Source organism: Sander lucioperca, chromosome 17, assembly GCF_008315115.2.
Source record: "Sander lucioperca isolate FBNREF2018 chromosome 17, SLUC_FBN_1.2, whole genome shotgun sequence".
In the NCBI taxonomy this organism is placed as follows: Eukaryota; Metazoa; Chordata; class Actinopteri; order Perciformes; family Percidae; genus Sander; species Sander lucioperca.
Genome location: NC_050189.1, coordinates 23,931,125 through 23,992,072, shown reverse-complemented (window position 1 = coordinate 23,992,072; position 60,948 = coordinate 23,931,125). Strand labels below are relative to the sequence as shown.

Here is a 60,948-nt window from a genome sequence, read left to right as displayed (position 1 = left end):
GCTACTTTTAAACAAAATGTCAAGTATGTATGTGATGCAGTTTTGCAGTTGGAGAGTTGTAAACTAACACTATGTATTGTAGTGGGCTAACTGCAAACCTCTGCACCATAAAGCAACATTAACGAGCCTGCCAGGAGAGTTGGCGCTCTGCAAATGTTGGAGTGTGTGTGTGTGTGTGTGTGTACGCGCTGTAGCTGTGGCAGCGATGTACAGTAGCATGGCAGACTGCAGTAAATACACTGTTGAAGAGGCGGGGTTTGACATCTCAGCTCTCTGAAAACATCTCTAATCCAGTATTTCAGGTGCCGAAATCTACCAAGCGACCAATGCGCACTACCGCCGCGCAGCAGCGAACTGCAGCAGACCCGCACCTCTCTATAAACCGGAATATATCGCAAGTGGACAGAGGCGGCTGCTGTGTACGAAGTGGAATTTCTGAGAGAAAAGAAATCCTACAAAAGCCAGTGAGAGAGAGAGAGAGAGAGAGAGAGCGAGAGCGAGAGAGAGAGAGAGAGAGTGAAGTTTCAGCGGCGTAAAGAAAATACTTTGTTTTGTGGTTGGTGTTTTAGTTTACAGCGCCTGTCTCTGCCTTGAAGTAGCCTACATTTTAACCAGCTCCCACGGCTTCTCAGTCCCTCCCCCCGAAACTCAAAGCAAAATACTTCAACTCTTGTTGTGGAGGATATTCTCGCACTTCGTGTTATTTTTCTCTCTGAGGTGAGTAGCTCTTTATTTGAGTTTGACATAAGTAACGTTAGTTCTTCAAACTTTATGTATTGGCAGCAGTACGTGGGGCGGAAATGTAGTTTTACCTGGAAGTCAGGTAAGTCGGAAACCAGGTAGGCCTAGCATTAGCTGCTTCTAGTCGGTAGCTTTAGTTAGCACACTTGTCAAATTACACAATGTGGTGTTTAAATGTGTAAAACACCAGAAGACTGCTTTACATTTTGACAGTTCATTTTGTCTCATTTGTCTTCGTTATGTGTCTGGTTTATCATTAAATATATTTAAAATATGTTGCTAACGTAACGAAAATGAGGCTTGGGTTTCTGCTCATCATTTTATTTCAACTCAATAGTTCCTTAGTCTGTTTAAATGTGTATTTACATGGCCATAAATATGCTTTCCAGGTAATTTAATAACGTAAAATATCAACTCCCTATCTTAAAAGTGTTTTTGTCACCTCAGGAAAAACAAGCACAGCGTTCTTCCAAGTCTCCTGTTACGTTTAGTTGTGGACAGAGTTTTCATATTGCGCAATTTTTGCACACCCTTTTTATATTTGGTCAAAACATCAGAGGTTCACAGGAGCTCATTTGCAGACCCCCTGTGCACCCTGTGAACTGGTTTCTCCCACTTTAATTCATTCTAGTGATAAGAGGGCTCAGGGGGCAGCAGAGACCCAGTCCCATATGCACAGTGGTGATGAAGCAGTGAGATCATCAGCCCTGTAGACATCATGCACACTCACCCTTTATGTTGATGGTTGTGGAACATGTCCTTTAGGACTGAGATGGTGAACTAAATATGGAGGCATGCTGAAGAACCAGTTTTGACAATAAATCTTCTGTCACCTCTTTGTTGCAAGTGTGTCGAACAAGAGTACTTGAAGTAAGTGTACTTTTATGAAGTAAATGTGTGGATCTGCTTTTGATAAATATTATGACCGATGATACTTATTTGACTCAGTGGTTTGCAACTTTATATTTAATTTTAAATTGTATGATTTTTTTTTTTTTTGTCTTTTACTAAAGTTGAAGATAAAAAAAATGGAGCAGTTGTTGGTCATCATCCCTGCACTTGATCTGTATTGGCAACTGCTGCAAAATGTGGGGCTATTAAGGAAGCAATTATAAGAGTGGAGAGGAGGATGTTATATTTTAATCAGATTCTTTGGGATTCTGGAACATGGTGCTTTTGTTCTGCCTTTTCCTCTGTAAGGAATAATGGGTGACTCAGTGTGGTGTGGGTGACCTGTTCAGTTTCACAGGGTTGAACGTGGTGACCGTGTGCTGGAAAGCGGCAAGCCTTTGAGCAGGAAGCCCACACAGGAAACGACCACTGCATTGTTGCCTGAAGGCTTAAACCATGTCTGCAGTCCGTAGGGAATGTTACAGTGAAGTTTCACTGTTTTAGCATGCAGGGTCATGTTTTATTGCTTCTTCTTGTACAGGCAATGGCTACTTGTGCCAAGGCTTTGTATGTTTTCAGACTTTTGTGTGTTTGCCCAGTCCCAACTCTTAATTAAAATAAACAGACTGACAGAAGAATTGTGGAAAGTAGATGCATTAAATCATAGAAATTGGAACATTGTGTCGACAGTGGAGAGGAACTGTAGAGAAAGCTGTTTATGTCAGACTTCTAACAATTTTGCATGACAGCACCCAAAATAGAGATAATGTTTTACCTAAGGCAAACTTAACGCATGTAAAAAGACCACGTTAATTGTCACACTGTGTACCAGTGAATGATTTTAAATTCAGTGGGGGATTACTCAACACTTAAGTAAAATTCCGACAGGTGCATCTGGCAATATAGGAGTAGTGCAGTCTTTGAAACTTCCGTTTATAACTACAAACACAATGCAATCTGTTACCTTGCTCACCATTTTTTATGCCATTCATTAGGATACTTTTAGCTTTTTTCCAGCTTAACACCAGTCAGGTCATTTTCAGATGTAGCTAATGGCTCGCAAATAATAATCTGTTGAAGACATGGTTGCTTATAGAATTTATTTAACATAAATAAATTCTAATAAATTATTGTATCTTAAAACATTTGGCTTCCTGACAACATAATACTGTAATTATGTTGTCCGCCAGCAGTACAAGTTCATGTGTGTTTTACATTAAATACATTGTAGGTGTGAAAAGTTGGAAAAATATTTTTTCCCATTTTACAAATGTCATAAGACACAAAATATGACTGGACATATCTCCAAAGTTATTTGTCTGAAGTTGAAATTGAATTATTCTCAAGTTTCTTGTTTAAAATAAAATATTAGAATGCATACTAAAATAGAGGAAAAAAAGATTTACAATAATTTGCTATCCATGGGAGTCGGAGTTGCTGTTGAACGTAATCCCCAGTAAGGAAAGTCATTCATCAACAGTGAGTCAGAGTTGAGGAGTAACACGAGGGAACGCTCTTAGTTGTCATGCAGGTGCATGATGCACCAGCTTGACGGAAATATATATATTGATCTGTTTGAGAAAAAGGTAGACTGTACTGCCATTTATCTCATAGTATCTCAGAAGTTGTAGAGAGGCTGAAATTTGTACTGTGCTGTGGGGCATTACATGTTTTATCAAGGAAATAGAGTATTAAAAGTTAATTTAAAAGGCTATGTGTGACCCATGAGAAATTATTTGTTTGAAAAGAAAGTCGGCTAGAGAGAATTGTCAACTTTCATTGTGGGTATTAGGAAGTGAGCTAAATTGTTCCAAAAAAGGCCTCTTTACATACATTGAATGCTTCTTCTCTCTTTGTGTTGTTCCCACCATGTGTTTCTATTACATTTTATAGACATTGAATTAGTGTGACTCAATTTACCACAGATTGATTCATCAGCGGCTCTTTGTATTACCATAAGAATGAGATCAATTGAATCATTCTTAATGAGGCTATCCATCAACAGATCACTAGAGAAATTATAGCGTCCGACTCCCCATGCCTTCACACCAAACATGCCCACATCTTACTGACTCCCTAGGCTTGTCAAAGGTGCTGATGCACAACACACTCTTTGGCTGATTGCTGCAAGGTGCTCACCTATGCATTTTCCCTAAGACAAGGAAGAAGTCAATCCTGGACTTTGCCTGACAAGTCTGAGCAAGCCTTTGTTTATAAATGAAGACTGGATGTCCTGTACTGGTGCAGCTGAGAGAAAAAGTGAAATTACGCCATTTGTTTGGCTTTTATTTAGACCTGTACAATATTTTTGCCAAGACTTCCATAATGCAGGGAGAGTTATGTTGTTTGTTGTTTTTTACCTGTAAATTGTCACAGTCGTATCCATCAATGTCACAATTCTCAGTCACAGCTTTTAAAAGTTAGAAATATTGGCACACAAGCTCATTGGGCAATTGCATTAAAAGCTCCTAGCATTATTAAGTTTAGTTAGGCCGTTATTTATTAAGTTGGTAATTCAGTTATTAGGTTACATTTAGATCAATACGATTTTCATTTTATTCTCAGTGTGTATGTTGTTGCATTGTTGTACAGTGTTAAAGATACAGGGTCTGTCTCTTGAAGTAGAATTAGTGTGTTTTAGCCAGCTAACTTCTGGAAATTAACCCCAGCATTAAGGTCTTACAAAGATGGGTTGAGTTCAAACCATTCTTACTGGATCACACGGACAAAAATATAGCATTCACATTTAAATAAAAAGTAGTTAATAGCACAGAGAGAAATTGTTACAAACCTGTACAAAGACCGTTGGTAATTGATGATGATTTAATGTTTCGCAAATATAATAAATGTTTGCAGTACAATCAGCTTTCCTCTCTAGTTGTACAACAGGGCTTCTAACGAAATACAGGAAGACTTAGCCGGATCAGTAATCAATGCAGTATGCAATTCTTTCATGTTTTCATGCTATACAGTTCAGCCTGTTGCACTCATGTTCTCTGGGGCTTCAGTAATGGAACAATAGGCCTATACGTCTTTGTGTATAGATATAGTCATTGTTTTATTATTAATAGATTATATTGGTAGAAAGTATTCCCACTGTGCTGTGGTTATGTGGTAAATATAGTAAAAGGATAATATCTACACAATGAAAATTTGTAAAGTTTGTTCTATTTTCTGCTTTTTAAAGTGGTGCTTTAAATGGTTAAGTTGTGTTCTTCAATTCCGTGTCATTTACCTCAATGAATATTACTTTTTGCTGCAGTCATGACTAGGCACTAGATTCTGATGGTATGATAACCTTCAGCAAAAATATCACAGTTTCACGGTATTACGGTATTGCAATGACAGCTATAAATGTATTATTTTTGAAATTTCTGGGTAAAAAAACCCAATTTTTTTCCCTTGAACACAATGTATTTTATTTTGAAACACTGCACACTGGCAAACCTTGACTTTTTCAAACCACTGTATACCTTTTAAACCGGTAACCTGCCCATACCTAGTCATGACCTAATTTTCCCACGGAGAACAATGATTTTATCTCATCTTCTATCAAATATGCTGCTCTTGATCTGTCAGTGTTGCATGTGATTGAACCCCGCTTCTTTCATGTGCTTGAGCTCATAGCTGAATTGAAAAGCCAGTTTTTTTATCAAGGAATCACCCATGTTAGGTTTATTAAAGTTAGAGAGAGAAGAGACCAGTTTTCAACAAAAAAACGGACTATCATATGAACATGAGCTAATCTTTTTTTACCCATTGATGTGAACTCAGAGGGTTACATGAAAAATGTAAAATTGGACAAACTTGTGAGGATCAACCCAAAGTAAGGAAATTAGCCTGAAGAAAATAGTTTAATTCACCACTAAGGCTCGAAACGGAAGGGTGTGAACAGCTGTCTTGTAATCCTGGTTTCTTGAAAATATTGTGACTAGCCAGTTGAGTCACTTTCTCCACCTAGGTTTATAAACAAGGAGGCCTATTTATCACATGGCTGCATTCAGTTGAAGTCAATTATGATAGATGTGTTGTCATTTTTTGGGAATAGGTCTTTTATTAAAAAATCATAAAACCGCAGCATATGAAATAGATTAAGAATGTTGTCGAAACAAATCGGCTTGGCCACCTGTTCAGACAATGTACATCAGTCTTTCCTACTCTTCACTCTTTCATCTGTATCCCTGCTCACAGGTTAGGTGCAGTATGTGCCACTTTAACCTCTCTGGATTGTAACTCAGCCAGTCCATGTCTAAAAATGTGCGCCTGTCCCGCAGTGCAAACACTACATGGTGCCAGTCACATGATGTTGTCAGATGAAAGGTGTCATGGTTAATCTGATAAACCTGGAATGTCTTTTTAATTTATTGTGGCAGAAATGTTACCAAGTTCTTCTCAGCCATGGCCTCACCATATCACAAAAGAACATGTTTAAAGGAAATGTATTATATTATTCCAGAGTTGAAAAATGATAACCTTTGCCCTTAAGTATCAGAGGATAATCTTTGAAAATTATATCAGTCATTGAATTGTAGTCAGCATGTGACAGTTCTGCTCAGACTAAAAATAGTTTAACATAAGTGAGGTTGGCAGATTTCAAGAGGACCACCATAATGCAATCACATTTCTAGTACCAGAAAGGCAGAGCCATATTTACTCTCGCTGTTGTCAGCAGTGTCACAATACAAAACTTGCATTGGCTTCATTTTCCATGCCATTCAATGGATGTTGAATGTGTGGTATTGTCTTTGGAAGAGATGCTACACGGTCATGTCAGATGTTTGCGCTTTAACTGTGGGAATTGTTGAATTGTGATGTCCTGCAGCAATTGAGGTGTTAAAGTGTTAGTAACACCCCAGCAATAATAATTATAGAAGGAGATTATGATAAAACATACAGATCGCACCAACATGTCAGGGCATGTGATTGCTGTGATGTCATTAGTAAAGGTGCGGTGTACAGGTGGAGTGTACAGTTTTTCCTCTCGCCCCTCCAGCCCTGAAACTAATCCGGAAACAGCAGCTCTTAAGCAACTGTGAGCCTGAGTGATTGCTTTGGAATGCTGTTGCTATGGAGTCCAGTCGCAAAGACGTTAGTGTCTTTTTAGTTGAATCATGTTCATTCTACATGTAAATACTAACCTTCAGGTCATACCATTAACGTGCTGTAAAGTGACATTGTTGCAACATCATAATCCATTGAGGATTCCTGAAATACCAGGATGGAAATGTTGCCCAACCAGTTTTGGCTGAAACGTTTTGTTCTGGGGAGTTTCTTTGTTTGTGCAAAGTAGGGCAGTATTTTTTTGTTTTCACTCTGAATAACAAAATGTTTGAGGTTTATTCTTTGAGGTTATTATTTTAGGTGTTGGGGACTAAAAGAGGCTGAATCACCATGTATCACACAGAACTATTGCTCATTGTTGCTTCTTTTTACTTTTGCTTTGCCACACAGTTTTCCATAAAGACACTGGACAAGCTTTGTATCATTGTATTGTATAAAAATCACAATGCACATTAAAACTTACAGGCCATGATTATACAGTGTGTACCTCTTGGGACATTCACTATTGTAATAACCTAGACATAGCTTCCACTGCCTCACTCAGTACAAACATCGATCAAACCTCATAAAGTAGTCTGTGCTCAGTGCTGCTTTCATAGGTGCACAGTGCACATGCACTGCTATTTTGTTGGTCTTTCGTACTATGTTGAAGCTGCGTGGACTGCAAGTTGCATAAATTGAACTCTATCTTCAGTGGTTTATTATAATGCCCTCTATCATGTTAAAAATAGGTCAGGCCAGAAAAAAATTACAAAATAGGAAAAGAAACTTGAGGCAGTAGGTTTTGTATACGGAAATTTTAAAATCACAGGCCACAAATTGCTGACCAACAACTTGAGTTTTGGCTCTCATTTGGAGCTACAACTGCAAACTTAAATGTTTGAAAAACATGGAAACATGGCAGTGTAGACCCAGGCAATGTTATTTTACAATAGGGACACAACTATATTGTAAATATATAGGATAGTTAGTTCAGCAGAGGATTAGGCTAATCAATGGCAATTATGATAATACATTTTTCAGGTATCAAGTAAAAATACTAAACATTTTCTGGTTACAATTTGTCATTTCATATGATTGTAAAATGAAGATTTTTACCTGTTGGTTGGACTTGACCTTGGGCTTTGGTTACTTCTGACCCTTATTTCTCATTATTTAAAAAAAAATATATTATAGATTTGAGTCGGATGGAAAAATAACAGATTAATCGATAATGTAAATAACCATGAGTCAAAGTGAACATTTAAATGGTTAGGAAGACTGTAGTCAGCAGTTGATCAATATTCAGAGCTGGGGAAGACGAGTCAGTGGTGATAGTAGACCTTTACAGCAGTTAATGTTGGAGGTTGCCTCCTTCTTTGTTTTCTATTGGTATTTCTATTCATAATTTTCATGTACATTTACAAAATGAATATGAGCTCAATTGTCTCAATTGTAAACATGTTGTCTGCTCTAGGTCAATATTATCTTTGTTCATTTGAAATGTCTCTTGGCTGTTGTCATCAATTGTTTAGGAAATTGAAATTAATCTGTCTGAATGTTAATATGCAACTTTTGCTGGGGCCAACTTTAGTTTGACACGCCTCCAGTGCAAAGGGTGTTTGTAAAAGTTAATATATAAGCTTTGTTGACATGTCTAGTTTGACATCTAACCTAGAATGAGCAGAGATATGAACAATGTGTTTTAATTTCTCTGTTATTATATAATGACTTTATCATTTTATAAAACACCTACAAAATGTTGTCCAGTGAAAGGAGCAATTAAACATTTTAGAAAACAATAGTGCTCGCATACTAGACAAAACAATAAGCTCCATAATGTCATCTAAAATCTCATTCTCTCTTTCTCTAACTGCCCAGCTGTGTTTGCTGTCCAGCCTGGATAAACCTTTACTATGGATGGACCTCTGAGAGGGACAATTGACTGCAGCTGAAATAATCCTCAATGGCATCAGGACCATGTGACAAAATTTGCATCCACAATCTTTTCTGAAGCTTTGTGCAGAGCCATCAAGACTACAGGATGATTGAGGCATGTTGCTCTGTAGTCAAAACACATCTTATCAGAAGTATCAGACCACTGATCATCAAAGGCTTCCCAAAACAAAGACTTGGATTGTAATTTTTTTGTGTTGACTTTTAATTATCTTTTTTTTTTGTGTGTGTGGAAAAACCTTTAAGTATTGGACAAAGTAAAAGGATCGTCTACATGAAGTGCAGAAATGGACTAGAAGCCCATGTTTAGCAGGGCAGCTGCTGTAGCTCGTGGAATAACTTAAGCCCAGACTGTTGGGGAGTCACTTCTTCAGGGGCCGAGGGATCTGATCCCAGCACCAACCTGCCCCGTCTGACTTTCCCACATGTCTAAAGGCAGACCCCACTATCCAATGGCATGGGTCAAGTTCTTCAGGAAGCCAGGGGGCAATCTGGGGAAATCGTACCAACCGGGGAGCATGCTCTCTTTGGCACCCACCAAAGGACTGTTGAACGAGCCGGGCCAGAACAGCTGCTTCCTCAACAGTGCTGTGCAGGTAGGTCGGTCCTGTTGCGTTTGTTGTTTGTGGCTGGATTTAATTTAACATTTTTTGAAATGATTAAGCTATGTGTCTGTCGATACAGTAAGCAAATAAGTATTTAAAAGTAGGTCAGATGTGAGCAGGAGTCACAGAAGCTTGTGCATCCTCTTGTTAAGTTACTAGCATGACTTCTTTATAGGTTTGTATAATGTGCTGCAGTTTTATTTGTTCATTTTATAAATTGATTTAATTAAAAACTAATTGTCAGGATTTGTAGGAGCAGTTGGCCTTGTGCTGTATTGGTATTCCTTATATTACTGTTTTCTGTGTTCCTCTACTTTTGTTGAAGTATTTCAATCTGGCCCGAAGAAGTCAACTGACTGACATTGCCATCACTAGAAAAGGATTTAAGCTTAACATTGTTTTGCACAAAAAGTTACATTTGTTGCATACTATGTATATTTGATAACACTGTATTATACTGCATACAATTATATGTGCTCATAATGACATTACTTTTCTCTTACTGTGCACCTGCTTGTTTAACTTTATTTGCTCACTTGTTACTGTCTTCCTCCAGGCAGTACACCATGTTCCACCCTCTTACAATATGACCATCATTTATTCAGAAATTACAAAGTCGAGTCACTGTCTACATTGGTCTGAGCTTCCTAGCAATATTTTAATGTACTTGAAGGTTGCTTTTGACTTTTGGGAAACAAGCCGCTGAGTTATGCAGTCAGCCCAACAGTGAGGTCACCCTCGGAGAGTGTGACTCAGAGGGTGAGACAACCGATGAGCTGGTTGAAGATGATCATTACCTGGGGCTTTGTTTCTGTGAGGGAGTTGTTCCTCTCGTCCACTCCTCATCCTCAATGTCCTAAAACATGCTTGAATGTTGTGTTAAGTGTAACATTTTATAGTGTAAAGAATCAAGGTTACCTTCTCTTTCCTTTTGTGTAGGTATTATGGCAGCTGGACATCTTCAGACGCAGCTTGAGGCAGCTGCCTGGACACTTCTGTCTAGGAGAATCATGCATCTTTTGTGCATTAAAGGTAGAATACAATCAGAAGCACATTTTATGTAAGCAAGCTAACATTTAAGTTTGAGTTCCTGTTTTTCAGTTTCTTATGTGGTAACTGTTTGGGTTACATATCCACACTGTGTATTGAGCAATGATGGTGACACAAATGCTTTTAATAAACAAAATGTTCCATAGTCCATCTACAAACAAGTTCTTGTTCTCCTTTTCAGGGCATTTTCTCCCAGTTCCAGCACAGTCGGGAGCGCGCCCTGCCCTCTGACAATCTGCGTCACGCCTTGGCAGAGACCTTTAAGGACGAGCAGCGCTTCCAGCTGGGCTTCATGGATGATGCCGCAGAGTGCTTTGTAAGTTCCTGTGGCAACACGGCTGTCCTGAGCGAGGGAGACTAGCGTATGGAGAGGGATGTGTGTGTGTGTGTTTGTGTGATACCCTGCCACACATTTTGGGTAATGCACTGCAACAAACTGTTTGGCGAGGTCACTGAAAATCTTCTTCCCCTCCCTTCTCTTCCCATCAACCCCTGCCACATTGCAGCTAAATATCATCATGACAGGTTATATAAGCGCCAGAGTTGTGTTTGAACCTCTCTTGTTTTGGGCTACCATATTATGTTGCATCATTTCTGTACCTTTTTTCGTCTTTTCTACATATCACTTCCAGTTTTTATGCACCATTTGGCACAACAACTTATTGTTTGGCCAGAACTTGTTTTTCACTAACAGCAGTGTAATTTTCATGTAGTTTATTTTGACTTCAACCATCACCATTTTCTATCCTTCATTTTACAACATTGTTTTCTCTTAGTTTATTTTCTTCTCACGCTTTTGAGCACTTCTGCTTTATAGCAGTATACCTAGACAGCACAGGGTACATTCTGTTTTAATCCTGCAATAATTGTTTATCCACTTCGGAAGTCAGATTACACAGCAATGGATAAACAGAACAGTAGTGGAGAGAGCTGTAATATAAGTGAACACTGGGTTGTACAAGTGTGAACATTAAGTCACTTTGCTTCAGAAATGTACCACATAATGAAGATAGATGCAGAAAAAGCAACTTTGGTGTACTTTTTTTAGCAGAAACTTTTACATCTAAGACTGAAGCTTACATGCCAAAATTGCTATCTTTTATAGACAATCTTAATTCTTAATCCCACACAGATCTTTGCCCTTGAGCATTCACCATGTAATGCATTGGCAGCAGCGTACCGTTGGAGAATTTATGTGAGGACTTAGCCAGTGTCAGATTAACAGGCTGTGAAGTTGTGCCTGTAACCTTTGCAGGCCTACCTTGGCAGCCTTAATATTTTATAAACTCACAAGCGCTCCATAGAAACAGGTGGGAGTTAAAATGGAGTATAGCTTGCTCTTTAAATGTGCTCCTTCTGCTGTCAACATTGAAGTCTTGATATGTAACCGTGCGTCCCACTGCATTGCATTTTTGCTCTTGGGAATACCTGCATTTAAATAAAAAACAAAGGTGGCTTTACAACAACAGTGTTGTGGAAATATCTTATCCCACACCTGATATATGTCCTGTTGTGTCACAGGAGAACATCCTGGAGAGGATCCACCTGCACATTGTGCCTGAGGAGACAGATGCCTGCACTTCAAAGTCTTGCATCACACATCAGAAGTTTGCTATGTCACTTTATGAGCAGGTCAGTAGTGGGATAGAAAACATAATAAATATTCTGTTATTTTACTTGGACATATCCAATCTGTGAAAAAGTTGGTGTTAAAAATGTGCTCATTTAGGCTGTCTGAGAAGGAGGTGTTAATTAGGATTTTTTTCCTCTTTTTGTTGTTAATGTTTTAGTTCATACAGTGTTTGTTTGTTTGCACAGACTCCACAGTAATGTGTAGACAAGCTAAACACACTAGGCAATGATAGGATTAGACCACACACACACACACACACACACACACACACACACACACACACACACACACACACACACACACACACAGAGAGAGAGACAGGTACATGAATCACTGTCATAGACAGTAGAAATCCAATCCGTCATGTTTTGATAGTGGATTGCCCCAGTGGAATAAGGAGTGTTTCTGGTCAGCTCCACAGTGGAGCAGCAGCACCAGATATCTCACAGATGGTGTGCACATAAATTCCAGCACAACACCACATCACTGACGCTGTTCCTGTCCCAAACCAGTTCTATCTCAGAATCAAACACATAATACGCCTTTGGACTAAATCCCTTAGAGGCACAGTCAGTGGATTTTGTTCCACCTCGACTTCAGGGCACCCGATCCGGCAAATATTATCAAGGCCTTAATGAGGATTGCCTTGGTCAGAGGGAGATTGATAACTTCATATATTAAATTGTATGCTTGGTAATGTCAATCCTTTGAGTTGAAGACTACAGAGGCCGCAGTTTATAACTGATCACAAGAATAGCAGCAAGACAAGTCATAATTTCCTGCCGCAGTTTATACAAATTGAGGAGTTTTTTTTTTTCTTATTGTGACTATATCTGATCTCACTCTTTTGGAAAATGACATGCTCACTTAATAATTAGTCTTTGACCGCAGACATGCGTATTGAAATCACACCTGTGTATCTTTTTGTGCTCATCATTACCCTCTTGGTCTTCAACTCTCTCCCCTCTGCAGTCTGTGTGCCGTAGCTGTGGGGCATCCTCCGACCCACTGCCGTTTACAGAGCTGGTGCATTATGTCTCCACCACTGCACTCTGGTAAGGCACAGGCAATATGAAACTTTCTTTGCTTCTCCATTATCATCTGTCCGATTGCACTCTGTTTTTTGCTTTTCATGTCTCTCTCTGCACATTTGTCACAAGACCATAACTTTTTAGCTGACATTTCACACACACACACACACACACACACACAGTTTTTTCTCTCCACATACCTTAATCTTTATTTATCCCTGTCTCCCTTCCTGTCTTCCCTTCCTCACTTGTTCATTCCCATGCTTCTGCTGACAATGCGTCTCATCTTTCTCAGTCAACAGACGCTCCAGGGCAGAGACGAGTCATTTGGGGAACTGTTACAAGCAGCAAGTACGATAGGGGACCTTCGTAACTGTCCAGTAAGTGGCCTATGTAAAGTGTTTTAAAGAGGAATGTGCACTTAAGCAGATACTTTTCTCAATTGTTTGTTGAATACAGTTTCTTTGGGAGTGTAGTGATTCTTAAATATTTAGTTTTAGATATTAATTTTGTACTTGGTAATAGGGCGATGTTGCTTTTGGGTAAAACTGTATAATTTTTCTGTGTCTTTGTTCTTCTCCAGAGCAACTGTGGCCAGAAGATTAGGATCAGACGGGTCCTCATGAACTCTCCAGAGATAGTTACCATAGGTTTTGTCTGGGACTCTGACCAGTCAGACCTCACAGAAGATGTTATCCGCTCACTGGGGCCTCATCTCAGTCTTTCTGCGGTGGGTCTACTTTAACCAACATTTTGAGTACATTTTACACTTTGTATTTCTGTTTTTTAACTTCTCAGTAATATTTTGTGACATTTTGTGACTAGTGGTGGAAACTGACATACAGCTAGAACATATCATTGAGCCTTTCATATGAAGTAATTAGTTATCCAACAGGAAATAGAAGAACTCTCTCCAGACGTGGTTCAGTTTGTCAGTCTTCATCTTTTTGGAATTCTTCCATTTTCACAGCTGCCATTTCCTTTTTTTGCTGTTTAGGGTCAGTTTATTCTGGTGCAATTGAACATATGTGGGAAATAAAGTAGGGATTTATTTCTCTGTAAGTCGGGGCCATTGCGTAAGCAGTCAACGCCCAATGCCCAGTTGGCTAGCGCCACTGATCAAAAAGCCCCTGCTGGCCTTGGTCAGCTTGTCAGAAAGCCCCACCCGTCATTTCTGTGTTTTCCTGAGCGAGCGTGTGTGTGTGCATGCCTGTCTGAGGGAACATGTGGGCTGAACAGACGTCACTGAGATGGGAAAAAAAAAACGTGTTCAAGACTGCTTTTGTTGCAGTGTTTATATCATGAGTATGCACAAATGTGGGCAAGTGTAACTCCTTCTCTGTCTATAAAATCACATCTTCACACACATTAATAGGGTGTTCACATGAAATATGTAGGTAAAAAGTTGGCAGATGACTTACTAAATATTCCTCAGTAGCCTGTTCACATGAGTACACTGTGTTGGGTGAGCTTACCAATCAAAAAAATCAGTAAGTGTTAGGGTTGTGCAGATGGACAATATCATCATCCATTGTGATGGCTGGCCGACATCACGATGGAGAGCCACCATCGTGATGCCACACCCCCCACCCTGCCAGACACACACTAATCCTAGTCGCAGGCGCTGGACGGGAAATTGACAAGTGCGTCGGTCTTAAACTAGCAAAGACACTTGCGTCGAGCTTTGCGCTGTGCTGCGCAGGGTGCAAGATAGGGCCCCTTAAGTGGAAGCTACTTTTTCCCCCCTTACGTGTAACCTATTTGAAAAAGACCATCGCTTTGAGCAGACTGGATTGGCTGTAGTGATACATTTTCTCTCTCTCTCCCTGTCAGTTGTAGCTCGCTGTATCATCGTCCATCACCATGTGTTACTGTAAACATCGTCAACTGCCAATTTAGGGGACATGGCCCAACCCTAATCAGGGTAGTTCACATCAGTACAGTGTTCACACATTACATAACTTCTTTATTGAAGTATTCAAACCGTTTATTTGACAGCTCCCTCTTGCACGTTTCCAAAGCCTACCAACAGAAGCGTTGATGCCAATGAGTAATTTGTGTATATATTTATATAAGTGTATGTGTGTATGGACACAGCTCTTCTACAGGGTGACCGATGAGCATGCCAAAAAGGGAGAGCTACTGCTTGTGGGGATGATCTGCTACTCCAGCCGCCACTACTGTGCCTTCGCCTTCCACACAAAGTCCTCCAAATGGGTCTTCTTTGATGATGCCACTGTGAAAGAGGTGAGACATTGCTTATATCATTTGTCAATTAACTAAATCAGTTCATAGACAGGCAATTAATAACTATTTTGGTGATCAGTTAATTGTGTAAATCATGCCATACCAAAACATTCACTGCTTCCAGCTTCTTTAAATATGGGATTTGATGCTTTCCTTTGTTTTATTTAATTGTAAACTGAATATATATTTTTTAATTCTTGTTTTTATAGAGGAGTCCATGGTGAATTGAAGAGTTAGTCATCAGGCTTTATGTTATGTTGCATCTTGCACAAGAAAATTCTTCATAGTTTAGTTTTTGCAGGTTATTAGTATGACCACAGTTTAAAATGTGAAATCTCTATTCATGAAAATGTGCTATTCTGATAAAGTGTGGTCTTTTTTACAAGCAGCAGAAAACAGTAGCAATGTTCCGTCTCCTATCTCCATCACCAAGTCTTTTTAGCGCCCAATAAGGGCCACATCGATTGCCCTTCATGAGCCTGGGTTGATAAGCCTTTATGGCACTAAAGAGTCAGCTAACCCCCCACCCTCAGTTCTACTGCAGTTCCCCAACTCTGCAGTAGTGAAGTGACGCCTAAACAGTAATGATTATTTTCCAGATCCCTTTACTAGTTAAAGTAAGGGTTCATTGAGAATGCTGAGTTGCGTGATGTAGGTGCATATGCTGTCTGTGTGTGAGAAAGAGGTTTTATTTGTGTGTGTGTTTGTATGTTGCTAGTGGTTTTGTGTGTATTCAGTATATCGGCTGTAAATCCTTTCATTTATCCCCTTCTCTTTTTCTAAATATTGGCTTTATTTTCACATGTAAGCACACGTGAGCATGCTTTTTGTTTTACATGCTCACAATTTTCTCTGGTACTGTGGTGCAGTGGCTGGCTGGCTCTGTGTCAATCCATCAGCAGCTTGTGCTGTGTGTGCAGCCCCCCCTTCGACTGAGATGGAGGAGCTACAGCGCTCAGCGCCTGCCAAGTCCATACCTGGGTCGAAACTTGCCAGCATTTCTGTGACTCCCCAAGTCCCAGCTGCTAAATGACTACTGTAGCGTAGCCTGATCGCTGCTTTCCAGTGCATAAAATATTCTTTGTTAAATGAGGACGATGAAATATAGTTTCTTGCATATTGTAGCAGAATTGTGAGTTACAGTACTTGTACCATGGCCATTGAGAACTCCATTCTGAGTGGCTTGTGGTATAAAATAAGTTTTTTTTAATAACTGACAGTATAACTGGACACCTCACCCAGGTATCATAGCTATGGGTTTACCATTTCAAATGAATGCAACATTCAGACAAGTAGGTGCAAAGATCATTACAGCCTCATGGTGCAATTAGCATGGCTGTGATTTTTAGTCTTACATTTACTGTACACAGTACAGCTAATGGCAGGGGTCTGCTAAACATTCACATCCACAGTCCATTTCTTTTTATTATCATTTTATATATATCTTGGCAACATTCCTTTGATTGTGTTTGCTTTGTTTTGCTTTGCATTAGTTCTTCTTCTTAACCTCATTTCTCCTCCTATCTTCTCCTCCCCCTCTTCCACTGTCATTTGCTTAATTAAGGAGCACACAAGCATCTGTTAGCCTGCAGCCTGCCTTTGTGGTGCCTTTGTGGCGAGACATGCACCTTACACAGCTTAGCTAATGTGATTGTGCGATTTGGCCTCAGTGTGATATATTCTCTCATAAATTAAACTATGCACAATAATGGTGAGGTTTTGTTTTAAAGTTTGCCAGTGAATTTTATAAAAGCAGTCAGATCATTTTCTGTTAGGTTAAGATTGACTTGGGTTGTGACATTCTGGTGTTGCCATGAGAGCTGTGTTCAGTTTGTAATAAGTTAAAATGCTTTATATCAGATCAGTTCTACAACAAAACTTTTTTTCATACCCTTTGTGAAATGAAAACAGATGGAGTCACAAGAAAGTAAATGATCTGTTATGTGTACAATCGGTCTGCTTTTCTAAATTGAATTGGACCATGGTAGCTTGATTTCCTATTAGGGAAATGCAACATTTTAAACCCTCTTTAATATATTCAAAAGTATGATCCCAAAGAAAGGATGTAGATGATGGATTATTTTCACACAAAGTTTAGAAAAATATTGTTTCACTGTATTATTACACACAAAGATGCAGAATTACTGTGTCCAATGTGCTTAAATCTCCACGTATAAGTGCACTCACCACCTTTCCTTTGTCTTTTGCTGTAGATCGGCTCTAGGTGGAAAGATGTGGTCATCAAATGTATCAAAGGTCACTTCCAGCCTCTCCTCCTCTTTTATGCCAACCCCGACGGGAGTGCTATCCCCGCAGATGATGCCTCAAAAAAACCCAGCAGTCAGTCTCACAACAAGACCCCGGTCAATGGAGAAGTGCAAGGTATGACCTATCTAAGCAAGCTTGTGTAAAAATCAGTATCGGTTTTGCATTTGTTTACATTAACTATTTGGACTGTGCAAACCTTTACTGGAATAAGTATCTAATAGGTCAGAGGTCATCATAATGTCGTTATCATTATAAACTAAATCAACTTTTTCACTGTAGAGGTTCAGCATAGTTATATTGAGTAAGAAGAGGTGTTGATTTAGTGTCCTTTTATTGAAATGACAACATCAAATTCCTTTGAGAGCATTCATCTTGGTTATAAGTGCTGTTCAGTGTTCTGTATTTTTCTTTGCTTTCACTAACTATAAACTCATCCCAAGTGACCTATTTGATTATAGTGCCATACTGTAAAACACCATGAATATAAAGCTGAGGTGTTAAGCTACCTTTTTTTTTTTATATATATATATATATATTTTTTTTAAAGAAAAACCCATTTGCCTTTGTCCACCCAGCTTGAGTTAAGTGTTTAACTAATAACAAATGTAATCTCATGAGTAGGTGGAAATTGAAAAAGACACATTTTTTTTTACGTAAAGTAACATTCTGCAAGGCTGGTGCTTTTACTCCCTCAGCACACATTTAATTAACCGTAAATAAAAAATCCCTTAATTTACAAATCACTTCAAATGGAAATCAAATTCAGAGAAACCTCAGCAAACAAAAAATAACTCTGTTGGACGTGTAAAATCCCAGATCATATTAGTTGCCTTTGCAGGCAGTAATGAAAATTTGTTGATGACAACAGCTGAACATCTCTGCTGTTTGGATTATGTATCCCTGGATTTGTTTGGTTAGGGAGGTTTTTATCCCCTTTAAAGATCCTCCTCCAGCTCTCCATGCTGGCTGTGCCCCAGGTCCAAGCTGTGGCAGCCACTCACTGCTCATAAGAGCTGACAGGGCGCCGGACCAAACTGGATGATCCTGCAAAAACCAAGAAGAACATTGTGTGGATTTTGTAATTTAAATTCAGTTTTTTAGTTTCAGGTGCAGTCTGTGTTATTTGTTGATATCAGATTTATGTTTTATCATAAGACTTACTAGTAACGAGGTGTTGTATTTATTTTTTTTGGAAAAAGACAATCCTGCATATACGGCCTTAGCTTGACATTTTAAAATGTTTGTTTCCTTTTTTTCCTCATCCGCAGGTTTTGAGTCTACAGTTTTATCCCCCAAGAAGCTGGACCTCACCAGGGAGAATCTGAACGCTCTGTTGGGCCAAGACTCTTTCAAAGAGAAGACCCCTTCAACCTTCAGCAGGGGCAGCGCTCAGACCAGTGGAGGAAGGGGACCAGGTAAGAGAGGACATATGGAAAGACTGTTTCAGAAGGCAAAGAGAGAGAAATTTGTAATCCAAGAAGTGAAGGAACACACTGCATACATTTCCATTTCAACAAGTCATTTAATCAAGTGTTGTTTTTTTGTTCAAACAAGTATCGGCAATAATATGTGGTTGTGGAAATAGTGCTTTGTAGTGAAAAATGTGCAAAAAAGACATAAGTCACAATGTGCAGTGGTTATATTGCTTAGCCTTGAAAGACCTCTCAATTATAAATATTTTTGGCCACAGAGAGTGGTGACAAGCACAGATGTGGCATAGCAACCAGAGAAAGAGATAATTAAATGCCTTCACTGTAAAACTAAATCTGGCCTTGTTGGTAATACAGGGATTAGGGACCCTCGCTGAGGAGAGAGGTCACTAAGAGCTGGCAATTCTGCACACACTTAAGTGCAAGTAGTGAGAAGAGTGTAAATTGAGAATAGGAGATTTGTTAAGATAAGTAAATTGCCTTACTGAAAAGATAATGAATCAAAACATAGAAGCAAACCAAACTGATAAAATCTCCTTAGATATGATTGCAAGTTATATTCTGTGTGTGAAATCGTAAATGTCCTTGAGATCTGTGTCATTGTTTACCATCACTTGAATGCTTGTTGCTTAAGATTTGGTGTAGGGTAGGGAAGGTTGCAATCAGTACAATAAAATGCCAGTAGTCACTCAGAGCTTTAAAAAGCACCACAGTCAAATCTAAAGTCAAGTTATTAAACTGTTACACATTCAGTTTTTTGGTGCTGAAGAGAATGTAGTCTAAGAAAACACCTGGTATTTTTTTGAAACATGTTTTCTTCACAGAGATATCTGTTGAAATCTCAGACAGCTAACAGGACCACAGTATGATCATTCCATTTCCAGTTCATGAAACATTCTCCAGTTCCATGACTAATCCTTGTGTTTCAAAGTGAAAATATGAGACAGAGCAGGGAAACCTCTGCATGGACGTGTTTCCACCCTGCTGCCTTTCCCCTCATGTAACAGAAAATATACCGTATACATCAGCACACTGATGCGCTGTAATGTTGCCTCCATCTGCACACTCTGCATGCTCAGTGTCTTGTGGGTTCTGGGGACTAAGAGATGGAAAATGGTTACAAGGAAAAGGATGTAGTGACAATAGATATCTATATATACACTGAGAAAAATAATAATTTTAATGACGTCTGCAGTGGTGGAAATCCCCACCTGATTCAGCAGAGGTTCAACTGAGATTGAAAAAAAAAAAATAATAATAATTCAGCATTAATTACATACTGGTTATATCCCCTCTGTCCCTCCATTAGGGACATTTTTGCCAAATTCTGTATGGTAATACCTGACCTCTCTAATGTTTTGTAGTGAAAATTGGCACCAGCGATCTCAAGAGTCGCATCAGGGAGATTTCTCGAGAAGTTGCCCAAAGAGCTGGAGAGGTGCGTGGGATGCATCCATCCAGAAGAGAGCCTGATAGGAGCGGCCAACGGAGGCCAGAGTCACGCTACAGAGGTTGGTCACAGATGTTTAGATGTGGCACATGTGCACATGCAATACAACACATACACACGCACATGAGAGTTGCCGGGTTTTAAGAAACAAAAGGCTAGCCTTCCACTTCCCCAGTCTTTATGTAACTGGCGATTCGAGAGCAATGTGTCAAAAAGGGGATTAAGTGCTGACGTCTGTTGGAGCCTGCCTTCATCCTACTCTCATATTCAGAGCCATTGTTTGCCCTCTCTGTGGTCTACATGGACATTTATAAACAAACATACACTTTAAATGAGATCTGTAATAGTAGAATAGCTAAACAGACTGTATGATTTAATTAGAGGGAGAATTTCACTCAAAAAAATGTATTTAAAATACTATTTTCCCATTTCCCTTTTACCTCACAAATTGAGTTTGTGTGTTGGTATGAATTTGGAGGCTGATTGGTCTACTGCTTTAATACTCTTTTAGTACATTGTAACACACTCCCAAGTCCACCATGTCAACATCCGTAGCCTGTGTTAGCAGCGAGCTCACGTCCCATCATGATTGAATGCTGTCGGCTAAAGGAAGCTAGTGGCGTTGCCATGATGAATGACGAGGCTGGAGGTGACACTAAAGTTAATGTAAGTAGTATAAATTTACAGCAGTGGGGCTAATGCCCAGGCTAGCACTTTGCTAAAAAGTCTTCTCCAGAAAAAAAACATCCAAGAAAGCTTAAGCAACTTTGCTGCTCTCTGGGATAACCCCAAGGTATTTATAAATGATTTCTGGCTGTATGTTTAGACATGTTACTATTCTTCCAAAATGATCAACACCCTTGTGTACTGTTGACAACTCGTCACTCTCTAAAACACACGGTATCATTTCAAGCAAAAATGTAGAGAGCAGTTTTTGAAGTGATTTAACTCTGGCACGCAGTCAGCAAAAATCCAAAGCAATAGGGACTGTATCTCTTGCAGGCTTTCCAAGGACTGACAGTTATATGTAGTATTAAATCCACTTTTTGTACCCTCAAACATGCAGATCAGATGCAGCCTCTGATTCAAACACTGTTAGCTTTAAGTTATGAAAATGCATTGGATAAACGAACCTTAAAATTGAAATGAGTACTCGTACAATAAAACTATAACACCACATTTTCCATGCAAAATTAAATAGAATTATCTTTTTGATTTTATTTAGAAGATTAAACAAATCTTATTCAGACAATTGAGTGCTGTTTAGAAATGTCACTGCTGTGTGGAGTAATATGGGTGTGTGGGTGCATGTATAGCTTGACACAGATGAAGTAGTTTCCAGGAAGGATGTCTGGCCATATATTTTGAAAGTGGCTATTATGTCTGGAAGTGTCCTTGAAATAGTAGACACACATTCGTAACACACTATCATGTGCAGACATGTCACTTGTGCATTTGGAAAACACGCGCATGTATGCATATACACACAAAAATACACTAAAGTGCTACCTTTCATCATGTGTATCTGCATAAACGTCTGTACGTGAGCTGACTACCCTCTGTGTACACACCACGGAGGGAAATTGACTCCTGTCGGATGTAATTCACATCTTCCTGTCATCGGCACACATAAATGTCAGTAACCCTGTTGTCGTCATGCCCTCCCCTTACTTTCTGCCCAACCTACACTGTGCTTTAGCACAGCTTTGTGTCTTGGTGTTGAGGGTTCAGTGAAAGTCAATAGTGTGGTCTTGGTAATGTTATTCATGACACTGTCTTTTGGCATCAGGGAATATGTGACAATCAGATACAATTATATCCTTGTATACATAACTCTTTAAACAAAAGATATGGTACTAGATTTGATGCATACATTTTTTTTTTTATTATGGATAGGGATTTTGGCAGTTTGAAGGTGACAGAGGTTTAAGTAGATATACTGTATATAAATAAATTTACCATCTCAAAGAATTAGTTAAAATTTAAACAAGTGTTATATTCTTGCATCATTGATTTTAAAAATCTATTTAGAATGTGTTTGGCTTTTATCATAATTCAAGCTTTCATGTGTAAAACCAGATCCAGGTCAGGACAGGACCTACTCCCGCTCCGTCTCCCCTCCAGAGAATGGCTTCAAACAACACCTGGAAACTCGTCTGTACAGCAGCCAAGGAAAAGGTCCCACACGGACTGAACGAACACCCTACCTTGGTGGACGGTCCTCACATGAACCCGCTCGCACTCACTCAAGGGTCCAAGTGTTGCCCAGTGTGCCCATTATCAGTAGCGGTCATTACAGCCGGAAATTAGACCAAGTCTCCAACGGATATGATACTGACAGCAGCCAAGACTCCAGAGAGCGTCCTGGAAGTCGAGGGAACAGCCGCAGCAGGTCCAGCCGCCCCTGGAAGCCCATGCGTGAGGCCCTAAATGTGGACAGTGTTGTGAGTGCCGTTATTAGTGGTAATTTGGTAAATCAAGAGCGAAGGCAGCACAGCCCCCGGAGAAGACCTAGCAGTCAGTCGCCCTCCCGTGACCGAGAGCGAGACAGAGATTTTACATGGGGAGGCCGAGAAGAACGCAAACCCAAGAGCCTAATGACCATCTATGAGGATGAGCAGAGGCATGAAACAGGTGGCAGCCGAAGCTCGCTGGACTCAGATGACAAGGACAGGTCAAAGGGCTCAGCAACTCTGAAAGTGCGGAATGACAACTGGAAGATCCAGCGAACTGAATCTGGATATGAAAGTAGTGACAGACTAAGCAATGGCTCAGCAAATCTTGACTCCCCTGTGGTAGAGAGCCTTTCTTCCAAGGACCTGCGGCCCACACCTGAGCTGCATCTGACGAGGTAAGAAAGACTGTCTGAGATCTAGGTTTTTCTTAGCCAAGTACACAAATTCTTGGCTCTGCAAAGTATGATGCAGAAATGTTTTTGCTGTATGATGCCAGTGTCAGAATGTTGCTTTGTCATCCCATTCCCTACTCATTTATGGATTTTAGTCTCAATGGTGCTGCCATCTTTAAATGATTAAACATAACAAACAAACTGTTCTAAAAATAGCAATACCCATTTAACATAAACGCACACAAGGCAGATGCGCCAGCCTTATTATGCTGGGCTGTCATTTTTTGGCTTTGTAGTACAGGTCTTGTTTGGAGATAATGAACCCAACTAGCTGACAACTCCTGTACTCAGAGGGCAGAGCCAGCGAATAGCTGACTTTCTCAACCACTAGTGAATTATTCAAGCTTATCTCTTGACAGTAAATTGGTAAAGTGCTGCTCTTTTGATTATCTATCTATCTTCCCACAAGTTTTGATTAGTTTTATTACATCTTTTATACATTTAACAGAAAATACAAAGCCTATCCTAGGAAACTACATGTGCCCCACAGTAAACATCAGTTGTTTTCACAATAAGCTGTTTGTACATGTGCTGTCTCCACATTCAAGAAAAGTGTCAGATTACAACATGTAAATCAATCATGATAAAAACTTATGTAGGCTGCGATCATGAGGGTTTATTTCCTCCTTTTTTGGCTCCATCTTAGTCTTTTTTAAGTGGTTGGTAAAAGATAATGCTTTGGAATATCTTGTGGCAATCTACAATGCATGAATAATTTAATTTATTTTGTATTTAAGGGATCACTTCCCTCGGAGAAAAAGTGATGATTTAAAGGCTGACATATTGCACTCTATATTTCCCACTGGTAAGTAACTCTCTTACACTTACATAATTTCATATTTTTGCATAACAATAACTTTGTTTTAGCATTATCTGCTTATTCTGTATATTCCTGGCGAAACCTGTGTGTACTGTACATCATCAGAGAAAGCTAGCAGTGGTTAGGATTTGTATTCTTTAGAGGTGGTAGGTTTCATTAAAGCAAAAATAGGAAAATGTAAAATATTTAGCATGTAATTTACACACAAATCTAGAAGAAATATGTTTTCTGTGTGTTACATTGTGTACATATAAGCCATAAATTAAAGTATCAGGATTTGACAAAGGATTGGCCCTGACATTAAAGACATTTCCTCTGCCCAGTAGACTTCTGTGTGTTGTAGGGATCTGAAACATTTAGATAGTACTAAGCAATTTCCTTGATTTATTGTTCCATCAGTACTGTAAGGTCACAGCCTGATTGAAGGGATACTGTATGGAAATAAGTGTGCTCTGCTTCCTCACTGACTTGCCTTGACCTTTTTCCTGAGTAAAGTTTATGTTGTGCAGCACACAGAGAAATGGAGGGGACTTAAAGGAAACATCAAGCCAAGTATAAAAAAAAAAAAAAGTTAAAGAACTGGCTTTTTAAAAATGAATTTGGTTTTCCTTTAATGCTTAATGAAACACTTCAACATTATTGACAGAAATAAAAATCCTGTTTTGTATCAGGTCTTCAGTTCATCAAACATGACACAAAAGGTAAAACAGGAAAGGGTTAAAATTAAACCTAAAGGACTTTAACTGTTCACTGCAGTGAATAATGTCTTCTTGGAAGTAAACCAGCTTTAAGATCCATCGGGACCCAAAATTGGGGGTCTGTCAAAAATAAAATAATATGAGCCTCAAATATGAGTCATGTTGCGCAGTTGCAATAATGGTTAGTTTTATCTTCTAGACAGGATGAGGGACATTAGATGACATGGATATAGCACGAGGGGGTTTGACGCCTGGACACCCTTCACATTCTTTACCTAGCACATGCTTGCTTGTAATACAGTATCGGCACAGAGAAAGGAAGGAAAATATCTTTTTAAATTAACCAATATCTTGAAAAATGCCTCACTAATTTCCTCAACAGGAATACGGTGAGTTAATTCTGAATAAGATGGGGAGATGAGTGCACTAGTAGGGGCCATCCAGCTGTGCCCAGCCGGGCAGAAAATGCCACGACTGGGCTTGTCAGAAGGTGGTATTCAAACATGAGGCAATGAAAATGCCATTTAGTAGCACTGCAGTTATTTCAAGGTTCCAAGAAGTTATGTAATGTAGCATAGAAACGGCAGCTACAATTTTGTCTGCTTTTAGTTTTAGTCAGAGTTGAAAATAGCTTTTACACAAACCTGCCTGTGAGCATCTGCACATGCAGAGTGATTCATGTGAAAGGAATGCCTGGCAAAGAGTCAAACACTTCTGTGGCAGGCATGGTTATTTATTCACTGCTGCAATATCCCTTTTGTTTTTTAAAATTTCTCTAAAGGATGTCCCCTGAACTTATCATTATTAAGGCTAGTATTTATCTTGATTGCACAAACATACATTTTGTACAAAGGTTTGTGTATGTGTTTTTGTATGAAAAGCACTCAGTGGTTTTATTTACTCATTCAGGGTGGTTGCCCCCTAGTGCCTTTAAGAAGATATGACAGTGTCCTCTGATCACACACTGAACTGGGTTCAATTACATGCCTCCTCTGATTAGTAACATTTCAAGACTTATTTTTATATTTGAAAAGTATCTACAGCTGTATCTTGAGTTAGTCTTGATTCATTTGATGAATGCCTTGAAATGCTTAATTTTTAAACCTAAACCTGGTTAAAAATCTCTGATAGGGCCTTTGAGATTCCTCAGTATGGAATATGTACGTCCTGTTGTCTGCAATTTGTATTGACAAGCTGCAGATAATGTGTCCTAAGTCAATTTGGCCCGAGTTCAGCGGCGGTAGTCTGGCCTGAGCTGCAGATTCCAGTAGTCCATTAAAGTCCAAAATCCTTTCTAAAAGCACACACATGTGGGGGGGCAGTTGTAAAGAGTTCAGTGGACATTTTGACCACAGGCATTCATTCTTATGCTGGTTCGTTCTATCAAAAGAGGGACCTGATGTCTGGGCCCATCTTAGTCACATTAATGACCACCTTTTGTCCTTGTTGTGAATAAATCTCATTGAGCTGCATTATACTAAAATGGAAATGGCAGCAGGACATTCTATCTATAACCGCATGAAAGGTCACGGCTATCAGGAGATAGGTGTACTGTACCTGCTATCTTGACAGTAAATCATGCCTTTGTCCTGATTTGCTCGGCTGGCTGCTGCAAACCTCCTGAAGAGTCCATAGAAACTCACTTGAGAAGCTGTTATGGCTCAGTTTGCACATGAACATATCAACCTCAAAGTGAGGATTACATAAACAGAAGAGTTGTGTAATTAACTTTGCCCTCATCTATGTATAAAACCCCAAATTATAATTTGTACGAGATAAATACTCTTAGATAGCGTCTCTATCTGATACAATACTTTTGACATAAAGTTCAGAAAAAGATAATAAGGAATAATGGTGAATAGATCCTTTATCCCAATCAATGGAGTTGTCCATTGTGTTTGTCTGCATACATCTTCTGCAGCGAATGTGTGTCCATGAGTTAGTGTGTTGAGAGCTGTAATGCTATTCTGCGTTAATGTGTTAATGCCATGGTATGAGTACATATTTACATTGTGGTGATTGTCTTAATAGTCCTATCCCTGTATCATATCAACAGACACAAAAACAAAAGCTGTTCCAGTTGATTTTTAAGAATGTGTGATGACGTTTTGGAGTTCGTCTCTCCTCCCCACATAGTTCAGGTCTTAATGCAAAGCTGAACTGCAAATATGCATGCTGATTGATATTCAAGAATTTTAAGTACCCCAGACAGAAGAACGCACACAACCACAAATCTCATCTTGACAGTCTTAGAACTGAAATGTGTAGAGTTTTAGTTTTTTTGTCACATCAACAAAACTTCAAAGGGCTGTCAGGGATTTTTGAATGTACAATGTTTTAGAAACTTATTTTGGGTTTGCTTTCATGGTCTGTAAAGAGGAACATTTTTATTACCTCTGGGAGTTTCACACTACTACATGAGTAGAGTATATCTATCCTCACATGTGTTTTTAAAAGGTGAATATACAGTATAGTACAGAGACACACAGCATGGCCCTTAATATGTCAATCACTGATAGCTCACACATTTAGCAAGTGCAAAAAAACATGTATACATCAGACAGCTTCACTTTCTTTTATACTATTTAGCAACTTGACTTTATGCTTTCCAGTTAATGTCAGGGACATTTTGTTGCACACCACTTGGTGCAGTTTGGATAGTACATTGAATGCCTCTGAACCACCTAATCCATGCAATCGCAGTAGATGGGACGGTTTCCCAGGCAAGTGCAGTAGGCCATGTAAACAGCAGGACACCTTGAGTACATCTGTTTTGCTGGCGTCCACAGCTACAGCAGTGATCCCAAAATTCTACTAAAGTGAAGATTAGCCAGACGCTGAACCTGAAGAATTGATTTACATTAAACCCAGATGGGAATTATAGCGATTATTTGATAGCTGTTTTCGGGTCTTTTGATTTTAACCGTGACGGACAGGCAACCCAGCAAACCAGTCACCTTGCTCTTTTGTAATTTAGCTGCTTTCTCCTTCAAGCTTTCTCTTGGCAACCGTGCACTTGACCATAAAGATAAAGGGATTTTCGAGAGAAAAAGCATTGTAAACTGCATCCTTTTTTGTTTTGTTTTTGAGAATGATATTGTTGCAGTTGCTTGCCAACACTGCAGATCAGCGTCATCAAATTGTGAATTGCCACATGGACTTAGCGGCTTAAAAATGCAATAGTGTTGTGGAGAGGGCTCTGGAGTCTGACCCTGGCGTAATTGCATGCCAGCACAAAGGATTTAGCCACTAATGCTTTGAGAGAGCACAGGAAAAAAAAGAGGGTATGCTGACACATCACAGATGGTCCTCAGCCACTCACTCTCTTCCTTGTCCTGTTAGTCAGCTGTTGTCTGTCTCAGGCCTTGTAAATCACACCCACCCTGCTAACTTGGCTAAGCTCCACATCAGCCCCCACCTAGGGACCTGTTTCTAAACATGTGTTTTTGCTGATCTAGTGGGTGGAATCAGCTATTATCTTAAAATGATTGCAGCGTAATTAATTGACATCACATTATGACCTGATTGACCTTAATAGATTGATAGAGTTTTCCTTGCTGTTATTAGTTTGCGTATGTTCCAACTTCTAAATCTGCTAGAGTTCATTCAGGGTCCTTATTGTTTCATTAGTACTGTTCGCTCAAAGCTAACGGCCTGGATATGAACCCAAATTCCCTTTTGAGGGGCCACGTTCTTTGGCTGAATCAGACAGTCAGAGTGGTACACAGGGGGCCTGAGGGTGCTCTGCCAGACTAGCTGCTTTGATACTTCCTCTCACAGCACCAGGCAATGGGCCTCACCATGACCTCTGTTAGATAACATGACTTTGCTGGAGAGACAGAAAAAAGTGCTGTAGCCCTGTTTAAATAGAAACCCATGACAGAACCCTAGCTCTATTTTGACCATCTGGTGGTGATGACCATACATTTACAAATTAGTATGTTGTGATGCTCATGAGGCTTCGTTATTGTCTAGGTGAACTAGGAAGACAATCTCTGGATCTACAAGACGCAGCCAACCTCTCTGGTCAGCCAATACAAAGGTAAACCAAGATCTGTAAAGAACATAACACAAGTAGTCAGTTGATTTGGCACAAGGGCAACTAAAATACTGATGTTTGTGTTTTTGTTCTGTAACAGAAGAAGAGCCTTCCGATACACTCCCGGGATCTTGGAAAAGAACAATGGTCTGGACAACGAGCAAGAGGAAAATGTGGATGGCAGCCCTGTGAGCCCCGTGCCTCTTTACTTGGCAAAGACCAGCAGTTCTGAGTGGAACAGCTCAGATGACCTCACTGGACCTTTCTCTGAACAAGAAGAGTCTGCCACTCTTGCCCACATAGACCCTTTCTCGCACAACTATCCCCCACCTTTACCCCCGAAGACCTTTGGCAACAGTCCCGCTGACCCATCTGGTGTCCACTCCCAACCGCCGGAGGTGCCAACACGGTCGAGCCCCCGCAATGAACCCAAAAATGGCGTGTCCTCACTCTCGCACACCACCCTCCGTCGGTGGATTGAGACACCTGCCGAGCACAGGCTTTCATCGGATGCCAGCTCCAAGTCGGGGTCATCGGACCAGGACAGGAACGATCTGTCGGCCAGCGAGAGCGACGAGAGGTTACCCAGTCCAAAGCCTGGACACGATGACGGTCCAGACTCCCCTTATCTGACAGATATGGTTCTTCCCACCACTTACTTTTCTGTGGATAGCTGTATGACTGACACTTACCGGGCCAAATACCATAAGAAGCCTGCTTTTTACATGAAAGCAGAGGACCATACGTCATCAGGGGAGAGTGATGTCGAAGGAAGGCTCCCTTTGCCAGATGCTCAGCCACCAGAGATTTCCAAAAGCAGATCAGAATCAGGTACCATATGCTAGTATTAATGCTATTTATACTGTTTGTGTAACTGTTTTAGCCTTTTTGTAAATGCATTGATTCAGTCTTTGGCTTTTGTCTTGCAGGTTATTCTACTACAAAGACTACTGCAAAGTGGAACCCAGTTACTTCAAAAGGACTTGATGAGCATGGTTTCCTATGATTTTAGCAAAAGCATCAAAAAACTTAAACCAGTTACTGGTTGCCAAAAGAAATTGCTATGCACTATGACTGCTACGCAGTTTTACTCCTAACTGGGATGTGTTTTAGTTCATATACTTTTCATAACAGAAAGTTGGACATGAAACTGGATGCCAAAGAGATTGTAAAAAGAATGGCAGGTGTCCTTAAAAGCTATCTTGGTGGTATGAACTGCTCAAAGCTTTGAATGAATAGTGAATTTGCACAGAGAACCAGAAAGGTACAGTAAGATGTAAAAAACATGCCTAAAATATTTTGCTGTTGATCGTGTTTGGACTTTTGGAGCTCAAAAGCAAAGCGTTAGGTCAGTAAAGAATGTGTCACAAAAAAGCCACTTTACCACTCAAGAGATAAAAAGATTTATTTTACATGAAGAAGTAACAAATTTCTTGCAGTTCTACTTTCTCTAACTATTGAATGCTTTTGTTTGTTTGATTACTCCCATCTCAGTGTTATGAGGTGTCTGCCCCAATTCTATCTCTCTTTGACATATTATACCTTCCTTTTGAAGAACACAAAACATGTTTTTTTTGTTGTATATTTTGAAAAGTAATTCAACATCTTGGGCACTCTTTTGACACGACTTAAAAATGGATCCCAAGGATCTGTGTAAATACGAAGCTGCAGGACACCCACACAGGTTTTTGGCTGATGAGGCCTTTTCGCAGGACTGTTAGGTGCGAAAACTTACAACCTCTGATTCTTGTTGGTACATTAAGTTTATTGAGCTCTGCAAATAACATGCATAGTTCTTTCTTTTGTCTCTCCTTTCGTCAAACTTCAACCAGAGGAGGTCTAATATACCAGAATATCTCTGACCATTAGTAGGTGTCCAGGGGCTATACTATTACAGGGAAATGGGTAAATATGTTAATTTGATTGCTTATTGGTAGAAAAGTACGTGGCACAGTAGCTTGAGGCACATCCCTATCTCCTCACATGCACACCTTCACACATCCTTTACAGTTTTATTTCTTTGCACTGTATTTCTGGTCAATTGTTTTTCTTTTCACACTCCGTACAGTTATAAGCTTAATTTTTTTTTGTCTTTAACCGTATCAATTATTCAGTTGTCGATCATGTTTCTTTAAAAAATAGCTCATATTAGCAGCAGGTCCGCACTGGTAGGACATGGACATGTGAAATTGTCATCTAGAGATAGACAAGGCATTTGTTTTTTGAGAGGGATTATTAATAACATGTTGTAAATCTGAGTAGTGTACTATTTTTTATTTTTTTTGGTTTAAATTGTTTTATATATGCAGCAGACTCTAATGCACAGTGCCTTTTGTATTTTTCTATGTCATGACCAGATTAAATTGGAGCCATGATTTGTACAATTCTTTGATTTTAAAGAATTTTTGTAACATCTAATTTTATTTTAATTGATTAATAATTGTTAAATAAACAATTTTATTCAGGCTTCTTGTGTGTCAAGCTATGTTATATTTAAGAGCACAAAGTTTAAAATTTAGCAATGCTGTTCTTGAATCTTTATTATTTAGTAAGAGGAAACCTGGTCTCTGATCACAATGCATATATATATATATATATATATATATATATATATATATATATATATATATATTATTTTTTTTTAATACATTCCTGATGATGAACTTTGTCTTTGCTAAATAAATAGTTTTTACTGAAACAATATATGCACACCATTGTATTCAACAACTGCTGGGAAATATAGTGATTTGCTGCCACCTGCTGTCATGTATTGTTAATGCACCTAACATTAAGTATTTGCTACCCAACTAAAAATCATGCAGTTCTACAACACATTGTGCCACCTCCGACTATGAACAAAAGTATTATTTTTTTTGTGAATACATTTTACATAAACCACATTGCATTGTTGTTTATGAAAAGTACTGCAGATGGCCACCTTTATGAACATGGATTGATCTAATTCCTTCCAATGGCTTTCTGGCACCTGGCAGATTGTTTTCATTCACTAGATATTCTTCCTCCTCCATAGTGGGGCCTCACAAATGTTTTAACCTAAATACACATTTTCTATTACCAGTTGTCAATATTTTATATTTCTGACTTTAATGTAAGGTAGTGTTCAATCCATGAGTATTACAAGGACACCTGCCACTTTACATTAAACACACAAAAAGAAAGGTCTATCCTGATGAAATGATAACTTGTGGCTCTGTAAATAATGGGCAGAGAAAATACTATAGATTAATGTGCCACTGGATCAGAATGTGACCTGGAAGTGTAAAAGTCTTTCACACTCAAACTAAATATGAATATTTCAGAGAATCATGCTAGTGCCTCTCTTAAATACTTTATATATGGGTATACATTTAATAAGTTTGATCAAGGATGTGTCAAACACAAGTCTACTTTCTTCTAACTTACAAAAACCATCAAATTGAATAATTTAACATTCAAAACGTTGGTTCACTAATGAGCTACGAAATAATGCTGAAGTAATATCCAGGTCTGGGAAATTGTTACGGTTGGGCCATGCTGAAACATTTGAGTTCCTTCTAAAGAGTAACTCTACAGCCACGTACAATGGATTAAATAAGACCAATGTTTTGATTTTGAAACAAAGGGATTTCAGGATTTGTGTGTTATGTGGGTGTTCTAACAGAATGTAAATGTTTCCTTACTGTCTTGGAAATGATCCGAGGCTGAAAGGTCTTCAGATTTTTCTGTTATGTTGATGATTCAGAACACAAAATAAACTAACATACTTTTTTCATCCTCAAGAGGGAAGTAGAGGACTTTACAACCAAAATAAAAAAAGCCATTTGATCTCGACATTCACAACAACGTGCACTATAACGTTAACTTTAATTCATTGTCACTCTGTATTTATGTGTGTTTATTTAATGTGTCACTCTGTATCTCGGTAGGCCTTCATTATAGAATGAAAAGCGGCCTAGTCTTTTTTTTTATTGTTAATATGTAATCAAGGTGAAGAGTGTAATCTTCATTTAACATTGGTTAAAAGAAAAGACTGAGGGATTATATTATATATTTTTAGTATTATTTCACTTTATTTTAATTCTCCAGCACATTGCCCCTGAAAATGTCTTCATGCTCCAGCAGAAACAGTGAAGATGATTAACTACAGGTATTTCAGGATTTTACTGACTCTCCAACAGAAGAGTGCTGGAAATATGTAAAATAAGTTCCTAAAGAAGACATGAATATGTGGAAACTGCCAAAATAGTAACCGCATAATTGACTTAGAAAAACAGGTAGAGGATGGATTTTCACCCCAACTCATCTGCCCACAAATAAACTAGTTGTTGCCACTTGTAGGAAGACAACTCACAAATACAATTAAGTAAGATAAGGATTTTTTAAAATGTAAATTCCAGACCGGAAAATAATTCTTCTGATGTTCACTTGAGGAAGAAAAGGAAAAATGTACACCATGCAATGTATTCAGAGAATCCTGACAATGTTCTGACTCTGCTCCTCATTGCATGGCACGTCTATCATAGTTTTGCTATGCTTAATTTTTAGCTGTCTTCTGGTGTGTCTTCTCCACCATCCGTCAGAGTGGGCCTGTCATATTGGCTCCACCTCTGCAGCTGCCGTACTTCATTAGGGACCATCAGCTGAGCTCAGTGTCTACTGTCAGAGTCAGACTTCTTTTTTCTCATTTCTCCTCTCTTTGCACTCTCTCTCTCAAACTGTCCCTCAAGTACACTCACATCCTTCATCCTCGTATGGTTTCTCACTCTGTCAACCTACCTCAGTCTTTCCCTTCTTATTAAATTTCCCCCTGCCCTCACTCTGCATCATCTATTTTCCCCGTACTCCATTTTTAGCCAACTCCTTATTTTTCTTTTAATTTTTTTTTTATATTATTCCCCCTTTAAATCAGCACAACTCTTGTGGTTCAGAATCGACTTAAACTGATTTTATTGCACAGTAAAAACAGTTTCCATTGTGTCCACTCCAAAATTTCACATTCAAATTACAGAAAAAAATGTAATGCTTCATGGTATGCCTGTTGTCTGTTTGTGTGCATTTGTGTACCTCTAAAAGCGGTCAGAAAAATCTTTCACATGAGTGTAGTCCAAATAACCCATCTAACAATGTGGTTTCTATGAACATTGGTGAGATGTGGCATTAAGGGGCAGACATAGCAGATGCTGTGACAAAATAGCAAAACAGATTACAGTAGGCTACTAGCAGGGCAGGTACATAAAAACAATTATAACACCAGTCCCTGAAATAAAGGTGGTTGCAGCTGAATCCATTATGATAACTAAAATTGTTTTAGCTTGAGTGTTTTACGGTACATAGGCCTACGGCGTGTTGAAACTAAACATACACAGGTAGGTTTTTCTAGTAGCTCTGACGCAGGACTGATAGATGCTGTCGATGCTGTAACAGCACTGAGCACTGATCTACAGAGCAACAACCATGGCATTGGCTATTTTAGTGAAATTGAATCGCACTCATTAGAGTAGGTTGTGTTTTTGCTACATTAAATAGCCTACTTCTGACGTCGACGTTAATTCTCTCGAACTGGGAAGAATGCCACCTGCCGTGCCGGTTTGTATTTTCAACATGTAGCCTAATAAGGTACCAAACTTTATTAACACGAAATAACTGAAGTGTTCTAGCCCATCAGAATGAAACTTGTTCTAAAAGCCTCTGATTTATTTCCAAATCAGTGAGTAACTAATTATATTGTGGTCATTTTATTTTCCGAATGCAGAATAAAGAAAAAGTTTGTACGGAGGGACTTTACGAGGAGTGCTTGAACGCAGCTTAGGAAAAGCACCTGAGGAGACTTGCCGCTAATTAGAAGCACCAGCGGGGTTGAGAGCCTAACGACCAAAACTGTCGTTTGACAGTCACTGTATTAAATTATCAAAACCAAAAGAGACAAGCATAACGTTATATTCGAGTAATGCGGGTAAATAGACAAGTGTGTTTTAACTTAATTTCGGACAAAGACACAAGTTAAAAAGTATCCACAGTTTGTATGAGCTATTGGCGATGTAGAGACAGTAGTCTACAGATGAAATGGAAGACAAACCTTTCCAAAGATGACTACAATGAACACTGCCAGCTCCACAATGGGTGAGTCATGGTGTGTTTTGCTTCTGAGACAAACCATGCCTTTTGATATTTGGAAAAAGCTGCAGCTCATTTAGTATTTGGTGAAAGTAGGCTACCCAACAATTAGCAATTACTCGGCTAACGGTTATGGAAAATTTGTGTTGGCTAAATGTTTTTTTAAACTAGCTATATGCTACAGAATATGCCCTTGGTAAAGTTAAGGGGACAGCAATGTCTAGTAAATGAAACACAAGTAAAGATGCATTTAAAGACTACATGAAAAAAAAAATCTCACCCTAGTTATCAAAATCCTCCACTATAGTTCTTATTTCTTCAATAATACATGTAACGTTAGGCCTAACAAGTCTAACGCCTGTTTATCGCATGTGGGTTAACGTTAGTCATAGCCCTCGACACTGGCGCCGGTTTTCACAGAGCTCAAACTGTAGTTCTTTCCTATTATTGTTGTTTTAAGATAAGTGTTCCTGATGCAACTGTAGTTTGCAGGCAGTGATTTAACCAATGATGAAATGTAACCGTTTTTTTTTTTTTGTTTTTTTATGTGTTTTGTTTTTGACCAGCTGTTAATGTAGTCAGCCTGTTAGCAGCTTACTGCCAATACTTTCTAAGTGTGATGGACTTTTGTGGATTTGCAAACATCAGTCAGCAGTTCTACAGCAGTCATTTGGCACGCCATAGTGCAGCATGATGAAAAGCGCAGGTGTATTTTACAACATTAAAAAAGACTACAGACTACAAAATATTACATTTAGGTGAGCTAGTTCCAGGGCCATAGTACTGTATAAGCTGTGTGCTTAAAAAAAGGTCAATCTAAAGCAAACTGATTTGACCTTTTTTAAGAAGTGGTCACAAAATTGAATACAAAATGTAGCAAGCTTCCGTTGTAGCTAGTAATTGCATTCTTCCTAGATGTCCTTTTGTTTCCATTTACCAGAGCGATAGCTAGCTTGCAAACTTCTGGTACTGTCCATATTTGCAATAAGGCAAGAACAGCTCTGGCACATTAGTTTACTCTGGTGAACTTTGACACAAGTAGGCTAATTATTATCCAAAATGGAATAATCTGTGATTAAGTCCCTATGTGCCTTCAGTGTGAACACATAAGAATTATTTGTTCCACTTTATTCTTTATAAACTATTTATACAAATATACTATATTTTTTAGACAGTGACCGCTGGAGTGTTTTTGCAGTCCATGTTGATTCACAACAAATTGCAAATGCAGAGACAGGCATTTCTTTGAGCAACTGGAGCGAATAGCATTATTTAATTGACTTTGTATGGAATTGCTGAAAGTATTTTTGATTAGTTTTATTTGTAGGTTATACAAAATACAAATTGAAGTACAGTTTGAAACATTTAAAAAAAAAATACCATCCCACAAGTAATTGGCATTGCACCATTACAAATTTACAGTAGCTGCCTCTAAAATTAGTTTTGTGTTCAATCCAGACACACACGTAGTTTTCTTGGAGGTAGCGTAAAGTGGCCATCAGAGGAACTACAGCTGTAGGCATGATCTGGCTTTTGGGTGATGGTGGTGGTTGCCTAGGTAAAACTAGACGGTAGTAGGGGTGCCCTCTAGCTCACCCAGTTAAGTGTGCGCCCCATGTAGGCTTTATCCTTTGCAGTGGCCTGGTTTCAAATCCAACCTGCGGCCCTTTGCTGCATGTTATCGCTTTATTTATGAATGATTTTATGATGATTTTTATCGCTTATTTAAGAAGTGGGGTTGACAAAGTGGCTGTAGTTAAGACCGATTCATATTTTTATGTCAGGCATTTTAGTTTGAGATTGTGGTGCTTTTTCTATGTAGAAGTTCACATTGAACTTGAAGTGCCATTACCAGTTTAACATAGCTTTTCAAATGTTAAGTTTGAACAAACATAATTTAGCTGTAATTCAGCACGAATAACACTTCACTCTTTTTCAAATTGATTTCCTTTTTCTCACACTGTTCGTTCTGCTTTTACTGTCTTGTCTGTAGTTCTTCTTCAGCAGACCACCCTGTGTCCAGTTGTGTACATGTGCATGTATACACACACACACACCCATAGCCCACAGGCTTCTGTTCTTGTTGTCCTTCTGACAAGCAGTAGGAACAGGATTATGGATAGAGGCCCTCTTACTTGGAGCAAAAGAGAGTGTGAAATCTGATTGATTTGGAAGATTTAAAAAATGGGTCCCTGTGAGGTCGGTGGAATCCTAAATATGAGCAGGCTGAAGAAGTATAGCAGTAGGGTGTAGTCTGTTCCGGGGATTTGCCAAATTTTCAGACTTGAGAGGGTGGCTTAATAGAGGACCGAGAGAAGAAGCTGCGGGGTGCAGGTGGCAATAGCTACTTTTTTCCTAGCATCTCTTTTGCAAGTTTAGTTATGTTGATGCTCTACTGTTAACTTGCTGTAGGATATTTCAATGATATCAAGATATTTTTGGTTCAAAATGGGCTACTTTGTAGCTAAATATCACAAAAATTGTGTTGTAGGTTTTTGAAAAATTGACATTGTCCTGTCGTTTTTAAAAGCTGTGTAAATGCATGCATATATCTTCCCTAATGCAGCTCTTATATCAAAAGAGCTTCACAAATGACACATGCAAAGTTCTGTGCTAGAATATTTGCCACATGAGATGTCTCCTTTTGGCATTTTCATAATTCATCACTAGGGGGCATTACAGTATTGGGTTTTTGTTCCACTGCAGCCTGAGGCTGTTTGGCAAAACCTGCTTGCTGGTTTCCACCAGTTCCACTTATAAACCTCTTCCACTTGCTTGAATGAAACAAGATCACTATAATGACTGCAGTGCAGAGAAACAGTAGCACAAGAGTGAGAGGGAAGTGCTGTCTTTTGGGTAATAAAAAACATAGCATGTTTTTTTTTTTTTTTTTTTTTGTGGCAGGACATATGCACACCAGCAGGACACATGTTGAGATTAGGCACATAATTCCAATTTCATGTTATTGAAAGGCTTTACAAAGGGCATGACAGACAGAGATATCGTTGGTGGTTGAAGGCATCATCAGCATTATATGAAATTTGTTGTTGTATGCTCCACTAGCTGTATGCCTTCCAATATTTCTGTTTTCTGTCTTCTTATAATTCATGTTATAATTCCTGATATTTTCCCCTCCGCTGTATGTAAGATTTAACCCGAGATGGTATTCTATGATGACATGGTGCTGCTGTTTGTTTTTGTTGCCTTCTCGAGGCATATTGTTTGTTTCTCTACACTTGCAACAAACCGCTACCGTCTTTCCTCACCTGCAACAAATCAATGTCATGCAAGAAGGAAGCTTAGACTCTATAATACGCCGAAAGCTATTACAAGGATTAGAATGATAGTAAAATGTACAGAGCAAGATCGAGACAACACTGAACTTGAAATGTGTCTTTCATTAATAAGTGCATGCTGTTAACTTTTTCACCCTGTGACATTTGAGTGTTTTTTAATTGCAGTTTGAACATAATAATCATTTCTTTAGTTTTTACGTTTTCTTCCATAATCTTCCTGCTTTTTTACAGAGGCCATGCTGATTGCATGTTAGTGTTTTGACCCCAGCTGATCATTTTTGGAAACTAATTTAGAAAACGGTTCACATACTTTTTTTGCTATAATTGCTAAGCCCCCAAAGTTAACATTGATGATGGTTCTGCGTATGTCAAGTGTGTTCAGGATTTGGCGTGTGGGGGATGGGGTTAACCGCCATCTAGTGGTGATACGTTGCTTCTTTACTGCAGAAAGAATAAATCCATACCGTCACAGCCCTAGATGTGTCCATTATCTTTGTTTTTACTTTTTAAGGCAAATTACGTCAAGTTACAAGTGTTTTCAAAATGTCGGCTGCGTAGTAAATAGTTACCATTTTGTTCTAAGTGAATTGCCTTTAATATACCCCTATAAATCACAAATACACAATCATCTGATACATTTATTTCTCATAAATGTATTCCATTAATGCTTTAAAAATAATTTGATTTTGAACATTTAAGGCTAGTGGTGGGCCTTATTGCCTTTTTGAAAAACTTTGAGACTGGAAGCATGAAATGGATGTTTAACTTAAGTAACGTTAAACCATACAGTTTAACCTGATGCAAATAATGTTGAATATTTCTAATCCAGTAGCAGGACTAACACATTCTTTAAATACAAATGCCCCTTATTACTTAATTGTAGGGGTGGTACGGTTCACAAAACCCACGGTTCGGTTCGTATCACGGTTTTAGTGTCACGGTTTTCGGTTCTGTACGGTTCTTGTTATTTTTTCTTTTAATCTTTAACACTCCAGAAATATACTTCAGCATATGATATGTAAAAATGTTCCCGCACACCAGACTTATATCACGCTGGCGCATCCTCCAACTCCGGGCAGCAATTTGTTTTGTTTTTTTGCAGGATGGTAGGGGAAGACTCATGAATATTCATTAGGGAACTCATCCCTGAATGGCTAGTACTCATTGCCTGCTCTGCTCTGGTTGGGTTGGTTAGGTTTAGGCAAGAGGAGGGTTATGTTTAGGTAAGAGGAGTGGGATTGGTTAGGTAAGGATGTCAGGGCGAGGCAATCAGGGATGAGTCTTCCCCTACCATCCTGGAACAAAAAAAAACTCTCCTCCGGGCAGCCTTCCTTATCTCTCCCACTTGCCATTCCTACACGTGACGTGACCTGCAGCATTCCACACCACCGTTATCTTAATACATCCATGCACTCCACTTGAGGAGCGGTCGGCTTGACTCGCCGCCTCTCAAAGTCTGACAAATCTTTTAAACTGACCTTTTGTCGATCAAAAAAGCATACAGATTCAGCAACTGTATGGCCTATTTCTCGCTTAAAATGTTTTCATAAACATGTTTCGGTGAACTATTTTAGTAAAATACGAGGTTGTATTCAGAACAAGATGCCATTAGAGTCTGTTTGGGAGCAGCAAGAACCACGTGACGCGTTCGTCCAATCAGCTGCCATGTGTTGCGTTTGTCACGCTCATCCCGCTCGTCATTTCCGGTAAGTGTTTTAACACAAGTCTCGAAAGTGGGCGCTACGGCAGTAAGTGGTTAGTGCACGTTAGCAGTGTACTGACGAACCGTGCAACGCACACACGCTCCGAACCGAGACAAGCGAACCGAACTGTTCGGATGTTTTTTCATGAACCGTACCACCCCTACTTAATTGGATTATAAAGATCCATGGATTAAATTAAAGTATAGAGTTAAAGTAGATTTAGAACACTTTTACATTCATTTTGCATTGGTTAAAGTTTTACATAATTGACATACCTTTTTTTTAATTTATTTTTTTCATTGTTCATTAACACCAGACATGTTGTGATAATCTCATCATATAATATGTTAAAAGACTGCAAAATGGCCATATATGGTGGAATGACTCTCGCACTCATCGGCGAGTGGGAACAACATCCTCACTTCTTACTGCCTGAGATGATGTGGTAAACACGGGTTCAAGTAGAAGCTTGGTGGATAGAGGACTCAGTGGCTTGTGCCTTGGAGCAGAAATGGGGCGTATCGCATTGTATCCCTGTACATCTAGCAGCGGTGCTTTTGTTGTCTCCCTGGAAACCATTACTGCGCTGCCACTGGCAGCGGTCTGTCACGGATTCAGGTGGAAACACAAGCATCTTTCTGTGCCAGTGAAAAAGGAAGGCACATTAGTAATGAAGGGGAGCATTTGCAAATGGCTGTGAAGTCTGCAGGCTTAAGTGTTGATAACCACGGCTTAGCTCTCCCTCAAGCAGCTTTGACTGTGTGGTCTCTTTCTCTTCAACCTTTTTGTTTGTACATACAGTATGCAGAATTCTGTGTACACATGCACAAAGAGCATGTGGGTGATGTGTTTGAGACTTTTGTTTTTATCGATGAATTTTATTCAGTTGTATAATTATTTTTGTGGTCTTTGTCATTTCATATGTTTTATGCATATTTTGAACCGCTCATTCATACACCCATAAACACATTGGTCTTCTACTTAGGAATGGTTACCATGTTATTAATTTGTATAACTTTAAGCAGTACAGCAAAGGTCTTGTGCTAGAGTCCAACCTTGAAACAGTCCCTCCAGGATTTTGCGGCATTTTTTTTGAGATTGTTGCAAAAAAAAAAGAAAAATGCAATAAAAGTTGCTATGTCTTGTTTTTTGTTGCCATGAAGTTGAAATGGCAAAAACAAGTTGCGTTTTTTTTCTACTACTATAGGCTAACAGTTAACATAGAAACGATCAGACATACATTTAAATGCCCTCTGTAAATAGACAGTATTACATGGCTATGTTGCCCTGCTGGTAGGGGCAGTTTTTTACAACTTGACCTACTTTCACTTAACTCAGGTGCAGTAAAGTCAATCAGATGTCCGTGATCTGCGTAACGACAGTACAGTGGGACGGTTGCCTTCAACAGAGCGACAGTAATAACCTAATATACCATCATTACTGAGATTAAAAATACATTCTCGGTTATGTTTGCACTGAGTAAGGGACTGTTCGGTATTTATGGAATGGACCACCGGAGGAAAATAGGGGAGGGTCATTTTTTTTCTATATTTTGCTGAGGGGGGGTCATCCAACATTTTTTATTCTGGGTGGGGGGGGGGTCACCCAACTTTTTTTATTCATGAAAAGAGCAAAATTTCAAAGTGGCTTGTTTGGTGCATATTTATCCATGTAGCTCTCAGTCTCGGACCCCTAGCAGATGGTTCTGACCGCATACGCAGAGTTTGCTGGGGGGGGGGGGGGCAGGAGGAGCACTAAACAGGAGCACTGACAGCACATAAATGTGATGTCAGCTTACTAATTGATTGCGGGTTTTGTGTAGATTTGGACTTTTATGTTTATTCCACTTTGTTTAAACAGCGAAGTGGAGAGGCCTCGTATGTGACGCTCATATCGGCCTTGCTGGATACACCGTATCATTTACCTTTTTGTGGATCTCCTGATCGCTGTGGATTACTTTTTTTTGTGTCATTGGATTACGGCAAAATACGGATCTTTTTTCTCAACGTGTCTTAACGTTTTATTGTTGACTGCGCTTGGTTTCTGAGTTTGGAGAGGCATCTCAACAGACTGTAGGTCGAACACTGATTGTTCACCGTTACATTTTAGTTGAATTTAAGCGTCTGTCTGTTGCGTTCAGAAAAACAGCCGTGCCGCGATTGGATTTCATAAGGGCGAATTGTTACAATGTAACTTAAAAACTTTAAAAATAAACATGTGTTTTGGAATATAATGTTCAGCTTCGGCAGCTTTACCTATGTGCTAAAAATATACAATGACGATAGTGACAAGTCCATAGCAACTAGTGTTGAATTATTTCCCATTGTCCTTTGCTGAATGGTCTCAATGTTTTATTGTTTTATTTCATATGAATACTAGTTTGCTAGAGGAGTAGCTTAGTATTTGAAGTAATGCAGTAATGCATGAAGTGTGCATTTAGTTTCCATGCTTACTGTGTTTCCACAAACATGTTAGTAAGTAAATCTACTGAAATGGCCACCACACCATAACAGAGGAGTGTGATGTGTAAGATGAGAATGCAGAGGTTAACTCCTGTACATCATGGCTGTAAAAATCAAATGCTATCTGTACTTCTTTATTAAGTGCAAACTTACACGCGATGTGAGGGTCATTCCTTTTTTTTCAAATCGTTTTGGAGGGTCATAGGAAAATAATTACTGACGAGGGGAGGGTCAAGTATTTTTAGGTTAGAGGCCACAAAACTCCTCCGGTGGCCCCTTAATTAAATAACGAACAGTCCCTAACGCATTCAATAAACAAACAGCGCACATGAACAGATGCGCAATATTAGCTCACACGTAAAATAGCACCCTCGAGAATTAGCCTACTGTTGTTAACGTACGTTCATAACATCGTCCCGTACCTACAGGACATCAGACTTACTTATTGATGCACGCACACAGTAATGTCCACAAACTTAGTCCAATGAGGGGAGAAAGGAACGTGTGATAGCGTTCCACGTTAACGCTTTTTCCTCTCGCTCGAGACCGCTGTGTCCAACGTTACTAGCAGGTAGAGCGAGCTACAACTGACAGGGAGAGAGAGAATGTATCGCTACAGCCAATCCAGTCTGCTCAAAGCGGTGGTCTTTTCACAGATAGGTTGCACGTAAGGGGAAAAAAGTAGCTTCCACTTAAGGGGCCCTATCTTACACCCTGCGCAGCACAGCGCAAAGCTCGACGCAAGTGTCTTTGCTAGTTTAAGACCGACGCACTTGTCAATTTCCCGTCCAGCGCCTGCGACTAGGATTAGTGTGTGTCTGGCAGGGTGGGGGGGCGTGGCATCATGATGGTGGCTCTCCATCGTGATGTCGGCCAGCCATTACGGCACAACCCTATTGGACTTTAACTTATCATTGCACTTACAATAATGAGCATAACTGTCCTCAATTTAGGTCATCGTGTACGTCTCATCTCCGTTTTTTCCTGCATCCACCGTGTGTGATTGTTTGTGTGTGTGCACGCGTCAGTCGCGGGGGGAACTGAGCAGCAGCCCTGCCCGCTACAGAGAGCCGACAGGAAACAGCAGCAGCTTTCAGTGACTTTGGAGTTAAAAATCGTTACAGCATACATTGATGTTAAAATGTATACAGGTTGGCAGGACGATCTGAAATGTTTTGCATGGTCTTTCGCTGTACGTTTTTTTTGGTAAATGTGAGATGTTCGAGTCACACACGTCTCGTCTTCATATCAGAAACAAGGAAACTAATTCGGCAACATAACGTGTTACGTAAACCCATTCTCACAATCCCGCTTGGTCAGTGGCTCTCAGCGTCACATACTGATGCAAAGTCTGGCACGTGGGACTGCTGTGATTGGTTGAAGTTGCGGGAAACTCCAGATATGGGTCAAAGTTTCACTGAATTCACGGTGATTGGTTGAATTTGCGCGAATTGTTGCGATCGCGACATCGCGAATTCCTGGAGGGACTGTTGAATATGAGGTCAATAAGGTAATCTACCCTTCAGTGTATTCAATGTATAAAGTTTCCAGCTCCGCGCCTGCCTGCAAAGACAGGGTGGGGGGCGTGGCATCACGACGGTGGCATCGTCCATTGGCACAACCCTAATCTCCATTATCTTCTCATCATGTATTTGTGTGAACAGCTTTGGTTGCAAGGATCAGTTGATTGACATTGTTCAAGCAGACACAATTAATGCTCTCAAAGACTTTTGGTGTTCACTACTGTTCTGTGGTTAAATTTGCATGCTGCACATTATAATGCTCCTGTGTTCTTAGACAGTCAAAGCATAAAGCATTATTTAAACTAGCACTGGGTATATTGTTTTTAACACTGCTCTTGTTAGGAAAGTGCCCATATAAATAGTATACCATATATTGTGACTATATTGGCCAGGAGTATTGTGATATGATTATTATTTTTATTATTTATATTAATGATTTCATTGTATCGGAGTATTTCAAACGCTTAATAAAACAAATGTTTACAACAACAAAAGAGACAATTTCAGTAATGGGTTACCACTTGATGTTGAGCTTGTACATACAAATATTAAATACAATACCGTTACAAAGAACTCAAATTCCCCATTAACAATGCCATGATTTATTGTGCCTTTGCTTGAATGCTTATGGGCGTCAACTGTTTGATCAAAGTTGTCAGTTTACAAATGGCTCAAATCCCATTGCTCATATCCAGTACTTCTAGTAAAGAGAAGATACCCTTGTAATCATGCACATCATAAACAACTTAATTTTCATTAAGCCTATTTACGCTTTATGGTAAATTTAATTTAGACGATCCTATGATTAATGTTCTCAGTGGACTATACTTAAGAGGAGTAGTGGGATAACATGTACTGCTCCTAGCTTAGTGAAGGACTACACATAGTAGGAGCCAGCTTTGGGCAGTTATGCATAACATGTAATAGAGCTGCAGAAGATAGAATTGTAAATCAGTGTTGTGATAAACACAGATTAATGACACTGTCGTTTTACCTGTTGATTACCAGAATTCTGTAATTTTACATTTTGAGGTTTTTATTTGGATACTTACTATGCAAGTAAATGTTCATAGATCATGGCTAAAAAGCAAAACGCACACAATGTAAATTACAAAAAAAAGGGTAAAAGTCTACATTTTTTGGGGGGATTGGCATTCCTTGTGTCATCAATGCAACAAGCCGCTTACTTCTCTTTATTCTCCAATGATAATGTCGTGCTCATACAGTACTGTATGCCTATTTCATAGGGAAAAGTACAAGTAAATATTCTTTGACTTTTGACAAAACTGTGCACACAAACGCGTGCATACAGAGACCGATCACAACCCCCACTGCTGTCATCAAATTAATCCATTTTGGATTTCACAAATATGACCTGTGATTGCTGGTTGTCAGTAGGGGAAGGGGGGGGTCAGTCGGCAGCTGATACATGAAATGATTGGGAGAGTGCAGCGTGTTCCCATTATCTTGTCCCTTGCATGGTAATTATCACTCCTGCTCTTTCTGCACCACTGCTCCCATCTCTCCTCGCCATTGTAATCGTGATTGACTGGTACGGCGGCCAAAACAGCGCAGTCTGAAAAGGCATCAGACACACATCTCATAACCGCCCTGCCATTTGATCTTCTCCTCCTCCTTCGCACTGACTGCTCCTCCGTCTCTCCTCCATTTTTTTTCAGGTTGAAGGGAAGTGGCAGCCAGACGATAAGAAAACATGCTTGTAGATGAGTACAGATTTGAGTACAGATTTGACATGCCAGAAGCGTGTTATTCAGTGTTTTCTTATTCAGTATGATTGAATATAATTACAGTTTATGTTCGACCCATGCATGAATTGATAATTCATGCTTTCAGTAGTCCTTAGGGCTGCGCTAAGGTACGCAACATGATGGATACACATAACTACTTGCAGACATTCAATTCACTACTGGAGGAGAACAAATTTAGAAACACAAATGTATGACACACTTTTAGTAGGGTGGACATTGCTCAGTTTACCCAAGTCAAAATTTTGGATTTAATTTTCATTGGTACTTTAAAATGCCAGACAGTCTTGCTTTGCGACAGGTCGGAATGATACACCTTAGAGGGGGAAGTTCATCAGCAGTCACTGAGAGTGCCATCGATTGAGCTGCCCTGAGCCCCGCAAGGTAATGGATTGGATTTATCCCTCTCTGAATAAGGCTTGTGCTCAGATGTGTACACACATGCATGCACACAAATTTACAGTAGTGATCTCTGCACATATCTGTGTGCATTTTACACAATCAAGCACCGACGCATCACATACCACACATCTAAACAACACACACTGGCAACCTCTGTGAAAACTTGTGTGACATTCAGCAGACATGTAGGCAGTTGGGATCAAAGGCAGTGGTGTATTGTCAGCAGCTACATGGATAGGGAAAAAACAAGACAGGAGATAGTACTTTGATAGATATGACATTTGTCAGGCATCTGTCTTCTTATTTTAGGAGTGAGAGATGAGTATCATCAAATCCATATTTTGAGAACGGAAAAACGGCTCAAAGTTGATGGAAGATGTCTTTAAAGTGAGAGTCACAGCAGCTCAGCTGATGAGTGTTTCTTGAGTATTTCTTGTGTTTTTGTGGCAAATCTTCCTCAAACAAATATTAAGTAAATCGTCATCAATAAATCGTTTCAAGAGCCATTTAAGCATTTCAAGTCTCATTATGATGACATGGGTAAACAGATTGGAAGATGTAAAACACTCGATTAAAGTGGCATTCCACTTCTCTAAATTTTAAAGAGGCAATGCATCATGAATGTGTCCAACCAAAGTAGAGCATAGTTGAAGAGAGAACTAATTAGACTAATCTTTTTGCCAGGAGGTTTACCTATAATGGTTATAATCTACGGACTGTAATATGATTCAGAAAACACTTAGTGGCAATCCATCTTCCCCATGCCTCAAGGCAATGGTGTGAGCCTTTGTGTGTATGCATTCGTATGCACAGATTTGCAAGGTCTGAATTTGCACACCCATTGTAACTACCATCGCTAATGTTGAAAACTGCAGAACCATACTTTCAAAACTCTTGTAGATCGTGTTTATTAATGAGCAGAGCAATGTGTGTTGTTGTGAAGTGTTACATTTGAACAATAGCTGTCAGATATATTCATGCTTTTATAAATTAACTTATCCATCATATATATTTTACTAATAAAATTATTGCCATGCTTGTATTACTAAAATTTCCAAGTGTCAATAAATTAACAAATTTAACTTAACAATGCTCTTTAAATGGATACACAATGTTTTAGAATACAGATGGCTGTGGTCAGAGTTGTAGTTACTGGTTCAGAACCTTGATGGACCTTGCTAATGAGTGTGTGGCTGAAGCATCTGTTTGGATATCTAATGGAGCTCGCCATGTGGAGAATGTCATCCACCGTCTGGCCTCTAGCCGCAGTCAAGTTTCTACCGGCAGGGTTAACATTATAATTAGTCTACAATCAAGGCATCCTGAGAGGTTTAGTTTACTTTGTGCTGACCTTGACCTATCAAACGTACGATTTTATTTTTTCTAATGGAAGTTTTGTGTTATACTTTATATACCTGCAAACGTGTCATCTTTTGGCAACAATCTCTATTTTTTGTGCCATCACAGTCAATGACTCCTTTGCGAATGTGTCATTCAAAACTTAAGGTAAGCTTTTAATTTTGTAGCGAACCTTAACATGCATTGTAACCCGTCATGTTAGGGGGCTACAGGGCAGCGTTTTATTTGCTCAGACTAAAGTGAATTATGCGAGAATAATTGTCCATGGCATGCAAGAGTTTGCCGTGAGTCAAGTTTGATTACCTGCAATAATAAAGTGCCACAGTAGCCTCTGCCTCAACAATGCAACATACTATAAATGACCGTGCTAACTGTTTAACATAACCTTTCTGATATATAATGTTAAGGCACTGACACACCAAGACGATGGCCAGGAACTAGTGGCGACGAAAGCCGACTGTGGTGTTGCCTCACGTCACCATGTGTCACATTTGTCTTGGCCAAAAATTAGCACTCGAACACACCGCAGAAAATACAGCCGACGGCCAAGTACCATGTACTTAGATCTACCTACTGCATGCGTGCAAAGAAATAACTCTCCATATCAGCAGGCGGCGGTAATCTCATTGTCATTAAAAAAAGGAAACCGGATACAAACGTTGCTATGATATCCACAACAAACGGCGTTTGCTTGAATCAGCCGCAGAACCGAACGAACTTATACTCCCTTGGCTTCACTCCACGCTGGGAAAACGGTGGACACAGGGAGAAGGCTAACTAGACTGTCCATCTCCCGGGCTGTCATCCGTTCTCTTGGCAAAGAATTCTCCTGACGGTGGGAGCGGAGAGACCAAACGTTAGCTTGCTAATTCCACCCACCCAACATGCCTTCATCCTACACTGGTTACAGAAAATTAGCCAAACAAAATTGTCACTCATCTGGCTATAGCAATGTGCTTTTCTATGATGTGACGAGTGTGTGAATGAAACATTACGTTGTTATGTTTGACAAATTTAGAGGCTGGCCGGCTGGCTAGTAAGCTAGCTTGCTTGCTTGCTAGGGAGGGGGCGTATGAGGGAGGTGTATTACGGCAACCTTTCTCAAACTTTGTTGTGCCAAGGCCCGGTAATGTTTGACCCTTATCCTCTGGGGCCCTCTTACGTCATTGTGGAATGAGACAATGTTTAGGGAAGCGGCTGTACGCTGCTCTTCATCAGAGACGGAAAACGGAAAGTATGACAGAAATACATGGAGCACAAGCGCGTCACTTCTGCTGCAGCATGCACACAGCTGAGCGCGTCCATTATAATTACCTGACCCTTAAACTGACTGCAGAAGCCGCGCTGCTTGTCTCGAAAAAGTGATGCATGGGTTCTTCAGAGCTCTGTGTGTTTGAGCCTGAACCATAGACTGGAAATGTCACGTCACGGGAACTTTAAACATAATGTAGCAATATTAATGCACACTTAAACTTTATACTACAATACATTTAAAATAACATTCGGCTGAAGCCCCAGAAAAATGACCTGGCGACACCGAAGTTACCTGAGCAGAGGGAGACACCTCTTTTGATTAAAGCCTCGACACTGCATGCCTCCCTGTCACTTCTGCGGCCCCGCCGGTGCAGACTCTAAAACAGCGGTCCCACAGCAGCCCATGTCCAGTTATTTAGCCTTTTATTTTTTGGGGGGGGGGTCACGCGGACCAGTAGGCATTGCTCCGCTGCCCAGTGCCGGTCCGTGGCCCATAGTTTGAGAGAGGTTGTATTATGGTCTTTATATTATATTTCTAGTATAGGATATTAATGTTAGTTTATTTTGTAATGTGTAGGTATGTAGATATCTTTTAAATGACATGTTATTGTTATATAATATGGACATAATGTGCAAAAATGGTTATTCAAATCGTTCGAACCTATGTGTTTCTTAGAAGGAACATTTAAATGTCATCTTTGTCCAGTTTTGACAGCTCTTATGAGAATTGGATTGATTAGATGAGATGAAAAATGAAAAGAGCCTTCTGTGTTGCTCTCACAGTTCTTTATTTGCTTTCCTCACTACCGTATTCAAGCAGAACAGCCAATCAGATGGATTAGCTGTTCAGCCGGTGGCAGATGCCGATTTGGCCAAAAAGGCTGACGCGTGGCGACAGTGTGGCACACACAGCACAAACTAGGGCGACAGTCGCTCAACTTGGACTGACGGCCGACAGTTGCCTTGGTGAGTCGTGGCCTTGAGCTAAACTACGCTCCAAAAGGCTTAATTTCCTTATTAAAATCGCTAAAAATATTAGCCTTATTGTAATATAATTTAAGAAATGATACATTCCAAAGTATATAAGGTGTTAGATGAGTTCACTAAGGTGTCTGCAATGTCAGAGCTGCAGGGCGTTCGTCTGTGCTTAACTTAAGTTGTCATGCCATTCTCAATTCTAAAGTGTATTATGTATCATACCCTTCTCCCTAATTTCAAAGTGTATTATGTTAAAGTGGCCATATTATGCTCATTTTCAGGTTCATAATTGTATTTTGAGATTGTATCAGAAAAGGTTTACATGGTTTAATTTTCAAAAAACACCATATTTTTGTTGTACTGCCCATTGCTGCAGCTCCCCTTTTTACCCTGTGTCAGGTCTCTGTTTTAGCTACAGAGTGAGACATCTCAACTTCTGTAACATCTTTGTTGGCAGTCGCACATGCGCAGTAGCTAGGTAAGCTCACAATTGCTAGCTAGCTGTTTCTCCAACTTCGGCCTATACAAGGCAGGATTAGTCGGGAGACTTCTTCTAAACGAGGGCGCACTTCCAACTTTGCGTGGAATACCTGCAGAACAGGGACATGTAAGTAGTTCTATACAATTTTATTTTGTAGATTAGGGTGAATTTGTGTGTGTTGTAGCAGTGTTTTGCCATTGAGAACGAGCTAGCATGCTAGCATGCTAACGGTTAGCCCCCTGACGTAGAAAGCCGTGCAGAATTTGAACAGCTCACCCTGACTCCGGATTTCCACTGAATGCGGAATGTCTGCGGACCGGCTCCGCTACGGAACGGCTGCGTGCTCCGCCATCCGTCAATACCCACTAGGCCCGGATTTGTTGCTGCCATGACTGATGTAGTCACGAGGACCCACAATATCTTGCGTATTCACATAGAATAGAACCACAAAACCAACAACAGTTTGTTTCCATCCAGAGGAGTAGAGGGGAAACAACTCTGTGCTGTGTTGTCAAGGTGTAGTGCAGGGAAATATGATCCGCCGTGAGCACGGTGTATTTTATTTTGAAAATTAACCGGATTTTTATTTTGTTTCTGAAAAAAAATAGAAGCTCTGCGTATCTACTCTGGAGGGCTGCGGACCGCCGGAGCTGGGATGCAGTCGGAACGCAGCCGTTCCGTAGTCAGTGGAAATACACACATTGACTTTAATGGAAACCTATTGACTCCGCCGACGTTCCGGAGCGAATCCGCAGCCGTTACACATCCAGTGGAAATTGCCGGTGAGACTGAAGAAAAAAAAAAACCATTCATGTGTCCTGCCTTCAAAGTTTGTATGCATGTAGAAGCACCAGAGACACAAAATAACACCCCAAATCCCAGAAAAGTTATTTTTTCATAATATGGGTACACATTCCATTACTTGCTTGGAATGAGACCGTGAAACTTGCAATTACTACAGTTTGAGACTTTACCACATAGCCAACATACAGACTTCAAACTGTTACAGTCAAGGGCTCTTTGGGAGCCTTTTCACTCTTTGATAATCAGAAAACCTATGAACAAATACAGGCAACTCGTCATAAAAGCTAATGAAGCACCCACATACCCGCTGTGGCCAGGTAATGAGTGTACTTAGCTCTAAGGGAACGGACAAGTGCTTAATCATGGTGCTTGATTATGAGCAGCCATTAGAAGCCTGTGAGTCAGCCCCACTCATACACTGCAAGGAATTATGGTGTGCTTGATTGAATTCAACATTCTTTGCCCCTGGTCTATGAGAGCTTGCCAAAAGATGGCAAAAAAGCCTCTGTGAATTGGTGTATCACTTCAAGCAAGCAGACAGGCCTTGTTTGGACTGTGCTTTTTCTAAGCACCTCATGAAACTGGCTTGAAACTCACAATCTTGACTCAGTAGCATTTAGAATTTGCTCGCTGCAGATTCTCCACAAGTGGGAACTGTTCTGTTTTCAGTGAAAAATAGGCGTTGGTCCTATTTCTAGCATGCACATGTTTCCCGTGCAGCTCGAGCCACGCCTGAGACATGCGTGTCACGCAGGCAGTGTGCAAGCTCTAACCTGTTAACATGGGAGCCAAAATAAAAACGAACACGCCACGCAGCTGACACGCTCACGCCACGCAGCCAGTGTGCAGTCGGCCTAATAGCTACAGCAATTTTAATGCTGTCACCACCTGCAGATAGTATTATAGTAGTATTTTGTTTTTAAAGCAGTGTATGTTTTTACAGTCGTGTGTAAAACAAATTAAATTGATCAAGATCTTAAGTCTTTGAACAAAAATTAGGGATGCACTGATCCATTCTGATACTTTTTTTAGGATGTCAACTGATACCGAGTACTGATCATAATTGTAAAAATGGATAAAGCTTACTGGCCTGAAAAGTGAAGCCAATGCAGTCGTGCCTTAAACCTACATTCTATGTCATTCCCAGTAGGGGGCGACGTCACTGGTTGCACTAAGTCTGTTTCTATAGATGTTTAGACCCTACTTTTCACTTGATTTATTAACTCAAACATTTTCATAATGAGTTCATGGCCTCAATGGCTACTTTCAAGTCTCCTTCAATACAGCATAATGTTCATTTAGTAAATTATGGTCCCATTTATTTTAAAATTTACAATAAAGCAGAGGATGCTTTAGGGGCGTGTCTACACATCGACCCTTCAATCATGACAAAGGCTTAGAAATGTTAACCATGGCACTGTGTGCATTAAAGTAGTGTAGCGTGTATTTGTTTTTCGGTGTTGTCCGTGTGTTAACTTGAACTTTGACCCTCTCACTGTGTTTTCACTTCATCAGAGTTCATTTTATTGGTCGCCAAGAAATGCCTTATTCAGTGTTTAAAGCTAGCTAGCTACTGCTAGCATTAGCTGGTAACTTAAATAGTTTGCTGATTTTCTGTTCTGCCGTACATGCAAAGGAAAGGCGGCAGTACCTGGAAAATCTGCAACTTTCCCCCTTTAGCGTTTAGCTTAGCACAGTCCCATTGCAACCATAAGCAACACTGGCTTTGCCACGTCATCCTTCTCAGCTCAACCATCTCAACAGAAGTCGTCACTTGCGGTTGCAAAAAACCAAGATGGCGATGCCTGTATTGCCAAACTCGACACTTCAAAACAGCAGTCCACTAACCAATGGGTGACGCCATGGATGGCACATCCACTATTTTTACGGTGGTACTGATCCAATATTAGCTCTCTCTTTTCCCCAAATTGAATCTGTATAAATCTGTATACCTTACTGCGTGGAGCTCATTGGCCCACCATTACTGAATGAATTTAACTGAAAGCACAAACGCTACATTTTATAATTACATTGGCAAAGAAGTTAATGTGGCTTGGTTATGTAATGGCTGATCCCCATCCCCTTAAGGTCATTATCATACCTGCAAACTTGTCACCTTTCGGCGAAATTTGCTGTTTTGAATCATATGTCATCCATGTGAATTGTGTAGATCCGTAGAGTTTTTATTTTTTTGGGTGGGGGGGGGGGACAGCCAGCCTTCATTTCCCAGACCGGAATGAGAGAAAAGGTTTAATGTCATGGACTTCGCAATAAAATATCTTTGATGTGACGTCTCGAGTATTGGCCAATCAGCTTCAGCCGTCTATTATCGTCTTCTCATTCCCTCCATATTTTCAATCTTTCACTCCAAGTTGAACTTTGAACCGATTTTCTACTATGGCAATGAACACTACTTTTTACGTCAGTCAACAACAGTTTGTTTCCATCCAGAGGAGTAGAGGGGAAACAACTCTGTGCTGTGTTGTCAAGGTGTAGTGCAGGGAAATATGATCCACCATGAGCACGGTGTATTTTATTTTGAAAATTAACCGGATTTTTATTTTGTTTCTGTGCTCGACTTCCTGTTGGAACGCAGCCGTTCTGCAGTCAGTGAAAATACACACATTGACTTTAATGGAAACCTAATGACTCCGCCGACGTTCCGGAGCGGATCCGCAGCCGTTATGCATCCAATTGCCGGTAACAGCTGGCTCTGGAAAATTAAATGAAGCCATGTTAATTAAACCCCAACTTCATATTATTTTCTTCACAGAGCAGCCATGCACACGTCCATAAATTGTATGACAATTAACTGCAAGTCTTCACCAACTTTCTTGCCTGCTTTGTCAAATCGGAACACCTGAATACGGTTCACAAAGCTCTGGCCACTCTTGACTTCAAGAAGTTTGAATCTGGCTTAATCCAATGTTCAGATTTTTTTTTCTGGAAATGTATGCAAATAAGCACATATTTAGCAAGATAAGGCATTTTCATATTTAAACATCTTTTCAGAAAACTTGTTATACAAAATATATTTATCTTAATGTCAGAAATCAACTGGGGAAGTTTTATGGTGATATCACTTAATTTATATCCTTATTCACCTGGGGTGTCTCCCCTTAACAGCAATTGACTGGTTAAACAAGTTGTCCTTATTGTTATTACATTTTATATGAATCATAAATCATTTAAATTTGACCATATAGCCAATCAAGCCGTTCCTTAATCTGGAATTTTTTTTTTTTGTTATTTAACATAAATTAATATTTCAGTGGCAGTTTTGAAAAAGGGTACACATCTGTTTTGCACAGTTTAGAGCAAACGATGGGAAAAATTCAGTCATGTTTGCAGCTTATTCTGTTAAAAAAAAAAAATCCTGATAAAATTTGTAAAAAGAAAAAAGTGACTTGAGAGCAGAAACACTGGAATAAACACTGAATAAGAAATGTTTTTACATGAAGTAAATATTGTCCTCCTTAATTGTCTTCTCAGAGTACACCAGAGTGGTACATTTTATAGCTGATATTTCAAACTAATCTTGTCACGGGGGAGCGTGCCCCTGGACCCCCCTAGAGGGTTTGTCGCCTTTTTCACCTCTTAAGAGTTTGCAGGAATGCATTATTGGAGCCAATACTGATCCGATTGGTGCATCCCTAATCATATTGTACATTTCAGCCTGTGGTATAACACCCAATGAACAAGCACTTGACCACCACACAAATTAGCCAAATTATAACTGATTTTAGTATTTCATAAGTGTATAGTTCAAATATTCAACACCAAAGACAAACTTAGGCAACCCACATTGCTAATTTCCTCTTACTGCTTCTTCGCCTTTGGCTTGTCCATCCTCCCACTCTCTTCACTTTGTTTTGCTTTTTCTTTGGACAAATAAAGTCTGTTTGGGACCTTCCTCTTTCCATCTCCAGAGCCTTAAAAGTCCTATGACATGCTGCTTTTTGGATGCTTTTATATAGGCCTTAGTGGTCCCCTAATACTGTATCTGAAGTCTCTTTCCCGAAATTCAGCCTTGGTGCAGAATTACAGCCACTAGAGCCAGTCCCACAATGAGCTTTACTTAGGATGTGCCATTTCTGTGTCTGTAGCTATTGAGGAGGAGAGGGGGGGGGCAAGGTGGAGAGTGGGGGTGTGGCCTTGACCAACTGCCACTTTGCTCGTTTGAAAGCCATGATGTCTCTCTCTCATGGGTGGGCCAAATTCTATGGGCGGGCAAAGCAGAGAAAGGGGAGGTAACCTTGCTCCTTATGAGCTCATAAGGAGCAAGATTCCAGATTGACTCATCTGAGCTTTCATTTTCTCAAAGGCAGAGCAGGATACCCAGGGCTCAGTTTACACCTATTGCCATTTCTAGCCAATGGGGGACCATAGGCAGGCTGGGGGAACGCATATTAATGTTAAAAAACCTCAAAGTGAAAATTTCATGCCATGGGACCTTTTAAATATCTGTGCCAAGGAAAGGTAAGAATCTCTGTTTGCCTTTTTAAAATCTATAACTCCTGTTTCCTCATCCCATCTTGTGATCTATGTGTCCCTTTCTCCTTTGTCTCTCTCATCCCGTTACTGTGTCACTGGGCACACCTGCTTCATCCAGCTGTCAATTACAGCACAGAATTACCGACTGGCACACAATTAGGGTCCGCCTCACGCACTGGCCCACGCTGGTAATGAGTTTCCCCAGCCATTGATCAAAGTCACAATCACACTCTAGTCCAGAGTTTCCCAATTAATTTTCCTTTTTTTTGCTATCCAGAGAGCATCTATGTTGAGCCACCTGAGTCTCTCTCTCTCTCTCTCTCTCTCTCTCTCTCTCTCTCTCTCTCTCTCTCTCTCTCTCTCTCTCTCTCTCCCCCCCCCCTCCCTCCCTCCCTCCCCTCCCTCCCTCCCTCCCTCCCTCCCCTCCCTACATACATACATACATGCATATGCCAAGGCAGCAGAATGTTCCACCCAAAAGAAAATAGAATCCAATTTCAGTGTTAGGCTATGACTGTTTTTTAAGTGGGCTTTTATCTGTAGAGGTAATTCAGATTTGCTTGTGAGAAGCTGTTTCCCACAATTTGGAGGTTAGAGAAGAGGGCAGCTTGCATGCTAAACCAAGGAAATGTACAACTGATACAATTCTTCCACATTTTTTAAAATGGATTGTCAACACATCATGTGAATAGTATTTTAAAAGCACATAAAATGCAGCTGCAGAGGACATATTTGCCATTGTACTGGAGCAAATGTCCATACATTTTACCTTTTTGTATTTTTCCTATCCAACAAACTCATGAAACTTCTTAGGCTGTTGCTGCAGATCATTTAATAGAGCTCTCATCTGAAAAGGGGCTGCATGTACATCTACTTCTCATTATGCAAGTGTCAAGACTTGAGTAGTGGGCTTCCTGGCAAATAATAGAGGAATGACATTGCTTGTTTGTTTTCCCTTAGATGTGAAGTGCACTGAAGCACGAGTAAAATAGGTGGCGGGAGGGGTAGAGTGAAGACAAGAGTAAAAGAACAAGCCGAGCATGGCCGCACACAGTGTTCAAAGCCGCTAGGCACAGGTTTCTGTGACTGACAACCTGCTGTAGATGGGAACCCCCCAGTCACACTTTGCTGTCTCAATAAAATTGCCTCAGTGATATTGAGACAGTCTGTAGTCTTATTCTTTTTTGCTATGTTCACTTGAGCAGTTATATTGTGCTCTGTTACGTCACTGTTTCAGCTACGTTATTCTAATTAATCTAGCAGGTTTTTGTGAGAAATATGGAAAACATCAAATGTTTGAGTTTGAAAGGAGGACTCAAATCCAGCTAAGATGGCAATCTTGTGGTGAAGACAAGATAATGAATTAATTTTGGTTCATGGCTCAGTAGTGACGAGAACTAGTTTGAGTAATGAGAAGAGGAAGCTGTGATAATGAGAATCTAAATGATTACAGTGTGTGTTTGCGTGGGGATAGGGCGCTGGGGATTTGCAAGAGGGGCAGCAGTAGCTCAGTCCGTAGGGGCTTGGGAACCAGCGGTTCAAGTCCCCGTACGGACCAAGTACGGAGTGTGGACTGGTAGCTAGTTCACCTCCTGGGCACCTCCTTGGGATCCTCTTCATTTATGCATGTATAGGTTCTGTTTGTACATGTATGTGTATTTCCTGTGCGTAATGTGTAATATACCAACATAGTGAAAAAATGTCTCCCCTGGGGATCAGTAAATTGTGTCTTAACAAAGAGGGTTAGGATGGTGAGCAAAAGCTAGCCTGATGACAGATTTGTAAACTTCTTATACGCCGTATCCATCTTCAGTCTGACATTGCCTTGGTGGAGTTGGGAAGATTCAAAGTTCTGGACTAGGATTGGGCACTGTTCACATTTTCCATTTTTTTCCCAACAGTACCTTTTTTTTTTTTGCTACTTTCCCTCTGTAATAACAAAATTATTTCAGTTGTAAAAAACATTCCAAACTTGGAACATCTTGTTATTCATTTAGAACATTTTACACACCACACAAAATACAACACCTCCCTCTCCGCTCCCAAACCTGTCCCTACAACCTATTCAAGCAAATAATTATTAATTTCTTACACTGCAACTTCTTGTATTTGTCTTATTGTTTTTTAGCCTTTTATTTTCATTCTTTTATTCTTTAGTTGCTCTTTAATGTTTTATGTAAAGCACTTTGAATGGCCTTTTGCTAAAAATGTGCTATAGAAATAAAGTAGCTTTGCCTTACAACCGCCAGCCTGTCAGTCAATCACCAGGGCATAGAGAACACTGCTGTGCCTGTCTGTCTCAGAACTGCACTGCGACCGCTTTTGCCTAGCCCTTATATTGCATAGAATGCTGTCTGCGTAGAGTTTTGAAAACTGTAACCGCACTTTACTGGATTTTGCCGTGAATCACTGACATAAACTGCCGCGCCGACATCATTTCACTCCGTCTGCACCTCTGCGCATGTGTCAGCTGAGCCCCGCTCTCTGTCAACATGCAGACAGGACAGATAAGCTTGCGCTTACATGCGCTCAGGTATCGGTATTACTGACGTAATTCGGTTGATACCCAAAAAAGTACCAAATTTGGTGCCCAACCCTAGTCTAGGCAGGCAAAGCAAAATCTGCACAAAATGTGTGCAGAAATGTCTGTCATTGGTACAGAGGCAAAAAAAAATAAACGCACTAAAGTATAGGGCTGCAACAACGAATCGATAAAATCGATAAAATTCGATTATTAAAAAAGTTGGCAACGAATTTCATTATCGATTCGTTGTGTCGCGCACACTCAGTCGCGGAGATAAAAGCAATTGAGTTGAGTGCCGTGTGGCGCGGGGCGAAAGAAAAGAAAAAAAGGGCAGAGTGGGGGTAGAGGAAATACGGAGAGAGACCGGAGAGATCCGTAACGTTGTTCTGAAACACATGGCGGAGGCAGAGAAATCAGTTCGACCTAAGTCATCCAAGGTGTGGGAGCATTTCACACTACATAAATCGAAAACGTGTTAATTGCAAGATAAGCAAAAGCGACACGGCATGGCACAGGCACACCACGGTGATGATTCAGCACCTAAAACGTAAACATGTTGGAGTCCTTGATGAGGAGGAAGGGAGTTCAACAGCAGGGTAATGTCACTACAGAATCCTACGTTTGTTCCGTTTTGAAGTGAGGAACGTAACGTCCCTCTTCTGGTGCTGGTGTGGTGTTTACTCGTTATCCAGCTTGACTAGCATGACAAGCTAGTGTTAGCTCGTTAATAACAGTAGTGAAGCAAGACTAAAGACACGTTTTTATTCACTCGCCTTTTTTGGCCCATTAATGTTTCTCTTGTCATGTATATATTCTGAGCTTTGTCCCATATCAGTTATTGTTGACAAATATATTTGTGTGTATTGTACTTTTTAATTTCATTTTAAAGTTCTTTTATAGCACTTGGTCATCTTAAGCTGTGTTTAAATGTGGTGTATAAATGAAGTTAACTTGCACTTACTACAATGATGGTAATAATTTAATGAATAAGTTGTGTGTGTGTGTGTGGTCTGTATCTGCTCTTTGGGTTACTTACCTTTTACACAACTATTAACTAAAACAAGTATGTAAGTATGTATTGAGTTGATGTAAATTAATGTTTTTTTTTTTTTTTTTTAATCCGATTAATCGAAAAAATAATCGACAAATTAATCGATTGTTAAAATAATCGTTAGTTGCAGCCCTACTAAAGTACAAGGAAAATGTGTCATACAGTGAAAAGGACAGCATTCTTTAAACAAAAATGTACAACACACACGTTATTTTTAATCTATTGATTCGTGTACACAGACACGTTTATCTTGTTTATTTAGTGGTGGTCAGCATGTAATGGGAAACATCTCTACGGAGGTTGGGTTTAGGAAAAGAAGAATGGGGAAAGTTAACGTCAAACGCTGGGACATGATCTGCGGTCTCTGGGGGACGCGGGACAACAATGGGACGGTTGGGTATAGGAAAAGAAGAACGGGGAAAGTTAACGTCAGACGCGGGACACGATACCCGGTCTCCGGGGTGAAAGTCCTGTGTTGTTTGACCCATCCACCACCACCAACCTCCCTGTGCGGATTTTCGGCATTTCATACTACTCGCTACCGTAGTCGTGCTGTGATCACTAAAGATGCTTCCTATTGAAATACATTAGTTTTAAATACGTGCTGACCACCACGAAATAAACGTCTCCGTGTACACAAATCAATAGATTAAATAACGTGACCATTTCACAAACTGCCGTGAGACTGGGTTGAAATGTAATGAAGCAAGTGATCTTATTGTACAAATATTTGTTTTAAGCGTACCATGAAGGATTTGAATCAGTCTGTCAAGTGCACACAAACATTTTGTAAAGATATATATTTGTATTACATGGCTTGGTTTGAATTCTAAGGCCTTCTGCGGTCTGTTATTTCTTGATAACAGACCGTTGCTAAGTATATATAATGTCAAGCCCTTTTTTAGGTTGCCTCACTACAAAGACACTGTGTTGATATCCCTTTAATCCTTTTCATCTGTGTTATCCACATTCATTATAATTATGCTTGTTTATGTGATTGTTTCTCTTGCTCGTCGTCACTGTAAATGAGGGCAACCTCAGTGTCTGAAATAAAGGTAATTGATTATTATAGGGTATAAATTGATAAAAGAAATTGCAGTAGGTGACAGGAGCCATAACCCTGCATGCAGACCGACCTTAATGCAGTAAGGTATTTGTTACACAGTAAACCATAACAATAGTTATACAGATAAATACTTAAACGTAAACATAACCCTACCATGGCTTTTTATGTAGGTTAATTTGAATCATATGTAGTGAAAATGCCATTATGTATTTAGAGTTGGACATAAAAGAGAGAAAGATGTGAAGAAGTCTGAAGAGTCCCTCCAAAAATAATTATCATGGAAGGATTTCTATTTGAAAAACTCAGTAGTTGGCATATTGAGTGTCATATCAAGCAGACATAAACCTGTAGCTACAGATTTCAGTCAACAGAAAAACCAAAGCACAAAATGTCACAGTTTTAGCACAATTTCAAGGGGGGGCACTACCAAATCCCCATTTTAGTAATTGCTAAAGATAATGTCGAGAGCAAAAATAAAAACCACATCTTTCATATTACAACTTAAAATAAGGTTGTTAATGGGTAAAATTGGTTCACCCTATTTTTTTGCAGAGTAGCCTATTATTTGCTTTTCATAACAACATGTGACTCTGACAAAGGGTTTGGCATAAGCATCAAAGCTCTATAGGTGTCTGCAATGGGGCAGATGCTGTGATTCAGTAGACATGCTCATTAAAAAGATTTCTGAGCATTTATTTGCCTGTTAAAGGGCAATTCATAACTCAGGTTCCTAAGTAATATATCGTGGCGACCAGGCACGTTCACACATAGACATCAAAAGGGGCTTGAGCACCTGCCCTTTTTCTTCCTCTAGAGAAAGTGCCCTTTTTCTGGATGTTTTTATTTTTTATTATTAAATCTAGC

At 39.8% G+C, this 60,948-nt stretch overlaps 1 protein-coding gene across 4 annotated transcripts; it reads left to right on the top strand.

Annotated features, from left to right (window-relative positions):
- The first annotated feature begins 243 nt into the window (after nucleotides 1-243).
- On the top strand, nucleotides 244-31,274 carry LOC116039896 (inactive ubiquitin carboxyl-terminal hydrolase 53-like). Of its 4 annotated transcripts, XM_031285013.2 has the most exons (18): nucleotides 244-717; nucleotides 1,507-1,611; nucleotides 8,554-9,224; nucleotides 10,173-10,265; nucleotides 10,465-10,599; nucleotides 11,805-11,915; nucleotides 12,889-12,971; nucleotides 13,243-13,327; nucleotides 13,531-13,677; nucleotides 15,045-15,194; nucleotides 17,408-17,576; nucleotides 18,731-18,877; nucleotides 20,257-20,403; nucleotides 22,422-23,193; nucleotides 23,988-24,055; nucleotides 28,744-28,810; nucleotides 28,908-29,638; nucleotides 29,716-31,274. In XM_031285013.2, exons 3-18 carry the CDS (start codon nucleotides 9,054-9,056, stop codon nucleotides 29,811-29,813), a joined length of 3,174 nt encoding a protein of 1,057 aa, XP_031140873.1. In that variant the 5' UTR covers nucleotides 244-717; nucleotides 1,507-1,611; nucleotides 8,554-9,053; the 3' UTR covers nucleotides 29,814-31,274. The 4 variants fall into 4 exon arrangements, with proteins under 4 accessions (XP_031140873.1, XP_031140872.1, XP_031140875.1 ...); XM_031285012.2 differs by lacking the exon at nucleotides 1,507-1,611; XM_031285015.2 differs by lacking the exon at nucleotides 1,507-1,611 and having other exon boundaries at nucleotides 249-717; nucleotides 29,737-31,274.
- The last annotated feature ends 29,674 nt before the right edge of the window (nucleotides 31,275-60,948 follow it).

Bases quoted from the DNA above. Each gene is read 5' to 3' on its own strand.
- LOC116039896 (XM_031285012.2), top strand. From the start codon at position 9,054: ATGTCTAAAGGCAGACCCCACTATCCAATGGCATGGGTCAAGTTCTTC. The intron at 10,600-11,804 runs GTAAGTTCCTGT...GTTGTGTCACAG, and splicing joins ATGATGCCGCAGAGTGCTTT to GAGAACATCCTGGAGAGGAT. The intron at 29,639-29,715 runs GTACCATATGCT...GCATTGATTCAG, and splicing joins CAAAAGCAGATCAGAATCAG to TCTTTGGCTTTTGTCTTGCA.